This window comes from Dendrobates tinctorius, unplaced genomic scaffold (assembly GCF_039654945.1).
Source record: "Dendrobates tinctorius isolate UK_male_01 unplaced genomic scaffold, ASM3965494v1 ptg000375l, whole genome shotgun sequence".
Lineage (NCBI taxonomy): Eukaryota > Metazoa > Chordata > Amphibia > Anura > Dendrobatidae > Dendrobates > Dendrobates tinctorius.
In genome coordinates, this window is record NW_027362041.1 from 480,813 (window position 1) to 552,901 (window position 72,089).

At 45.7% G+C, this 72,089-nt stretch overlaps 1 protein-coding gene across 1 annotated transcript; it reads right to left on the reverse strand.

The window, feature by feature from the left end:
- Positions 1 to 31,763: 31,763 nt before the first annotated feature.
- LOC141075834 (galectin-1-like) lies at positions 31,764 to 52,433 on the reverse strand. The gene is made up of 4 exons (XM_073562979.1): positions 52,354 to 52,433; positions 51,820 to 51,899; positions 36,468 to 36,639; positions 31,764 to 33,048 (listed from the first exon to the last, which is right to left on the reverse strand). Exons 1-4 carry the CDS (start codon positions 52,363 to 52,365, stop codon positions 32,905 to 32,907), a joined length of 408 nt encoding a protein of 135 aa, XP_073419080.1. The 5' UTR covers positions 52,366 to 52,433; the 3' UTR covers positions 31,764 to 32,904.
- Between the last annotated feature and the right edge of the window lie 19,656 nt (positions 52,434 to 72,089).

Genomic DNA, 72,089 nt, shown 5'->3' on the forward strand with positions numbered 1-72,089 from the left:
ATACAAGCAGCTATAGTTAAACCACGTGTATCCTTAAGAGGAGCAATGTCACTATTAGGATCACTAAATTCTTGCACCCCGGCAGTCCGGTGGGCCCAGTACCATGTCCGTACACTACAACACCAAATCCTCCAGGAGGATAAACGACATAGTGGTCATTTACAGAGCAAAATAACCCTGTCACAAGAAGTCTTGACTTCCCTAGAGTGGTGGTTAGACGATGACCATTTATGTTCAGGAGTCCCATGGGTTATAGTTCCATCCTGTATTGTAACCACCGATGCCAGTCCCCAGGGCTGGGGAGCCCACATGGAGAATGGGTTTTATCAGGGAAGGTGGAGTAAAGAGGAATGTGATTACTCATCTAATTTAAAAGAACTGACTGCAGTGTTCTATGCTCTATACAACTTCCTTCCGCAGCTCCAACAGAAGCATGTAAGGATCCTGTCGGACAATACCACCACAGTGGCATATATAAACAGACAAGGAGGAACTCGATCAGAGACTCTGATGTCTTCAGCGGCAAAAATTTTAAACTTAGCAGAAAACTATTTTTTGTCCCTCTCGGCCCTTCATATAAGAGGCGAGAGCAATCAAAAGGCAGACTTCCTAAGCCGTCACACTCTACGACAAGGAGAGTGGTGCCTCAATCGGAAGGTCTTCAGGGACATAGTAGCCGCATGGGGACAACCCGAGGTGGATCTTTTCGCCACAAGGGAGAACAGGCAGATAAAAACCTTTGCCTCCCTATCTCCGTCAGATCACCCAAACATACTGGACGCCTTTCTAGCTCCATGGAATTTCAACCTAGCGTATGCGTTCCCTCCATTGATCCTCCTACCTCAAGTAATTCGGAAGATCAGAGACGACAAAGCCAGAATAATCTTAATAGCACCGTTCTGGCCAAAAAGACCGTGGTTTTCGTGGCTGCAGATTATGTCGATAACAGATCCTTGGATCCTTCCGACTGCCAATCTACTCTCCCAGGGCCCCTTTTTCCACCCTCAAGTGCTCAGCTTGCACTTGACGGCGTGGAATTTGAGAGGCAGTTATTGAGGACAAGAGGATTCTCGGAGTCCTTAATTGCTACACTACTACAAAGTAGAAAACAGTCCACGACCCAGATTTATACTAGAATATGGAAAAAATTTCTTCAATTCCATACAGTACCTCATACAACAGAAGTTCCGATAATCCCAATCTTGGAATTTCTGCAGAAGGGGAAACACTTAGGCTTAGCAGTAAATACACTGAGAGTACAAATATCGGCATTAGGAGCACTATATGGCCATAATATAGCGGGCAACAAGTGGATAACTCGTTTCATTACAGCATGTGAACGAATAGCCCCAATCCACATACCCTCCGTCCCTACATGGGATCTAAATCTGGTCTTAGACGCCCTAACGGTAGACCCCTTTGAGCCGATCGACACAATACCCTTTAAATACTTAGCACTTAAAATGGCCCTCTTAGTATCACTGACCTCAGCTAGAAGAGTGGGTGATATTCAGGCCTTGTCAATAGATCCACCTTTTTTCCAAGAATACCAAGACAGATTAGTATTAAAACCTGACCCTGCCTACCTGCCAAAAGTGGCAACAAAATATCATAGATCTCAGGAGATACTCCTCCCAACCTTCTATAAAAATCCCTCTACTCCGGAAGAGCAGAAGTTCCATACTCTGGACGTCAAAAGAGCTGTCCTAAAATATATTGAGAGGTCCAACAGTTGGAGGCAGAGCAGGGCCCTATTTGTTTCATTTCAGGGCTGTAAGAAGGGGTATGGAGTCACGAAGAGCACCATTTCCCGGTGGATCAGAGAGGCCATTCGTTTAGCCTACTCCGCAAAAAACGAAGATCCTCCAGGGAACATCAGGGCGCATTCCACCAGAGCAATGGCAACCTCTTGGGCGGAAAAGGGAGATGTTCCGATTGAAACTATATGTAAGGCGGCAGTTTGGTCATCCCCTTCTACCTTCTATAAGCACTACAGACTTGATCTGTCATCAACCTCTGACTTAAGCTTTGGCAGGACTATCCTTGGCACGGTGGTCCCACCCAGGTGATGGTCTCTGGAATCTCTCCAGTGGGTGCTGTCGTGGCGAAGAGTAAAAGGCCGGATTACTTACCGGTAATGCTCTTTTAATGAGTCCACGACAGCACCCGTTCACTTCCCCCCCTAAAGATATCAATAGTTAAAGTATTACCAAATAATGGATAAGAAAGATGTTAAAATAAGAGAACATTGCCTAATCCTTGGCGGTCCTTCTGGTACTCTGAAACGTAAAACTGAGGAGGAAAGGCGGACCGCCCCTTTTATCTTTCCTGTAGGGTTTCCTGTTCCAAATGGGCGGATCCGATACCTCCAGTGGGTGCTGTCGTGGACTCATTAAAAGAGCATTACCGGTAAGTAATCCGGCCTTTTGATGCCTTCAGAGTGAATCTACAATTTTCATAGTCATGAAAATAATGAAAACGCTCTGAGAAGGTGTCCAAACTTTTGGTCTGTACTGTGTGTGTGTGTGTGTGTGTGTGTATATATATAAAGATAAAGCCTAGATCCTCAGGCTACATTCACACTATGGACGTAGCCAGGATCAAAATTAGGGGGGGGGGCAGAACCTCATACTGTTCTGCAGAATTTCATACTGCACACCCCTACACTTGAAAATAAAGCCTGCACCTCAAGAAGATGTGATGAATGCAGTCTATTTATTCCAACTATCAATTGATGTGTTACTGAAGACGAGCAATGCCTGTCCTGGACATCCTTTTGGGCAGCTATGAGGTGCACTTGACTGGTGCTAAAAAAAAGATGTGTTAGTCTGTGTGCTATCCGGCTTTCATTCTTTTTGGTACAAATATGATATGGATAGACAGATATGGATATATAGAGCAGATTTCTAATCTGCTTTTGCTATTGAAAACATCTATGAGCTCAAAAACCTTTCGGGTGATGCCGTTTTTTAAAAAGCTGATGTGCTTTTGCAACTGAAAAACGTATACTCGAAAAACGCTGTGTGAAGGTAGTCTTAGATCAGGAATAGAACAGTCATTTATAGGACATTTCATAACTTTCCCAAATTCCTATGAAAAAATATTCAGCACTGAACTACTGTACCCAATTTATTATATATTTTGGGAGTCTGTCCATTTTATACCGACTCCACCAAAATAAGCACCGACTCCACAGCCCTGCCCTCACCCCCCCCCCCCCCCAAATCCTGGTATGCATGGCACCCTCTGCCCCCAATCCTGGTATGCATGGTCCTCTAACCCCCCATCCTGGTATGCATGGTGCCACAACCCGCCCTCTACTGACTTCACGGTGAATACCCGATCTGTAATCTTTTGTGATGTGAGGAGAAGGCGGGTTGTTGGGCCGGTATTGGCGCCTGCACATTCCTCTTTCTGGCGCAATTTTCTTGACACACTGCGGTGTCTTCTACAAAATGGCGCCAGAAAGCGCGGACTGTGCATGCGCCAATTCCGGCCCAACAACCCACCTTCTCCTGTCATCACCGCCAGACGCAAGACCCCGCGGCAACACCGAATTGGTAAGGTGTTGTGCCGGAGATCGCGGTATGCATTCAGTGCTTATGCATACCGCGATCTCCTGGGGGGAATGTGTCTACCGTGATCTCGTGGGGGGTGTGCCACTCTGTCTGGAGCCAGACTGCGCAGGTGCTTCGCACTTGCGTAGTCTATAAAGGCTTCGGACAGAATGATGCTTAGAGCGTTATATCATACACTAGCTATGAACCCGTTCTACGCCCAGGTGGCGAGTATTTTTATTGGCATATGGTCTCCTATCCTGGTATGTGCTGCCACCCTAATATCCTGGTATGCATGACACCCCTCATTCCTATTCTGGTATGCATGGTACCCTCACCCCCCCCCCCCAATCCTGGTATGCATGGCACCCCATTCTTCATCCTGGTATGCATGGTCCCCTTACCCCCCAATCCTGGTAAGCATGGTACTCCCTCATCCCTATCCTGGTATGCTCACCCCCTATCCTGGTATGCATGGTCCCCTCACCCCCAATCCTGGTATGCATGGTGCTCCCTCATACCTATCCTGGTATGCATGGACCCCTCACCCCCTATCCTGGTATGTATGGCCCCCTCACCCCCTATCCTGGTATGTATGGCCCCCTCACCCCCTATCCTGTTATGTATGGTCCCCTCACGCCCTATCCTGGTATGCATGGTCCTCTCACCCCCAATCCTGGTATGTATGGCCCCCTCACCCCCTATCCTGTTATGTATGGTCCCCTTACGCCCTATCCTGGTATGCATGGTCCTCTCATCCCCCAATCCTGGTATGCATGGTACCCCTCATCCCCCAATCCTGGTATGCATGGTACCCCTCATCCCCCAATCCTGGTATGCATGGTACTCCCTCATCCCTATCCCGGTATGCATGGTCCCCTCACCCCCTATCTTGGTATGCATGGTATCTCTCATCCCCCAATCGTGGTATGCATGGGACTCCCTCATCCCTATCCCGGTATGCATGGTCCCCTCACCCCCTATCTTGGTATGCATGGTATCTCTCATCCCCCAATCGTGGTATGCATGGGACTCCCTCATCCCTATCCTGGTATGCATGGTGCCCTCACCCCCCAATCTTGGTATGCATGGTCCTCTCACCCCCCCTATCCTGGTATGCATGGTACTCCCTCATCCCCCGATCCAGGTCTGAGGAGTGTGGGATTGTGTGGCCGTAATTGGCAGCCGACTTCGGCGCCACAACCCGACGTCTCCTGACTTCACGGCGAATACCCCGGTAATCTTTTGTGCCTGCTGTGATGACAGGAGAGGACGGGTTGTTGCTCCGGGATCGGCGCCTGCGCATTCCTCTTTCCGGCGCCATTGTCTTGGAAGACACACTGCAGTGTGTCTTCCCCAAAATGGCGCCGGAAAGCGCGGACTGTGCATGCTCCGCTTCCAGAGCAGCAACCCGCCCTCTCCTGTCATCACAGCAAGACCCCGCGGCCACACCGAATCGGTAAGGTGTCGTGCCGGCGGGGGGCTGCGTCTACCGCGATTTCCGTGGGGGGGTTTGTCTTCCGCGATCTCCTGGGGGGGTGCGTCACTTTGTCTGGAGCCAGACTGCGCAGGTGCGTCGCACTTGCGCAGTCCATAAAGGCTTCGGACAGAGTGATGCTTAGAGCGTTCTACTATACATATACCCCGGATCTGTCCACAGAGTTTCTCTGCCTCAGATTTATATTACTTTGCCACTGTAGAGCAGCAGGAACTACAGAAAATAATGAGGGATAAGATGGCTGTCAGTGCCTGACCTCAGTGCCTTTGCTCATCCTGCAGCTGCCGGACATCCACTGTTATGTCAGTGACAGTCTGTGTGACTGCACAATGTGATCTGTCACAGATCATGTGTGCACTCACTGCACTGAGCAGCCAATCACAGTACAGCTATGTGTTCATGTGGGAGGAGCCCAGTCGCAAGTCAAAGCCTTGCCAGTCACTCCCCACTTGTACTCATTGCTCTAAGTCTCCTCCTCAGCTCCTCCCAGCCAGGCAGAAAGAAGCTACGCAAACAGCAGGGGAAAAAAAAAACAATTGGCTCAGCTCCCAGTGGTGACATGAAAGAGCCGGCTCTTTGTCTCAGTTCGTTCATGAACGACACATCACTAGTGTGTGTATATATTACATAGATAAAATAAAAGCTGTCAGTTCATCTGGTGTGTACTGCAAAATCTCTGCAGGAGCCGATTGAATAGATGATTACATACACTAAATACAAATAGAATAGGTGCATATACAGATGTTACAGGAAAGATATATATCTTTGTACCGTGTTAGCCAGTAGTTAGAATATTTAGGGCTTGAGGACTCTCAATTCTAAATATTATTCTATACAGATGTTAGTAACAAATACAATTAGTACAGTGTATGCAGCTTACTGTACATAAATAAAATATTAATTTTCTGAATGAAAATAATGATCACTCCCGCATAATTTTCATAACCAGCAGAGGGAAAGCTGGGACCAATGTTTATAGCCTGGGAAGGGGGTATTACCCATGGTGCTTACCAGGCTATTAATATCATCTCACAACTGTATACTTAGCCTTTACTGGCTATTAAAATGGGGGACCCTAAAAAATGACGTAGGGTTCCCCTATAATAACCAGCAAAGGCTATGCAGTCAGTTGTGGACTGATATTAATAGCTTAGGAAGGGGCCATGGATACTGCCCCCAAGGTTAAAAACATCAGCGCTCAGCTGCCCCAGAAAAGGCGCATCTCTCGCTCTTCCCACTTGCCCTGTAGCGATGGCAAGTGGGGTGATAGGGAGTTGATGTCACCTTTGTATTGTCAAGTGACATCAAACCCCAAGGTTAGTAATGGATAGGCATCAATAAGATGCCCCCATTAATAACCCCATAATCATATTGTATAAAAATATAGCCACCCAGAAAACAGTCCTTTAATTCAAATAATGACACAGACTCCTTTAATAAATCTTAATTAAACCATACTTACAACCTCACCCATTCCACCGACTCCATTGTCTTATGCAAGTTAAAAAAACAATATTCCTCACCTTTCCACAGAGATGCTTTTAATCCATTTGTCCCACAACAAGTCTCGCTCTGCTACATCTAGATGAAGGCTGCATGATGCAACCATACAGCATGTCATGACAAGATATAGAATAAACGGGCACCAACCACAATATCAATTTGGGTGGGATCACCTAGTGCATATAAATGGATGGACATGAAAACACATGAAAAGAAGAAAGTATATGCACACAAATAGGGATCACCACAAAGATATGAAAAAAGTATCAATTTTATTAATGGACACAACAAACAAACACTTTGTGGTTAAAAACAATTAAAAAGTCTGAACAACCAGACATTAATAACAAAACAAAGACAATGGGTCATTTTGATAAATAGTTAAATGCTATGGGTCCCAAGCCCAACCATACAGTATAATGCCAGGTATCTGCTAGTTACCATAACCTAGGGTCTATCAAATCAATTGTTATGACAATCATGACCTTAGATCAAAAAATACCATATTATCAATAACTACTATGGTTACATAGAAATTCTACATATACCATGGACAGAAAATTGAATGCTTATCATGTTACCAACACAAATAAACAGACATTAATAAGTCCCTTTCCCTAGCATGATATCACCTGGTTTCTGAGGATGAACAAGCTACCGGGTAGGTTACATGGGACCCCCAAACCCACGCGTATCGACACAGTGATGTGTCTTTCTCAAGGTCAGTGTGATGTTCTGTTGAAGTCCTTTATATACCTATCCAATTAGTAATCACTCTTACCAGCTGAGTTTCAGAGTGGGGGAGAAAGGTAGATCGGATCTGAGTTTAATGAAACAGCGTCCTGCTCCCATCAGTGTGCAGGAGCTTATATTAAGATCATATATCACATCAATACATTCAAGCACAGGCACCAAAACAAGGTGACGCATAGTGTGAACAAGGCCACAATTTGATGTGTCAAAAAACAATCTGGACACTGGCACAACATAGCAGTAATAATAGACTTTATCTGTGCACTCAATATAATGTGCTAGAAGCGCTACCATAAGATGACGCATAGTGTGAATAAAGCCCCAAAAAAAAAAAAAAGGTCTAGACGCTGGCACAACATGACAGTAATAATAAGCTTTTATCTGTTCACTCAATATCACGGCGCCCAGATTAAATCCTTGCTGGAAGCATCATGGGGATATAACAAAAATCATGTATCACATCAGTACATTCAAGCACGGGCACCAAAGCTTAATGCGCTAAAAGCGCTACCATAAGATGATGCATAGTGTGAATACAGCCACAATTTAATGTGTTAAAAAGTGGTCTAAATATTGGCACAGAATGACAGTAAAAATATATCTGTTCATGACACCCAGATTTAATAGCCCTTGCTAGCACCACGGCTTAATGCGCTAAAAGCGCTACCATAAGATGACGCATAGTGTGAATACAGCCACAGTGTAATGTGTCAAAGAATGGTCTAGACACTGGCACAACATGACAGTAAAAATATATCTGTTCACTCAATGTTACGACACCCAGATTGAATAACCCTTGCTAGCACCACGGCTTAATGCGCTGAAAGCGCTACCATAAGATGACGCATAGTGTGAATACAACCACAATGTAATGTGTCAAAAAGTGGTCTAGACACTGGCACAACATGACAGTAAAAATATATCTGTTCACACAACATAACACCCAGACCCAGTAGCCCTTGCTAGAAGCTCCATAGGAATGTAGGGAAAATCATATATAGTCACCAGGTTATTCAAATCAGATATAATTTGTGAAGTTATCATGTCATCCCACCAGAGTCACTGAGCAGCTTGTGCTCAGTGTCTCCCTGTGAACGCCTATTCACCGTCTGAGGGCACCAAGAGTGTGAGAAGGTTCTGCTCACGGTGCCATCAGACAGGTCCTGCAAGTTCACAGCTAATGAACTCACTTCTGCTATGTGATGTCAGCACGAGCGCTATCTGTTTTTACTGAGCACAATCCTGCTGACGGTCACTTTAACGATACATATAGAGCACATGTGTTTTAGATTGAGCACACTACCAGTGCACAGTGTGTGCTCCACAATCTCCATGCTCAGTGATACATGCACATGTAGCTTTATGTAATGGTTAGTGATGAGCGAGTATACATGTTGACGTCCTTATAGACAGTGCAGTGCACACAGAAATCATGAACCTCAGTGCAGTAACTCTGATCTACTCATCTTTGTAGTGAGACAGAATGGAGTTGCTGTACAGAGGACGTCATAGACAGTACTGTGCGCACAGAATCATGGACCTCAGTGCAGTTACTCCAATCTCGTCATCTCTGTAGTAAGACAGCTAGAATGGAGTTGCTGTATGGAGGACGTCCTTATAGACAGTACTGTGCGCACAGAATCATGGACCTCAGTGCAGTTACTCCAATCTCGTCATCTCTGTAGTAAGACAGCTAGAATGGAGTTGCTGTATGGAGGACGTCCTTATAGACAGTACTGTGCGCACAGAATCATGGACCTCAGTGCAGTTACTCCAATCTCGTCATCTCTGTAGTAAGACAGCTAGAATGGAGTTGCTGTATGGAGGACGTCCTTATAGACAGTACTGTGTGCACAGAAATCATGAAACTCAGTGCAGGAATGCCGATCTAGTCATCTCTGTAATGAGACAGCTAGAATGTCATTGCTGTATGGAAGTTCATTATTTCTTGACAGTTAAACAAGATTACAGCCCCACTTCATGAAGAGCAGAATTTTGTATGGCAGCCTTGAGTAAATCCAGAAGTTTATTAAAAAACAAAAAATGTGCCTAAGAACTAAGAAGCAGGTAATTGCTACCTACCTGCCTGTTGTGCTCGGTGCCGTTCTTCCCCGGGACACGGCAGTCACAGGTCGCTCCTGCCAGGGATGCCTCTGTCTACGCAATAGGGTGTGACTTCCGACTAATTCTGATTGACAGCCGGCTCCCCCATTTTGATAGTTGGATTCCCGCTGCCTATTGTCATGATCCATGCTGGATCATGACAGATAAAAGCACTAGTAACCTTTTTTTTTTTTTTTTCCTTAAGCTGTGTGCTTGGGGTTGGTTTTGCCCCCGGTGGCCATTAGGGTCATTGCACTGTGGTGGTTTCAGTTCTAGTTTTGCCCCCGGTGGCCGTTAGGGTCATTGCTCTCTGGTTACTTTAGTGCACGTGATTATATAGCAGGTGTGATTGCTCTGGCTGTTACCTAGAAAAGAGTGTCAGGTGTTGCAATCACTGTTGGTGATATTGCTCATTTCCAACCAAGTCTGGTGGAGGAAGGAACTAGAGAGAGGAGTTCCTTGCAGCTCAGGAGAGCTCTGGTGTGGAAGGAGCTAGAGAGAGTTCCTTGCAGCTCTGACAAAGCTTGGTGAAGTAGCAGCGATTCTGGAGGAAAGCTGCATTCTGGTGGTGGACTCTGTTGCTGGGAGCAAGAGCATCAGAGCAAAGCTAAGTGGTGTTATCCCTGTTTGTGACTTCCCTTATGTGTGTTTCAGTGCAGTGGTGGGATTAGTTTTTGCACCGTTCATTAGAAAGGGCTAGGTGCAGGGCGAGCTAGGGTTCTTAGGTTCCAGCTGCGGAGCCTGTATAGGGACTGTTAGGAGTGTAGAGACTGGCTCAGGGGAGTGCAGGAGGTCTCCCCGTTCCCTATCGCAGGGCCCTCCATTGTATCGGTTTCCCCTTACTATTTAAATTCGCCTGCTGGAGGCGGTGTATCCGGCTACACATTATATTATTTAAATTCGCCCTACTGGAGGCGGTGTATCCAGGGTCACGTGTGTCAGAGAAATTCGCCCTGCTGGAGGCGGTGTGTCCAGCCACACGTTGACCATCACACCTATCAGAATGATGTCGTCCCTCCCTGCCAACAGAGCGGAGTGGAATAGAAGCCTCAGCTCTTTCTACGTGATATCAGGAGAGGCAGCTGAATCTCCGAAAGGAAGAACGGGGCCAGGCACAACAGGCAGGTAAATAGTAATTACATACATGTTTGCGCTTAGGCACATTTTTGTTTTCATAAAGTCCTGGATATCCCCTTTAACGAAGAGTTAAAGGGAGAAAGTAGTGGCCATTTTGTGCATTTTTTGTAATTAATAAGTTAGTTTTTTGATTAATGCCTTTTGAAATATTAAACATTACACACAGCTCTGATTGTTCTGTTTAGATAGAATTCAACTCTTCCTGTATGTACAGAAGTCTCAGCCAGTGCCGGAGAGCAGCCAACTGAATCATGAAAGAGCACAACTGACAAAATCATCAGAATCTACACCACAAAAGTGGCCAAAATTACACCAGAAATGTTCTTCAGTGACCCCGGACATCTTTGTACTAATTTATATCAATTGTGTGTTATAAATTATGATTGAAAAAATGTTTGGCGCTCAACTTTTGCGATATGTGAAGGATTTTATTTGCAGTCACAAGTATTAGAGGTTTCGGCTATGACAATAAGCCTTCATCAGTACACTGCAAATTTGACAAAATATAGATATGCAAACAAATCAGACACTACTTGTAGTACAGAACTACCAGAAAAAAATTTTTTTTTTAAATCAATAGTAATCCAAATAAAGAAACTAAAATCCGTGCACAAGTGATTAGGGAGGATGGATTGAAGGTATTGGAGGGAGGTATTTTAAAAAAAAAAAAAAAGAGGCAAAGAAAAAAATGCAGACCTACCAAGACTGCTCATGTTCAAAGAATCATTGAATATCTAGGATAAGATAAGAATGTGCGAGTATAAGTTGCCGTTGTAGTCATAAGTAGTGTTGAGCATTCCGATACCGCAAGTATCGGGTATCGGCAGATATTAGCTGTATCAGAATTCCGATACTTAGTTCCGATACTTTTTTCATATCGAATACCGGAATCGGAAGTTCCCATAATGCTAGGAGCCCGCTCAAATTGATTCAGCCAATGGGGATCCTCAGAAGTGTGGGCACATCCTGTTAGGCATGTAGGCATGTTAACTACTGGCATGGCTGCGATTGGCTGCTTAAATGATGTCATGATGCACTATAAAAGCCGCCGCCGCCATTTCTGGTCACTCTGCTGTGAATTCAGTTAGGGACAGGCTGCTGTTGAAGACTCTGAGGGACAGTTAGAAATAGCGATCATCAAAAATATCTATTGCTCTACCCAGGCTACATAATCCACCACTGTAGCATTTTTGTAGCCCAGCAGCGCTGTTTTAATAGCTGTCTGCAAGGGCTGTGTGAGTGCAGACCCACGCTGTGTAGTGTGTCCTGCAGGCACGTCTGCTTGTAGGCCGGCCAGCGTGTGTCTCTGCCTCATACACATTTTTCTTTTATTGCTGCTTTTTTTTTCTCCTGTATAGTGTGCTTCCATACTTATCCATATACGTTGGTTGCAAACACTAAAGGAGTGGGCAGCGGAGCCTTTCAGCAGCCTTTCAGTGCTATAGCCCATTTCTCTGCACTGTTTTTGGCTGTCTGATAGGTCTCTCTGTGTGTGAGTGCAGCTCACGTTGCAGTGTGTTCTACAGCCACCGCTAGTTGTAGTCCGCTCAGCGCGCGTCACTGCCTCATACACAGTCCTTTTTTTATTTATAGCAGCAAATTTGTCCAGATTTTTGCTCCTATATTAGTGTGCTTCCATCCGCATCCATTGTCATTGGTTGGTTGCAAACACTATATAGGATTAGATAGAGGAGCCAGCCAGACTAGTATCACCCTATTTTTTGGAGCCTCATCGATTGCATTGTAGGTTAGCTTCCTGCATTGTAATCGCTCCAAAAAGTTTGTGATACTATAGCTTTCAAACTTTGGTCACATCCTTTTATTTTTCCAAAAAAAAAAAAGGAAGTAAAGTTCACCCAACACTCCACTTTAGAGTTGTGTAGGCCACATTAGATCATATTAAAGTGTAGTACACACACTCTTGTCAAATTTAGTGTTTCTTATACTGGTTAGCAGGTGTTCAGGAATAAGAACACTAAGCCCCCCCTTTTTTACTTTTCTGCCTATCTTTATCAGTCTACCAAGATGAAGAAGGCAGGGAGTAAGGCACGTGGTTGTGGCCATGGAGATTCAGCAGGGAGAGGACGTGGGGATTCGGTGCCTGCTGCGGCCACCAGTGACCCGGCATCCCCCACTTTTACCAGGCAACAGTCCTTCATGCGCAGCTTTGTAGGACCTCGCCGTACCCCACTGCTGCGTGACGAACAAATTGAAGCCGTTGTCGGATGGATGGCAGCTAACGCATCCACTTCAATGACTTCCGCATCCTCTCAGGGCCAGAGCACTGAAGAGCAACCATCTGTCTCTTCACCACCTGCCAAATTGCCCAGGCAGTCTGAGAGCCCTGGACAGGAGCCATCTCAATCTTTACTTCTGTTCTCAGAATCTGTTGGCTTGGAAAGAGGTGGCCAGCCAAGCAGCATTCTAGAGCGTGAAGAAGAGGGAGTATGCAGTGATGCGCAACTGCTTTGTCCCTCTGAATCTGAAGAGGCGGGTGGGCCAGTGCCTATTGTCAGCACACCTCAGTACTCATCTGATGATGATGAGACTCAGTTGCCAATTTCTGGTGCGTACGGGAGACAAACCAGGACCAGCCGGTGCTTGAAGAGGGGAGAGTAGATGATGAGGTCCTTGACCCATCATGGTGTCAGCCACAGGAAGGTGGTGGGAGCAGCTCTGAGGAAGAGATTCCCTGAACGGCCAAAACAGGAGGGAAAGGGTGGGGGCTGACTTGGTTGCCTGTAGCCTCCACTTTGGCACCCGTGAGGAGCAATCCTCTTCCAAAACACAAAACAGGCGCTCCCAGGACTTGCAGTGCGTGGTCTTTTTTTGACACAGTTGCAGATGACATTTGCTTTGTCAAATGCAAGCTGTGTCATCACAAAAGTTAAACGAGGGAAAAATGTGAGCAACCTCAATACCACAAATATGTGGAAACGTGCGTACCAAGCACGAGGTGGAGTTACACAGACACACTGAAGATGTAGGCCAACCTTCAGCAGCACCTACCACCTCTTCAGCTCGTGTTGGGGCCTCTTCCTCCAGCTCACACACAGCTGGTTCGGCTTCCTCACTGGAACGCCATGGAAGAACCTCTGCCACTGTTGTCCAGAGACCCAGTGAAATTCCACCCACTGAACCACGTTCTAAGTCATCATCACACTCCCAGGCCACTCACCAGCAATCGGTAGCACAGGCATGGGAGAAAAAGCGGCCATACTCGGCAAACCATCCCCGAGCACTGGCTCTGAATGCCGGCATTGCCAAACTACTGGCCCTTGAGATGCTGTCATTCAGGCTGGTGGAGACTGACACCTTCCGGAACTTGATGTCATTGGCAGTTCCACAATACAATGTGCCCAGCCGCTTTTATTTCAGCAGGCAAGCCGTCCCTGCCCTGCAAAAGCATGTGGAGGGAAAAATTAAAAATGCGCTACTAAAAGCCGTCAGTAGCAAGGTCCACCTGACCACCGATGCGTGGACCAGCAGCCATGGACAGGGACGATACCTTTCCCTCACTGCCCATTGGGTCAATGTTATGGAGTCGGGTACAGATCTGGAGAGTGGCTCTGTACGTATTCTGCCAACTCCAAGGATTGCGGGAATGCAGTCTGTACATATTGAGTCCTCCTCCTACTCTAGTTCCTCGGAATCAGCACTGCATGAACCTGTTAGGACAGATATGAGCACAGGTGTGGCCAAACGTCAACAGGCCGTACTTAAATTAATTTCTTTGGGGAATCGGAGCCACACAGCACAGGAGCTCTGGAATGCCATCAAGCAGGAGAGCGATGTGTGGTTTGTGCCTGTGAATCTCCAGCCAGGTTTGGTAGTGAGTGACAATGGCCGAAATCTAGTGGCAGCTCTGGGCCTAGGCAACCTCACTCACATACCATGTCTGGCACACGTGCTTAATTTGGTCGTGCAGAGCTTTCTGAGGGACTATCCGGATCTTGATGCACTGCTGCACAAGGTTCACCTAGAGTGTGCTCACTTGCGGCGTTCCAGCATGGCAAGATCGCGCATTGCATCTCTGCAACACCGATTCCGCCTGCCAGAACATCGCATCATATGTGACCTCCCCACCAGGTGGAATTCAACGTTACATATGTTGGAGCATTTGTGTGAGCAGCAGTAATGGAGTACCAGCTGCATCAGGCGCAAACAAGTCGCACTGTGCGCCGGTCACACTTCACCACCACTGAGTGGGCCACTATGAGGGACATCTGCCAAGTTTTGCGTGCCTTCGATGACTCCACGCGGATGGCCAGTGCAGATGATGCACTAGTCAGCATGACTGTCCCCCTTATCTGTCTGCTTCAAAAAACCTTACAAGCACTAAGTGAGGAGGTTTTTGAAGAGGTCGAGGATGAGGAGTCAGAAATGCCATCTGCTTCTGGCAAGTCTGCGCAACGTGGTTCCACGCAAAGTCCTAGGCAGGGGACACTTAGCGAGGAGGATGACGAGGAGTCAATGGAGGAAGAGGAACACATCTCTCCAGAGGAGGGAGGTACGCAAGGCTCTAGTAGTCAGTGTGTACAGTGAGGGTGGGGTGATGCTGAGCAGGCTGAGATGCTGCCTCAAGCTGGGGACAGCGTTTCCAGTCCAGTTGGCAGTCTGCAGCACATGGTTGATTTCATGCTTCACTGTTTGTTAAATGACTGCCGCATCGCCAACATTCTCCACACGGCTGATTATTGGGTGTACACCCTCCTAGATCCTCGCTACCGGGACAACTTACAAAGCCTCATACCACAGTTGAACCGGGAGCATGAAATGCGGGAGTACCAAGAAACACTTGTGCAGGCCATCATGTTCTCCATTCCCCCCGCGAGTGTTGCTGGTAGTGCTTTTCAAAGCAGCCATGTGGGTAGAGGCAGTGGAGGAAGCTCTGCACAAAGAGGTAGCAGAGGCAGTGCCGCAGGACAAGGCAAGGCCAGTATGGCCCAAATGTGGAAAAGTTTTGTGGGACCGCCACAAACGGCTACACCATCACAGACGGCTCCAGTCAGCAGGAGGCAACGTTTCCGTCAGATGGTGACAGACTACTTGTCTTGCCCTGTTAGTGTACTCCCAGACGGCTCTTCCCCGTTCAAGTTTTGGGTCTCTAAGCTGGATACATGGCCAGAGCTTAGCCAGTATGCATTGGAGGTGCTGGCTTGCCCTGCTGCCAGTGTATTATCGGAACGTGTCTTTAGTGCTGCAGGTGGTGTGGTAACAGACCGTCGCACGCGACTATCCGCCGATAATGTTGACCGGCTTACTTTTGTGAAAATGAACAAGGCCTGGATCTCATCTGAATTTGCCAGTCCTCTTCCAGAATAAATAATTGGCTGGCAACAGGATCCAGGTCTCCTGTTGTGTTCATGTTTCTATGACCTGAACTGTAATTCCTGGGCTACAACAATGCCCGTTGTTGCTCAGAAGTGCTGTCCACACAGACAAAACACTCGCTCATGTGTAAGTGGGGTTTGGTAACGTCAGCTGATCCCCTGCTGTGTGTATGGCAAAGTGTCCTGCTCCCTCCAAACTCTAAGTACCTCAGATTTACACCTGGCTCCAAGTAGGCCTCAACCTACTACCTGATTTTTCCTGGGCTCCGGCAACGCCAGTTGGTGCTCAGAAGTGCTGTACGCACAGAAAAAACACTCGCTCATGTGTAAGTGGGGTTCGGTAACGTCAGCTGATCCCCTGCTGTGTGTACGTCAAACTGTCCTGCTTCCTACAACTTCTGACTACCTCTGATTTAATATGTTCTCTGATTTGCCCTCTGTCTCGAGTATTTCCCCTGACCTCCTACACCGCCAGTTCCTGCTCACAGTTGCCGTCCACACATTCCACACTTGTTCCTGTGTTCCTGGTGTTCTGTTACGTGAGCTGATCCCCCACTGTGTGTCCGGCACTGTCTCCTGCGCTGTCCACCTTCCCACTTCAAGTGGTGGTAATGTGGACAGAGCAGGAGACATTGCCAGACACACATCAGGGGATCTGCTGACATTACAGAACCCCACTGTGCGCATAAACTAGCAGTGTTGGTGGTCAGGTTAAATCCTGGAAACAGAGTGGAGACAGATGCCTAATTGGGGCACGTTGACAGTCAGTTGTAGTCCAGAACCGATATAAAACTGCCACCAAGTAGGCCAAGGCATACACCATGATGGTCCCTGGGCTCCAACAACGCCAGTTGGTGCTCGGAAGTGCTGTCCACACAGAAAAAACACTTGTTCATGTGTAAGTGGGGTTCGGTAACTTCATCTGATCCCCTGCTTTGTGTATGGCAAAGTGTCCTGCTCCCTCCAAAGTCAAACTACCTCCGATTTACACCTGGCTCCTAGTAGGCCTCAGCCTACTTCATGATTGTCCCTGGGCTCCAACAATGCCAGTTGGTGCTCGGAAGTGCTGTCCGCACAGAAAAAATACTTGTTCATTGTAAGTGGGGTTCGGTAACATCAGCTGATCCCCTGATGTGTGGACGGCAAACTGCTGCTGCCTCCAAATTCTAACTACTTCTGATTTAAACATTCTCTGATTTGGCCTCTGTCTCCACTCTGTCTCGAGTATTTCCCCTGACCTCCTACACCGCCAGTTCCTGCTCACAGTTGCCGTCCACACATTCCACACTTGTTCCTGTGTTCCTGGTGTTCTGTTACGTGAGCTGATCCCCCAATGTGTTTCCGGCACTGTCTCCTGCGCTGTCCACCTTCCCACTGCAAGTGGTGGGAATGTGGACAGAGCAGGAGACATTGCCAGACACACATCAGGGGATCTGCTGACATTACAGAACCCCAGGAACACGTGTGGATTGGGCTGACGGCTACTGTGCGCATAAACTGGCGGTGTTGGTGGTCAGGTTAAATCCTGGAAACAGTGGAGACAGATGCCTAATTGGAGCACATTGATAGTCAGCTGTAGTCCAGAACCGATATAAAACTACCACCAAGTAGGCCTCGGCCTACAGCATGATTGTCCCTGGGCTCCAACATCGCCAGTTGGTGCTCGGCAGTGTCTTGGTCCGTAGTGCCAATCGGACATGGACCCCCTGTAAGAATGTGGGTTTCGGTAACTGCGGCCGGCTTGTGGCCTGGCTACTTTGCTTTGGATGGGTACCTTCTGCTATCCACCCGGGTTCCAGCACTGTCAGCTGGTTCTCGCCAGAGCCTTTGGCCTAGGTGCCTCCTCTGTATCCGAGGTCCAGCAACGTCAGCTGGTCCTTGGTAGTGCTTTCTAGCACAGGTACCTCCTGCCTAGTAACCGTGGTCCAGCACCGTCAGCTGTTCCTCGGTAGTGCCATTGGCTCTTGTAGCTTTTGCTACCCATCTGGGTTCCAGCACCGTCAGTTGGTTCTCGTCAGTGTCTTTGGCACGGGTGCTCCCTGTTGCCCAGCCTGTTTTCAGCACGCCTTCTGTTTCCGGGTAGTGTCAAGGTCACTATGCCACCAATCCGTTGTCCTGTCGTCTTGCGGCCGGGTTAGCCGACTCTACGGTGCCTGCAGTTTAGGTGACTCCTATTTGGGCTGCGGGAACTGGCACTGAAGGCTGGATCCGTAGTGCCAATCGGACATGGACCCCCCTGTAGGGCTGTGGGTTTCGGTAACTGCGGCCGGCTTGCGGCCTGGCTACTTTGCTTTGGATGGGTACCTTCTGCTACCCACCCGGGTTCCAGCACTGTCAGCTGATTCTTGCCAGAGCCTTTGGCCTAGGTGCCTCCATCTCGGTATCCGAGGTCCAGCAACGTCAACTGGTCCTTGGTAGTGCTTTTTAGCACAGGTACCTTCTGCTTAGTAACCGTGGTCCAGCACCGTCAGCTGTTCCTCGGTAGTGCCATTGGCTCTTGTAGCTTTTGCTACTCATCCGGGTTCCAGCACTGTCAGCTGGTTCTCGCCAGAGCCTTTGGCCTAGGTGCCTCCATCTCGGTATCCGAGGTCCAGCAACGTCAGCTGGTCCTTGGTAGTGCTTTTTAGCACAGGTACCTTCTGCTTAGTAACCTTGGTCCAGCACCATCAGTTGGTCCTCGGTAGTGCCATTGGCTCTTGTTCCTTCTGCTACCCATCTGGGTTCCAATACTGTCAGCTGGTTCTCGCCAGTTTCTCAGCCTTCTTGTACCTTCTGCTACATTTCCAAGATCAAGCTTTTTGAAATTGTCTTTGGTAATCCTTATTGATCTCCATGACGACGACCCTGAAGACCACACCAAAGAAGACCAGAAATATGACCCAAAATAATATGACGAACAGGACAAAGAACATGAAGACAACCACCAAGATACAGAACAAAAGACAGAATAACAAGAAGCAGAAGAAGCAAAAGCAGAAGAACATTAAGCATAAGACTAAAAATCAGCATAGAAGATATCAAGAATTATAAGCAGAAGAAGACTAAGCAGTAAATGGGGGTGAGTCCGTTCCTCCTCGTGGTGCCCCTGGATAATGCCTGCTGCTGCAGGCCAAACTGAACGCGGACAAATCCTGTTGTAAATCTTTTGTGACAGGCAGAACGTAAGGTGTAATCTTATAAGTTTTATAGATAAGTACTACAGGAATGCGTGTCACCATAAGAAAATGAAGAAAAAGAATAGGAAGAAGATGAAGAAATAGCATATGAAAATTAATAATAGCTGAATAAGAAGAATATGAAGAATGGAAAAAAAAATTATGGGAAGAAGGTGAAGAAGAAGAAGATGAATAAGGTGAAGAAAAAGTTGATGAAAAAAATGCTACTGCTGCGGATCATGAAGGAGAAAGTGTGGGAGAAGTACAAAAGAAGGTGAAGAGCATAGAAGTTGTGAAACATACATATCTGACAAAATATAAAAAAGGTTAACATAGTCAATATCTTTTTAACTCCAAACGTCTTGAAAAAAAAAAATTGGAATTAATGCTATGCCATGTGATTTGAATAAACCTCTATGCCTTTAATGTCTCCTCCACCTCCCACAATACATTCTACATGATTCTTATTTGTTTTCAATTATGTAGAATTAGCCAACAAGGAAATAAAGGGCTTTTTTTTAATTCCGATACCGGAAGTCCCATTGACTTGAATGGGACTTCCGGTATCAGAATCAGCGATACCCGATATTTTTTTCGTATAGGGCGATACCATCCGATACGATATTTTTGGGTATCGAATGGTATCGCTCAACACTAGTCATAAGTGAAAGAACGCATTTAGGCTATGTGCCCACGCTAGCGTTTTTAAACGCTCAGGAAAAGGATCCCCTTCCCAGAAATCGCGCGTCTTTTTCCGCGCGTTTTTTGCGCGATTTTTTACGCGTTTTTGACGCGTTTTTTGACACGCGATTTCTGGGATCATTGGGGATGGCTAAAAACGCTCAGCAATGCGGAAATTAATGAGCATACTGCGTTTTTAGCCGCTAAGCGATTCCTGAGCGGTTAAAAACGCATGCATTGGCACAGAAAGCCAAAAACGCATGCTAATTAATTTTATGCATCTTTTAAGCGTTTCTGCAGCGTCTGAGCCGGCTCAAACGCTGCGGAAACGCTTAACAAAACGCATCGTGTGCACACAGCCTTAAGATCAATCTGGCTAGGTCTATATAACTCACTTGAATGAAGCATCACTCATAAGAAAAATATGGGCCAAAATGTCCACAAAAGATTTGGAGATCTAAATCCAAATAATGTGTCATTAGGCATAGGAACCGATTTAATGAATGTCTTCTGGGTTCAATAAATGCTAAACTGACCTGGGCAGAAAACTAGAAGAATGGACATCAGTATAATATCCTCAGTATATGTGTATTATAATGTGGAATCCCTTGAAAGGTATAATGGAGGAAAAAAAAAAAAAAACACCATAAGTATTGATTTATGATGTGCCAGAGCATGATGTTGAGACTTGCCAATCTCACACATGGGATTAATATATTTATATCAGCTATTGGAAGGTGACAGTTTTGGTAGTGTGTAGATAACGGTCTGTAAGGTATAAGTAATACGGGGGTTAATACCGCTGTAACATGTATAAGTGTGTGAATGAGCCAGCTTACCGTTGGTGGGTGGTGGCGCTGTGTGGCCTGGAGGAACGCGGTATCCACCGCTAGTGCCGCAGGTGTTAGTGGCCAGCGCTGCTGTGGTCTAAATAGACAGTGGGCGGGACTATCGCCCAGACTGATAGGACAGCGTCACAGGATGTGACCCTGGAGCACGCGTCATCTTCCTGTGAGTCTGTGTAACCTGGCAACCCATGAGAGGGGTTGTCTGTGACGTCAGGCAGGGGTGGCGCTTAGTAGCGTCATCACCCTATGAGCCTGTGTAATGGAGCTGTACATGGGAGGCATTGTTTATGTCTGGCGTCTAATGGGGGCGGTGTCAAAAAGTGTCTTTGTTTTGTCAGCGTTCTATATTCTTGTATATATCTTATAACACCTGAGACGCTGCCCTGCGTCAAAGTAGAAGTGCCCATGTTATTGCTAATCAGATGCCATCCTATAAATGAAGTATATACTCATAAAAAAAGGGGGGGTTCAGAAAAATTATAAAAATGAAAAAATAAGGAATTATTAATAGACAAAAATATTCAAAAATATATCAGAACAGAGGGAGGCGGGAAGGGAGAGTCCGAGGGGTAAAAAGGAGACCAGGAGTGACATTTGCGTGATGATCAATATAAACGGCTCTGTGAAGATAAGACAATATATTAGACTCGTATTGTATAGATCACATGTTTAATGACAAATACAGTATCCCATCGTAAACATAGCCCTAATCCAATTGTATACGTTCAAGTCCAGTAAACAAACACGCAGCGGATACCACAAACTATATAGAGAAACCGTCAACCTAAATACATTCCCCCTTAAATATGGAGAGCAAATTATAAAAGTGATAATAGGTCATATTCCCTATTGAGGCCCTTTGGTGTTAGTGTTTGTAACGCGTGTATCCAAAAGGCCTCTCTCTGTTTGAGTAGTTGGACACGATTACCACCTCTCCGGGGGGAAGGGACATGTTCAATGACTAAAAATTTAAATTGTGGGATAGTATGTCCAGCTGTAATAAAATGTTGCAGTAATGGCAATAATGTATTGCCGCATCTAATTGTGGACTTATGCTTACTGATGCGGTCCCTTATCGGTTGAGTAGTTTCACCGATATAAAGGAGCCCGCATGGGCATTTAATCTGGTATACCACATGCGAAGTATCACAGGTGGTAAAGTCTTTGATCTTATATCGCTTGCCTGAGCGTGGGTGATAGAAGTGATCACCCTTCAATACATTACCACACTGATTACAATGTAATGGATGGGTGCCCGTTTTGGGGGTTGAGAGAAATCTTTGTGTGGACGATCTTGCACCCGAGCCAGTGTCGGCCTTGATCAAAGTGTCCCTAATATTCTTGGGACGCTTGTAACAGGGTAAGAAATTTTGGCGGAATTCAGTTACCTCTGGATGTGCCTCCCTCAAAAGTCCCCAGTGTTTCATTATGGATCGATGTAAGATATGTGCATAAGCGTGGAACGTGTGGACAAAAGGAATTCGTCCTTCCACTGAATTGCGTGTGGAGGTAGGAGGATGTAATGCACTGTCCAATAAGTCAGTGGGATAGCCTCTATCCTTAAATTTATTGTACATCTCATTGACTCTAATTTTACTGATAGTCGAATCAGAGACTATCTATTCTACTCTCTTAAAATGTGAAGAGGGTATGGATCTTTTAGTAGAGAGAGGATGTAGACTCTTACAGTGTAAGAGGCTATTTCTGTCTGTTCTTTTGATAAAAAGGTCAGTACTTAAATGACCCTCCCCGTTCTTGATAACCTTTGTATCATGGAAACTCACTTCGCATAGATCACTGGTGATGGTGAAAGATAAACCCGACCAGGCTGTATTCAGTGTGTTATGAAATTCCTTCAAGGTATGTAGTGGACCCGTCCATATGCAAATAATATCATCTATAAATCTTTTCCAGACTAGACAATGGGTCTTAAATAGCGGGTTAGGGTACACTATGTCATCCTCAAAGGTCGCCATGAACATATTTGCATAAGGGGGCGCGACGTTGGACCCCATCGCGGTCCCCCTCGTCTGCAATTAAAATGTGTCTTCGAAGAGAAAATAATTCTTCGTAAGTACCAATGTCAGTAATTCCACACAAATTGACCATGTTAATATCCATGTTAGATCTTAATAGTCGTCGTCTAAAGGCCCCGTCACACGACGATTTACCAGCGATCCCGACAACGATATCAACGTGTCAGGATCGCTGGTAAGTAACTATGTGATCGCTGGTGAGCTGTCAAACAGACAGCTTCACCAGCGATTAGCACAAAGATGCCAAGCGTGCGGCATCGCTGTGTTCTGTTAGTTACCAGCGCGCTGATGCAGGCAGCTGGTAACTAACGTACACATCGGGTATCCAAGGGACGTGCGTCCCTTGGATACGATGTGTACGTTAGTTACCAGGTACCTGCATCAGCGCGCTTGGTAACTAATGTACACATCGGGTATCCAAGGGACGCACGTCCCTTGGATACCAGATGTGTACATTAGTTACCAGCTGATCACTGGGCTCCCGCCGGTCACACACGGCGATGCATGCTGGCCAGCAGGAGCCCAGCGACCAAAGAAATGTCCTGGGCTTTCCTGCAGCGATCAGCGATACCGGCAGGGGGGCCGGTCGCTTATCGCTGTCACACACAGCGATCTCGCTGGTGAGATCGCTGTTGTCATAAAACTTGTGACTCAGCAGCGATCTCGCTAGCGAGATCGCTATGTGTGACTGGACCTTAACACAATTGATGCCCATGTCATGTGGGATAGATGTGTAAAGGTCCTTAACGTCCAAGGACACCAAGTAAGAATCCCTAGGGATAGGGCCCAAAGACTGTATGACTAAGAAAATCTCCTGCATCCAATAGGTAAGATGATGCTTGTCGTGTCAAGGGAGTCAGTATTTTTTTCTAAAAGTATAGAAAGTGGTGATAAGATAGACTCCGTCGATGCCACTATTGGTCGGCCCGGGGGACACTCTAACCTCTTGTGTACCTTTGGTAAAATGTAAAAAAATGGGGTTATGAGGTCCGTCTTTGTCAGAAAGTCACGTGTTTTAACATCAATCACGCCTCTCGTAGTGTAATCAGTAATGATGGAGTTAATGTAATCTCTGACCCCTGTCGTTGGGTCATGTGGTAAAATAGAGTAAACTGAGCTCACTTAATTGGGGCATTGCTTCCCTCATATAGTCTTGTTTGTCCATTACTACGATCGCCCCGCCCTTTTCGGCGGGTTTGATGATAATAGTAGAGTCTTGTCGGAGGGCTTCCAAAGCTTGGAAGTCCACCGCATCTAAATTAGGAGAAACATGTAGAATCCCTCTCTCAATATCCTGACGTAATTTGTGAAATGCTTTGTCTACAAACTCAAAGGATTCAACCTAGCTAAGTGCTCTTATTACAGAGTCCTAAGCGATCAATAGAAATCGGATATGAGATGGTAGACAGAGGGGGAATTACCTCCTTATCCTTTTAGCAAAATGTACAAGAAGTCTTATGCGGCTATAAAACCGCTGTAGGTCCATATCCATTTGAAAAGTGCTCATTTTGAATGAAGGGCAAAAGGTTATTCTCTGTGACACAGAGTTCTGGAGGAAATATTAATGACTAGTGAGTCTGTACGTGGGATCTCGTTATCCAGAGAATCTGAAGCTCTTCCTCCGTTGGCTGTGGCGGATCCTCTTCTGCGTTGATCTAAAAAATATGACTGTCCAGATCTGTAGGTCCTTCTATGTGTCTGGGATCCAGACGTAAAAGGATCGTTGGAAGACTGGTGATCAAACCTGGAGGAGTTAGATTGAGAAGTAGTATTATAACGCCAATGATACACCCTATTGCTATTATCTGCCGTGTCTCTTTGGACCTTAATCCTCTTCCTCTGCTCAGTGTCACGTTTATGCTGATCTATTACCCCCTTGAGTTTATCTTTTAGGGAATTAAGTTCTTCAGTCGTGCTAGAGGAAGCCAATTGTGATTCAATACTTATAATAGTATCGCGACTGGTATTAATGGCTGCTTGTAAATGTTCCACAGTGTGGGTCATCAGGTCAAAAGAGCATTTATTCAATATTTGCTCAAATTTCTGGCAAAAGTCAGATGAGTCGCTAAACAAGGTCGGTCGTAATGGGACCCTGAGTCCTCTAGGAATACGCTGGACCCTGAGGTATTCTGATAATGTCGCACAATGAAGTTCAAGATTCGTCTGGTATCTCAATTCACGCTCCAGGTCTCTCCCTCTCGTCTCCTTAAGGTACTGTCACACTTAGCGATGCACCAGCGATATGACGCGGTCAGGATCGCTGGTGCATCGCTAAGTGGTCGCTAGTGAGCTGCCACACAGGCAGATCTCGCCAGCGACATCGCAGGGGTCGGTGGTCGCTACTTACCTGTCAGACGAGGCGATCCTGACGTCCTCCCGCCCGGCTCCACGCTCGTCGCTCGGCTCTCCACAGGAAGCTGACGACGAGAAATGGTCGAGGACGTTCTCGTGCGATCAGCGATAACCAGCGGGGGAGCGGGTCGGAGGTGAGTATCAGACACAGCGATATTGCTATAACGTCACAAGTTATAGCGCTATTGCTTAGTGTGACAGGCTCTTTAGGTGGGACTTTAAGAAATTCACTGGAAAAATTAAGCTTAGAGAGAATTGCATTAGTCTCTTCTTGGTTGTATGAAAAGGTTGACGATGACATAGTAGCCAGTGTGCACCCGTAAGGGTGATACAATTTCAAATATATCGTGGCACTACTGAGTAGGTGCACAAAAAGAAGTAATAAGAATAAGTAATAGAAAAAATTTTTTGCACTTTTGCAATATGTGAAGGATTTTATTTGCAGTCACAAGTATTAGAGGTTTCGGCTATGACAATAAGCCTTCATCAGTACACTGCAAATTTGACAAAATATAGACATGCAAACAAATCAAACACTACTTGTAGTACAGAAATACAAGAATTTTTTTTTTTTTTTTTTTTTTTTTTTTTTAAATCAATAGTAATCCAAAGAAAGAAACTAAAATCAGTGCACAAGTGATTAGGTGAAGGTATTGGAGGGAGAGATTTAAAAAAAAAAAGGCAAAGGAAAAAATGCAGACCTACCAAGACTGCTCATGTTCAAAGAATCATTGAATGTCTAGGATAAGATAAGAATGTGCGAGTATAAAGCCCCTGTTACACACTGCGATATCGCTGTAAAGTCAACGATTTTGTGACGTTGCAGCGATATTGCTAGCGATATCGCTGCATGTGATACCTCCGACCGGCCCCCCCGCTGATTATCGCTGATCGCGCGAGAAACTGCTGGACCATTCCTCGTCGGTCACTTCCTGCGGCGCTTCCTGCTGTGACGACGAGCGACGCGTGGAGCCGGGCGGGAGGACGCAGGATCGCCGCGTCTAACAGGTAAGTAGCTACCCCGTCCCCAGCGATGTCGCTGGTGAGATCTGCCTGTGTGGCAGCTCACTAGCGACCACCTAGCGATGCACCAGCGATCCTGACTGCGTCATATCGCTGGTCGGGATCGCTGGTGCATCGCTAGGTGTAACGGTACCCTAAGTCCTTTTGTAGTCATAAGTGAAAGAACGCATTTAAGATCAATCTGGCTAGGTCTATATAACTCACTTGAATGAAGCACAACTCAAAAGAAAAATATGGGCCAAAATGTCCACAAAAGATCTGGAGATCTAAATCCAAAAAATGTGTCATTAGGCATAGGAACCGATTTAATGAATGTCTTCTGGGATCAATAAATGCTAAACTGACCTGGGCAGAAAATTAGAAGAATGGACATCAGTATAATATCCTCAGTATATGTGTATTATAAAGTGGAATCCCTTGAAAGGTCTAATGGAGGAAATAAAAAAACACCATAAGTATTGATTTATGATGTGCCAGAGCATGATGTTGAGACTTACCAATCTCACACATGGGATTAATATATTTATATCAGCTATTGGAAGGTGACAGTTTTGGTAGTGTGTAGATAGCGGTCTGTAAGGTAAAAGTAATACGGGGGTTAATACCGCTGTAACATGTATAAGTGTGTGAATGAGCCAGCTTACCATTGGTGGGTGGTGGCGCTGTGTGACCTGGAGGCACGCGGTATCCACCGCTAGTGCCGCAGGTGTTAGTGGCCAGCGCTGCTGTGGTCTAAATAGACAGTGGGCGGGACTATCGCCCAGACTGATAGGACAGCGTCACAGGATGTGACCCTGGAGCACGCGTCATCTTCCTGTGAGTCTGTGTAACCTGGCAACCCATGGGAGGGGTTGTCTGACGTCAGGCAGGGGCAGCGCTTAGTAGCGTCATCACCCTATGAGCCTGTGTAATGGAGCTGCATATGGGAGGCATTGTTTGTGTCTGACGTCTAATGGGGGCGGTGTCAAAAATCCTTCACATATCGCAAAAGTGCCAAAAAAAATTTCAATTACTTATTCTGGTGTGGGAACCTTCTTTTTGTGCACCTACTCAGTAGTGCCACGATATATTTGAAATTATAAAGTATGATGACTCAGTCAGTTGCGCTCTTTTATGATGACTCTTGGTTGCGCTCTATTATAACTGACGGTTGCGCTCTTTTACACCTCTCCCTGTGAAGCTCCACCCACTCTTCAAAAATGTCGCTGCTGCGGAAAGGACTGGTGGATATACAGGAAAAGTTACATTCTTTCAAACCTAAACAATTTATTTATTTCTATTGCACCATTGATTCCATGGTGCTGTACATGAGAAGGGGTAACATACAAAGTACAGATTCTACATCGCTAAGCGTAGTTATTTATATTACAAAAAGTGACAATAAAAATGTAACTTTTATAAATAAGGAAAAAAATTAATTTTGACCAAATACATAAAAAAGCCTATGCAAGCTGCAGATATGGATGAACACTTTATGCATCAAATGGCCACGATCTCCAAACAATATGACATAGTTGTCATGGGAGATTTCAACTATCCAGACATTTGTTGGGAATCTCTCTCAGGCAAAACTAACAGGTCAAGGAAATTCTTATCCTCTCTTGCTGACAACTTTATCTTCCAAAAGGTAGGAGAGAAAATAAGGGGAACTGCTACCTTGGATCTAATCCTTAAAAACAGGGAGGAAATGGTTGAGGAGGTAAGAGTGGCTGGGACCCTAGGAGGTAGCGACCATGCTATTTTAGAATTTTTGATAACTAGAGGAAGATGACCTGTGAAGACTCAGATGTCAAGGTTAGATTTCAGTTCCTTTTGGATAAATTATTTAGGCTTACTGTGCGCTGCTGAGATCAGGATAAAGACACCACATGAGAAACTTTTTTAACTCTTTATTCCCAACGCGTTTCGAAATGAAAAACCATTTCTTCCTCAGGGGATGACAAGTAGTGAATAGATACAGCCTTCTCTGGTTAAATACATAAAATGTTTGAATTTAGGCGCCAAAAACCACATGGGATGAGAGGACAGATGTCAGAGTTCAGGGGTTAATGGAGCGTAAAAACCTTTTACACTTGTTCATATTATTTACAATTATACTTTCTTGATTTTTAGTAACAGATAATTAAAAAATATATGGAAAGAAAAAGAAGCTTTATTACATATACTGAAAAAAGGAAAGAAAAAAAAAAAAAAAAAAGAGAAAAACCTGGAACGAACCCATTGAAAAATTATATGTATATATCTCATGGTCCAGAGCCTATACCACTCGGATAGAGCGGAATTCGTTTGGAAAAGAAGGCTGCAAACGTCAGATGAGGGAAAAAGTGAAAGAATATTAAAACTGTGTATATAATAAAATATCATTAAAATTCCTTTTATTAAAAATGTAAATGTGTTTAAAATATGTTTAAAAAAATGTAAAAATTATGTATAATAAAATTGCGTTGGATCGATAATTGTTTAAGAGAATTTCTTTCTATATTGGTTTAGGAATAAATTTCTAGTGAAAATGTCAAAATAATTGATTGGTACATGACAACAGAAGCGGACCTACAAAAAAGAACTCAAGAGTTACCACACGAGAACGAGTTCGTATCCTGAAGGGGAAACACACTTGAAACAACAAAAATTCTTTAAAAAAAAAAAAAGGGGAATAATTAAAATTAGATTAATAATTTAGTAAAAGCGCTCTACTAGAAGGAAAAACAATTATGCATAAAATTTTCTCTCAATGTATTCCAAAAATTTTAAAAAAATAAATAAATATTTTTAAAAAAGAGGGTTAAAGGAAAACTCCTGTGATTTCGTTAAGACCATTTGGCTTCAATGTATTTAGTGTATAAATCCAAAAAATCTCCTTACGATTCAGTTGTCCCATTCTGTCAGGGTGATCGCTGGGTATATGTTCGATGGGACTGATTTTTAACCCATTGTAGTTTTTCTCATGCTTCAGAGCAAAATGCCTGGACAAACCGTGTTGCATAAAGCCAATTTTAATATTATGTCTATGGGAATTAACCCTTCGGTGTAAGGGCTGGGTTGTTCTTCCCACATATTATTTTTTGCAGTCGCATTCTATTACATAAATCACGAATTCTGTAGTACAATTTAAAAAACTTCTTAACCCAGCCCTTACACCGAAGGGTTAATTCCCATAGACATAATATTAAAATTACATGCTTTTATTCATTCTGGGAAAGGTGAGTAGATTCCATCTGAATTTATTTCATCTTTTACTCAGATAAGACCCTATTGCGCTTTTTCTTTCCTTAGTTTTATCCAAGGTTAGATTTCAGAAAGGCAGATTTTAAAAGGGACTCAAAGATAATTGGAGGGATCCAATGGCTGGATATTCTTAAGGACAAAGATGTCCAGGAAGGATGGGAAATTTTGAAAAATGAAATTCTCAAAGCACAAATCGTTAACAGTTCTGAAAAGAGGAAAGAATAGGAAGCATTTAAGGAAACCAGGATGGATGAACACAGAACTTAAGCACATGCTAAAAAGGAAGAAAAATGTTTATCAAATGGAAGAAGGAGGCATATCTAAAGAAGAATATAATGCTGTCTGCAGAACCTGCAGGGGACGCATCAGATTATCTAAAGCTGACAATTAATTAAGGCTTGCAAGATACGTCAAAAGTAATAAAGGATTTTGGGGCCATGTCAAAAGTAAAAGTCAAAAGATGCTATAAGATTTTTACAAGATGAAAATGATAATTGTAAGAAAGGATGTTGAGAAGGCCGAACTTGTAAATTCCTATTTTGCATGTTTTCCCTCAGAGAGGAAATCTAACATCAACTGATCTTCACTGTCCTATTAAGGGAATTGAAGAATCCAGGATATCTATAAACAGAAAGATAGTGAGGAAACACTTAGCTAACCGAAATGAATCCAAGTCCAGATGAATTACACCCCAGAGTACTGAAGGAGATAGCAGAAGAAATTTTTGAACCACTCTCCATAATCTGAAAATTCTTGGAGATCAGGAGAAGTCCCAGAAGACTGGAGAAGAGCAAATGTTGTTCCTATCTTCAAAAAAGGGGAAGAAGGTGGACCCAGGCAATTATAGGCCGGTGAGTCTGACTTCTATACCAGGAAAGATCTTTGAACAAATTATTAAACACATTTTTAAGTACCTGGATAAGAATTAAGTTATTGAACAGAGTCAGCATGGGTTTGTAACTAATAAGTCATGTCAGACTAACTAAATTTCCTTCTGTGACAGAATACCATACTGGGTGGATCAAGGAAATGCTGTAGATATAGTATATCTTGACTTCAGCAAAGGATTTGACAAAGTCTCTCATACAATCCTTATTGAAAAAATTACTTGTCCATTCCATACTAAGGCAACTGTTAGGTGGATTCATAACTGGCTTAGTGATCGGACCCAAAGAGTGGTCGTAAACGGCTGCACATCTAGTTGGAAGAATGTCTCAAGTGGGGAACCACAGGGCTCTGTCCTGGGCCCTGTATTGTCTAACATCTAAGTCAGTGATTTAGATGAAGGAATTGAGGGTAAACTGATTAAATTTGCTTATGACACAAAGCTAGGAGGGATAGCTAATGCTAGAGAAGAGAGAGTGGTGTTCTGGGCACCACATTTAAAAAAAAAAACAAAAAAACAACTAACTGGAGCAAGTTCAGAGAAGAGCGACCAGAATGGTGACCGGTCTGCAAACCCTGTCCCATGAGGAAAGGTTGCAGGATTTGGGAATGTTTAGCTTGCAGACGAGAAGACAGAGGAGACTTAATAGCGGTCTACAAATATCTCAAGGGCTGTCACATTGTAGAAGGATCAACTTTATTCTCATTTGCACAAGGAAAGAGTAAAAGCAATGGGATGAAACACAGATTAGATATTAGAAACATTTTTTGACATGAGGGTGATCAATGAGTGGAACAGGCTGCCATGAGAGGTTGCGAGTTCCCCAATGGAACAGAGGCTGGACAGACATCTGTCTGATACGGTTTAGTGAATCCTGCTTTGAGTGGGGGGGGGGGGGGGGGGTAAATCAGATGACCCAGGAGGTCCCTTCCAACTCTACCATTCTATAAAATATAGAACAGTGTAAAAAATATGTCTTACCTGTGATGTGTGCGTAATTAACACCTCAGCAATTTCATAAAGAAGCATTAAAAACACAGAAGTATGGAGGCGTTGCAGTGAGGTCCTCAGATAATTTCCCCCCACCCCATATACATAGGTCAGTGCTGAAAGGACAGAATGGATTCGGCTCCAGGATTCTCCTAGACTCCTGTCTAGTGACATCATCTGGAATTTTACTGTTTATTTATGGAATTTCTTATGGATTTATTGGAGCAAACGTCAGACAGGAAGGTTCTTTACACTTTGCTCAAAATACATGAAGTACTTTTTTTCTGATGACTAAACCTGATATATAATTATGTGCTCTCAGCGCAAATCATTCATTGTTAGCAAAATGTAACGTCTCCTGTCTGTCACCAGTCCTGTCCACAGCCGCGACATAGTGAGGAGTGGGCAGAGCTCTGGAGAGGGTAAGAGAGCACACCTGACATTTGGGTAATGGGTTACATCTGACACTCCAGTGATTTGTGACTTCTCTACTCAGATTTGGCAATTTTAGTCAGTGCTCAACTCCTCAGAGTGCCTCGAGTCGGTACAGGAAAGGTCTTTCCGACCAGATTAGGCTTCACAGTGGCTCAGGCAGCACCCTGTACCCGCAATAGGACAATAGGACAGGAATGGCCCCGGCCCGCGTGAGATGTTCGCACACTCATGAAATCAGACACAGAAGATACGTCTGCATTGCAGAAGTTTATTATCCTGTCTACAGGCAGCATACACAGGCTCCCGTCAGCCCAAGTGAGTTCACAATATCATCTCCCTCTTTTCAATGGTTCTCAGATTCTTAAAGCTGACAGCCAATCCTCAGCTCATTAAAGGGGCTGGCAATCAGCGCAACATCCCTTTCACATTGTACCATGTGCACGGTGTGAAGACTGCAGTGTAAAGTGGCAAAAGCCAAGGGACAAGTAAAGTTACACTGAATTTCATGCTCTGCTATGTACCTTCTTCACAACCTCCACTCATACCCCTGCAGATTTAGGTAATAGTGAGAAAATTGCTTGAAGTCCCCCATACACATTAGGCTAATATCGTCCAAATGCACGGATCTTGGCAAGCCAAGGGTATGTGCAGATGATCCGAAAGTGGCAGCACGTTGGGTCCTTGTCCGCTGCGTTCAAAGCACTGCCGTCTATTGAATGCAGTGAATCCTCTCATCACTGACTGTGCGGATTCACCACATCCTATACATTGTATAGGGGAAATTTATCTTGCTTAGACTAGCATCTCCACAAGATAAATAGACATCCTGCGGTTTGGAACAACATGTTGCATGTCTGTCTCCGCGGGGGAGATGCGGGTGTCTCTGGATGCATAGTGGACATAGGTTTCTTGAAATCATCCACTATGCTGTTACATCTGGACACACAAGTATGCAGCTTCCCACCCGCAGCGGACACTGATGGTTTGCACATACCCTTATGGGTATGAGGGACACTGACAGGATTGTTGCAGAAGTTAAAGAATTTCCAATGACAAATTTTTGTTTTCTAGAGATTGTCAGCAGATCTCAAAGAACACAGGAGGGATTGGCCGAACCAGGGGAAATAGCTGCCAGCTGTATCAAAGTTCTATTTTACAGATGTGGACAGTCTTTAGAGCCAATTGCTTATGTGTTGAAGTTGGGAAGGAAGAAGAACATGCAGACTGAAACGTGTAACTCAGCACAAAGTAATAATGGCCGGTACTGAGCCATCGGGACCCAACCCCAGAGGTTGCTACCATTATGCTACCTCCTGAGTACAAGCACAGCAATGGATTCTAGACTGATGGATGGACAGGGAGCCCAGGAAAGCCACCTGGAGCATGTCACTACTCAGTTGTAATGGACTTGAACTCAATGCCTTCCAGGGATAGGAAGGAGACGGAGGGCAGCACCGTGCGGACAGGGAATGAGAAGTCGCCTCCTGAAGGCAGCTTTACAGTAATCTTGTCTGTCTGGTACTCAAAGCAAATCTGCGAAGACAAAACAGACAGAGGCACCAGTGTTACTGTTCCATCCACGTAACCCATCCCGCTGGTAACGTTCCACTCAATGCGTGTCTCATCCGTGTCCATGTAGGCAATTTTAGAGAAGTCAGAGGTACAAGTTTCTGCCATAGTTTTGGCTGAGAGGATTCTGACATGCTGCTGCTGTGGGAATACCGACCCAGTTATAAAGGCTTCTAGCAGTCCTGCACCTTTTTATGGTGACTTTACATAACATAAGAAGGTCTGCTGAAGTTCTCTAGTAGACTTGAGCGAATATCTTCGGTTCCTCGCTTATTCAGCAAGCTATAGCACTTGCCGAATGAACGGGGAACCGAAGATATTCGCTCAGCTCTAGTTTCCAGGCACAAATAGGACATTCTCTTGACCACAGGTAATTGGAGCCAGCTTCATGGACAATTCTGGTCAAAGCCAACAGCGTATATGACAACATAAGGCTCTAACACAATATGGAATAAACAAAAACCTGGAGATGAACTGGTATATAGTGCTTTGCATGTAGATGCATATTCACACTGGCCACTAAGATAAAACCCAATATAAAAACAAAGTAAGCAAATGCCCTGCAGTAGCGGCAATAGTGCATGAAAACACCAAGGTTACTTACCGCTAGCAGTTTTTTCCGGAGCCCATGACGGCACACGAGAGGGGATCTGCCCAGTGAGGACAGAAACCTTACTGAAATAAAAGGGAGGTACTTCTCCCCCGCTTCAGTTGGTTAAAGAGCACGAGAGGCCCCCCTGGTTAGTACACATGGTAAAACTATCACCACATATTTAAATAAAAAAAAAAGCACCCAAACTATAGTGCACACCAAAGGAGTGATGGGGGGGGGGGGGGGGGGGGTGGAATATACAGATGCCGTCATGGGCTCCGGAAAAAAACTGCTAGCGGTAAGTAACCTTGGTGTTTTCCCGTCTCCCATGACGGCACACAAGAGAGACTTTTGTAGAATAGGACACCTTAGGGAGGGTCCACCTCTTGTAGCCCCCTTCTACCAAAGGTTAGGTCAGTAGAGGAAGATAGATCAAGTCGGTAGTGCTTGAAAAAGGTTGAAGGTGAGGATCGAGTAGCGGCTTTACAAATCTGCTCAATCGATACCTCAGCCTTCTCTGCCCAGGAGGTAGCCACGGCTCTGGTGGAGTGAGCCTTGATGCCTTCTGGAACCGGAGTGCCACTTGCAGAGTAGGATAACATAATGGCCTCCCTGATCCATCTGGCAATGGTACTCTTAGCTACCCCGTATTCTTTTCTAGTACCCCGAAAGGCTACAAACAGGGACCGATCTTTCCTCCACTGACTAGTCACTGACCTATTGTAGTATGGCCCTCCTTACATCCAACATATTGATGTTGTGCTCCTCAGGGTTTCTATGATTATCACAAAATGATGGCAAGGACATCTCCTGAGTTCTATGGACCAGATCTGGCCGTAGAACTACTCGGTCATCAAAAATCTGAGTATATGGGAGGGCATACAGACAGAGCTTGTAGGTCGCTCACTCTACAGGCTGATGTTAAGGCTACCAGTAATACTGTTTTTAGTGAGAGTAGTTTTGGTGACAACTCCTGTAATGGCTCAAAGGGGTCTGTGGTTAAAGCCTCCAAGACTAGATTCAGGTCCCAGGATGGTATCTTTGGGATGATGACCGGCCTAGACCTACCACAAAATTTTAAGAAGCGGGACACCCACCTATTAGATGCTAGGTTGCAGTTGTATAGGGCCCCCAGAGCTGAGACTTGGACTTTGAGGGTATTGGTTGCTAACCTGAGTTGCAGACCCACCTGTAGAAACTTTAGGATAGGTCCCACTGGAGCTACATCTCCTAAATGTTCCCCCAGGAAGTCAAGGAACTTTTTCCATGTTATACCGTAGATTCTGGATGTGATAGGTTTCCCACTTTGCAACACTGTGGAGACTAACCCTGGTGAGAATCCCTGGTGACTCAGTAGACCTCGCAAAATTCCAGGCTGCCAGATGGAAGCCCTTCACCTGAGAGTGGACCACTGGTCCCTGGGTAAGCAGGTCTGGAATTTCTGGTAAGATCCATGGATCTGTTACTGACATGAGTCTCAGAAGGGAGAACCAAGGCCTCGGCAAGAACGGAGCTATGAGAATTAGTCTCGCTCTTCCCTGATTTTCCGGACTACTATCGGAATCATAGTTATCGGGGGGGATGTGTAGGCCAGGGAGAACTTCCAGGGCATCTATTGGGTGTTCTTTTGGATTTAGTGAGCAGAACTTCCTGACTTTTCTGTTGTGTGAGGTGGCAAACAGGTCTCTCTCTGGTTTGCCCCAATCTTGCACTACTTGTTGGAAAATCTGGGGGTTATAATGATGTCATAATGGTTGACTATAGGATGGAGGATGTGTGATGGGTATATGGCCACTGGACTATGGGATGGAGGATGTGTATGACGGGTATATGGGCATGGGACTATGGGATGGAGGATGTGTATGACGGGTATATGGGCATGGGACTATGGGATGGAGGATATGTATGGTGGGTATATGGGCACTGGACTATGGGATGGAGGATGTGTATGATGGGTATATGGGCACTGGACTATGGGATGGAGGATGTGTGATGGGTATATGGGCACGGGACTATGGGATGGAGGATATGTATGACGGGTATATGGGCACGGGACTATGGGATGGAGGATAATAATTTGTTATAACTAACCACGCCGGGCTCTTCAGCTTGTAAAACATAAAAGCCATCCCACCACATCACGATGACTTTAGTTTTTTTTGTTAATTTTTTTTTTTTTTTTTAAATCAAAATTATGATAACCAAGCGCCCTGTTGTATTGCCATTTACTGCAGGGTATATGCCGATTTTATTTGTATCTTGGGTTTTGACATATATATATATATATATATATATATATATATATATATATATATATATATATATATATATATATATACACACACACATACACACCAAGCCAACATGAGCGCAAAGTGACCTGAAACCAGCAACCATCTGATAAACAACTAACCCTAAGGGCCCTGTCACACATAGCGACTCACCAGCGATATGAACAGGTAGCTGCACCGGCGACGACGAGCGCTCGCGTCGCTGTGTACCTTAGATACCAGCACGCTGGTCCAAGGAGCTGGTAACCAAGGTAAACATCGGGTTTCTAAGCGCCATGCCTAGAAACCCGATGTTTACCTTGGTTACCAGCTCACTGATCTCCCACACGCAGCGATGCGTGCTGGCCAGCAGGAGATCAACGATCAAAAAAAATGTCCTGGCCATTCCAGAACATTCAGTGATACCCGGCAGGGGGCCGGTCGCTGATAGGTGTCACACACAGCGATCTCGCTAGCGAGATCGCCGTGAGTGACAGGGTCTTAAGTGTTGCTGCTCTCACCGTAGTTTCCGCCCCTTGCTGGAAGGGAAACGAATCTTCTCGTTGTTCAGATCCCCAGGCATCCGCCTCCTTGGAATTGCAGATTATCTTTTGGATGTCTCCATGTAGATCAAAACGAGGGTTGAAGTGGAGGAGAAGGTTTGAAGCATTTTCACCCAAGTTTATTGCAAAGCTACAAAATAAGAAGAAATCTTGTTACATTGTTGCAATGTTGACCACTTATGTGCAAGAGGAACATAAGTGACTGGACGTTTTCACACTGTCCTGCTGGGAGCCCGACCAGGGCAGCCGTCCATCTACAAGGGCTTCAGACCAGCATTATCCTGCACACCTGGCAAATACAGATAGTGCAGAGTCTGGACAGCATGTAGACCAATATCCTTGTTGCCTCCAGCTAGATTGCCATTTTACCCTGTGTTTTGATGCAGTTATTGCTGTGGCTTGTGATTTGCCTTTTCCCACCCTGCATTTACAGGTGTCAGATGTGAAAATGTTTTCATTTGTATAAATACTTCAGCTAATAACTGCCACAAATCAGCGCTGCATACTTTATCTAGACAAGCCACATATCTAAGCCCTTGCCTCCTCCTGCCAACTCAAAAATATTTCCCGGATCTGTACATTCCTTGACCAAGAAACTGCAAAAACGCTTGCGCACGTCCTCATCATCTCCCGCCTTGACTATTGCAAGCTCCTACTCTCTGGCCTTCCCTCTAGCACCACTCCAATCTATCCTAAACTCTGTTGCCCAACTAATCCACCTGTCTCCCCATTATTCCCCAGCCTCTCTTCTCTGCCAAGCCCTTCACTGGCTCCCCATTGTCCAGAGGCTCCAGTTCAAAACCCTAACTATGACATACAAAGCCATCCACAACTTGTCTCCTCCATACATCTGTGACATGGTCTCCCAGTACTTACCTACAGGCAACCTTCAATTTTCTCGAGATCTCCTTCTCTACTCCCCTCTGATCTCTTCCCACAACCGCATACAAGACTTCTCCCGTGCTTCCCCAATACTCTGGAACTCTCTACCCCAACACATCAGACTCTCGCCTACCAAAGAAACCATCAAAAGGAACCTGAAAACCCACCTCTTCCAACAAGCCTACAGCGATCCTCAGTCTACTGAACTGCTGCACAACCAGCTCTACCTTCTCCTAGTGTATCCTCACCCATCCCCTGTAGACTGTGAGCCCTCTCGGGCAGGGACCTGTCCTTCTGTACTTGTGTGTGCCATGTATTGCTCATGGTCATTGTACTTGTCCATGTATGCCCTTTTTCAGATGTAAGGCTGGGTTCACACGTTGCAGAATTCCCGCAAGAATTCCGGAATTCCATTCCGTGGGAAAATCGCATTTTAAATTACCGCGATTTTCAAGGGTAATTAGCTTGCAGAATGCTAGCATTTTCCAAGCGATCGGTAGCGTAGCTTTGAGAACTGATTGACAGGTTGGTCACACTAGTCAAACATAGTGTTTGACTAGTGTGACCAACTTTTTACTATTGAGGCCGCCTATGCAGCATCAGTAGTAAAAAGATCTAATGTTAAAAACAACAATCAAAATTAACCCCTTAACGACCAGGGGTATTTTTGGTTTTGCATTTTCATTTTTCCCTCCCCTTCTTTCCAGAGCCATAACTTTTTTTATTTTTCCATGTATATGGCCATGTGAGGGCTTATTGTTTGCGGGACGAGTTGTACTGTTAAATGACACCATTGGTTTTACCATGTCGTGTACTCGAAAACGGGAAACCCAACATTGCCATTTCCGTGTGTGGTTCCACTATTACTCCCCAGCAACATGCCCGCTGTCTTGGGGTCATATTTGACTCCGAGCTTTCCTTTGTCCCCCACATTCGATCACTGACTCGCTCTTGTTATCTGCACCTCAAAAACATTTCTATAATTCAACCTTTTCTTGTCTTTGACTCCGCAAAAACTCTTACCGTTTCTCTCATTCATTCTCGTCTGGACTATTGTAAGTCTCTTCTAATTGGTCTCCCTCTTACCAAACCCTCCCCCCTCCAATCTGTCTTGAATGCTGCAGTCAGGATCATATTCCTTGCCAGTCGTTACACAGATGCCTCTACCTTGTGTCAGTTATTACACTGGTTACCCATCCACTCCAGAATCCAGTACAAACTTATTACCCTCACCCATAAAGCCCTCCACGGCTCAGCACCACCCTACATCTCCTCCCTTGTGTCAGTATACCACCCTATCCGTGCCCTCCGTTCTGCTGATGACCTGAGGTTAGCATCCACAGTAATCAGAACCTCCCACTCCCATCTCCAAGACTATACACGTGCTGCGCCAATTCTTTGGAATGCACTCCCCAGGTCAATATGATTAGTCCCCAATCCCTATAATTTTAAGCGTGCCCTAAAAACGCATTTATTCAGACTGGCCTACTGCCTCAACACATTAACCTAATCTATCCCTGGGTGGCACAGCCAAAAGTTTTACCATAACCAGGTTCCCCGCATCATGTTCCCATATGCTTTATGCATCCATTAGCCCTCTGCATCTGTACTGTTACACACTTAACATTATGGCTGGTCCATAAAGTCAGGGCAACTGTTACCACCCACCTTTCGTGTCTCCCCTTTTTCCTCATATACTGTAAGCTTGCGAGCAGGGCCCTCATTCCTCTTGGTATCTGTTATGATGTATGTGATTATTGTTATGCTGTAATGTCTGTTGTCTGGACAAGTCCCCTTTTAAATGTAAAGTGCTGAGGAATATGTCGGCGCTATAGAAATAACATTTATTATTATGTAATGTGTGCCATATCGGATGATGTTTGAACAGAGTCCTCTGTGGCTGACTATCTCCTTCTCCATCTGGCCAACCCCCCTCAGTATTTGTGCAAATGGGGCAAGCCAAAAGACTCAGAAATGAGAAGGATTGGGAGTTTGTGCAGTTTGGGGATAGTGCTTGAAATTGAGATGTAAAATGTGTGTTTTAGGCTCTACAGATACATGTCATAGGTGGAAGTAGTCATCATGGCAGCATGAGCCGGACAAACAAGAAGGACATCGCTGGTGAATCTATTCACCCAGTCATGCATAATTAGAGGAGGAATGTACTTTAGGGAGGTGGGCTAGCCACGCAGAGAATGAGGGCAACAAGGCAGCCATTCAGAAGGAGGCTGAGGGCCAGCCACAAAGAAAAGAGGAAGAGAGAGAAGGCGGCTGAGTGCCAGCCACAAAAGAAGAGGGAGAAGGTGGCTGAGTGCCCGCCCTAAAAGATGATGAAGAGGGAGAAGGCGGCTGAGTGCCAGCCATAAAAGAAGAGGGAGAAGGTGGCTGACGGCCAGCCATAAAAGATGATGAAGAGGGACAAGGTGGCTGAGTGCCCGCCATAAAAAGATGAAGAGGGAGAAGGCGGCTGAGTGCCCGCCATAAAAGAAGATGAAGAGGGAGAAGGCGGCTGAGTGCCAGCCATAAAAGAAGATGAAGAGGGACAAGGTGGCTGAGTGCCAGCCATAAAAGAAGATGAAGAGGGAGAAGGCGGCTGAGTGCCAGCCATAAAAGAAGAGGGAGAAGGTGGCTGACGGCCAGCCATAAAAGATGATGAAGAGGGACAAGGCGGCTGAGTGCCCGCCATAAAAGAAGATGAAGAGGGAGAAGGCGGCTGAGTGCCCGCCATAAAAGAAGATGAAGAGGGAGAAGGCGGCTGAGTGCCAGCCATAAAAGAAGATGAAGAGGGACAAGGTGGCTGAGTGCCCGCCCTAAAAGAAGATGAAGAGGGAGAAGGCGGCTGAGTGCCAGCCATAAAAGAAGAGGGAGAAGGTGGCTGACGGCCAGCCATAAAAGATGATGAAGAGGGACAAGGCGGCTGAGTGCCCGCCATAAAAGAAGATGAAGAGGGAGAAGGCGGCTGAGTGCCCGCCATAAAAGAAGATGAAGAGGGAGAAGGCGGCTGAGTGCCAGCCATAAAAGAAGATGAAGAGGGACAAGGTGGCTGAGTGCCAGCCATAAAAGAAGAGGGAGAAGGTGGCTGACGGCCAGCCATAAAAGATGATGAAGAGGGACAAGGTGGCTGAGTGCCCGCCATAAAAAGATGAAGAGGGAGAAGGCGGCTGAGTGCCCGCCATAAAAGAAGATGAAGAGGGAGAAGGCGGCTGAGTGCCAGCCATAAAAGAAGATGAAGAGGGACAAGGTGGCTGAGTGCCAGCCATAAAAGAAGATGAAGAGGGACAAGGTGGCTGAGTGCCAGCCATAAAAGAAGATGAAGAGGGACAAGGTGGCTGAGTGCCAGCCATAAAAGAAGATGAAGAGGGACAAGGTGGCTGAGTGCCAGCCATAAAAGAAGATGAAGAGGGACAAGGTGGCTGAGTGCCAGCCATAAAAGAAGATGAAGAGGGAGAAGGTGGCTGAGTGCCAGCCATAAAAGAAGAGGGAGAAGGTGGCTGACGGCCAGCCATAAAAGAAGAGGGAGAAGGTGGCTGACGGCCAGCCATAAAAGAAGAGGAAGAGGGAGAAGGTGGCTGAGGGACAGCCAAAGAGGGAGAAGGTGGCTGAGGGCCAGCCATAAATGAAGAGGAAGAGAGAGAAGGTGGCTGAGGGTCACCCAGAAGAGGAGTGAGGAGAGAATGATGGAAAGGAAGGCAAGTAGGCAGCCACACAGAAGAGAAGGAGGGAGGAGAGAATGAGGGCAATGAAGGCAGCCAAGCAGAAGAGGGAGGAGGAGGATGGGGGGGGGGGGGTTGGCCACACTGAAGAGGGAGATGGAGGGACAGCCACATGGAGAAGGAGATAGTCAGCCATAGAGGACTGTTCAAACATCATCTGACATAGCACACACAACTTGTTGTCTCCCTTAGTCTGTTTTCTTCAGTATAGAGAGTACTGCACAAAAGCATCATTTACAGGAATATGTATCAGATGTACTTCACATGTAGTGTGAACAGAGCCGATCAATAAGGCTTAATTTATTGAAGACTGCTATGAAGTTATGATGGCCCAAAACAAATCCTTCCTAGCGATGCAATTCTCTATAAAGTGTATGTGTACAACCTTACAATTCCATTGTTATTTCTTGTGGAGATAAAGTTAGATGGGCTGGATATTACATGCAAGTGTCCACATGGACCAATGATTTAGATGGGGGATAAATCTGCTCCATTTTATGGATCAAAATAATGTATGCAGAGTAAAGGTAGCACCCAAGAACCATTATGGCTGCAATTTGCAGATGGCCAATTTTTCAATTCAGCTATCTGAACTCTGCGTAATTGGAACAAATAGTGTTAATCAGTCATTAATCCCCATCACAAAACACTGCAGAATGACCCTGTAAGTGTTCATGGGGCAGATGGCACAGGGCACCTCCCTGCACAGCGCTGCCTGTGGATTCTTTACTAGGCATGGTCAGATACCCCCAATAAATCACTCAGCATTTTCCATCTTGCCTTCCCCCTATAGTAAAGTTATGTGCACAACCAGGGGGTTAGGGTCGGAGAGGTTGTGACCGGGCGCACCGATGCAAACTTCAGCTGTATCTGCACCCTCAGGCGCACACATTTTGCTGAAGTGAATTGCAGCACAGAGACCCTCCAGGTCCGTGTGCGGCGAAACACGCTGCCTGCCGGGGACACACACACACACAATGAGGGAGTGCCTTGTTATGTTCTTATAAGATTTAGAACACTATAAGGGCCCATACATCTGACTATACCCAGGAGTGGACAAGGTCTAAGTTTTATATCGGGGCCTATCGGACTCTACTTATGTCACTGTGCACACTATTTGGTGCAGAAATTTCTGCAGCTCCTGGCAGAAAAATGCCTAAAATAGGAGTTTATGCAGATTTTTCCCCACTCATTAGATTATGTTCACATGTTGCTTTTTTGCTACAGCCAGAGTCTGATCTCTTGGAAGTTATAAAAGCTGCAGACAGTGTTCAGATTTGCTTCTAGCAAGCATAGACCATACGAGGTGTTAGGCCACCAATGTAAAACCATAAAGCAGTTTTGGAAAAAAGGGAAATTTGATCAGTTTTAGTGGAAGAAGTTTTGTAAAAATAATAAGGTGACCATTCTGAAAAATAAAGCCGGGATTCATGTATGAAGCGCATCCGTGAGCTAAGGGTCACATGAGCGCGTGAAAAATACACAAATGCAAGTGTCAAATAGCAGATGATGTGGAGTTGGTCAGCATTGTTTACTTTCACCAATTTAACCTCCCCATCCTCCTCCGTTATGCCTTTTAATGGCGGCCATTCTGGGGCCTTATACCTTAGCGCCGCTTTTTAACAGCACTGAGGAATACAGCGCCGCCCCGCGGCTGAAATCCCCATTGGTGTCTGCTGTACATATAACGATAAATAGAAGAATATAGGGTGCACCGAGATGTCAATGTAAACATATAAAGGGATGTAAAAACCTTGCAAGGGATAATACATGACAATAATAAGAGAACAGACCGAGCAAAAAGTGGTATGCACACCCAATAAATCCATGACGAAGCTGCTATAAGCAAGAGATACGCGCGGGGTCGCTCCTCACACCCCTGCTCCATGTCCTCCCTGCCGCTTTAGCCCACTTTTGCTCTTCACAGGCACATTCTTTTCCTGTTTTTGCGCTTCCTTCACAGGAGTTTGGTTGGAGGCCATTATTCCACTCCCTTGGGTCAGGCAGATCTTCAGGGCTCAGCTCATTCTTTGGACATGTAGTGAGTATGTGATATTCAGCATCACATTACATTGGCCCTGTTGGCCATTATGCCTTCATGAGCTCGTTCCTGGCCCGCCACATGGATGGGTAGTGGACAGGGCCGGACTGGGACTAAAATTCAGCCCTGGCATTTGAAGTTACACAGGCCCACTAGTCACATGGTGACTATATAATATCTTTGTACAGTTGTAGTTTACAAGAAGTGAGAGGAGATTAACACGACTATATAACATGTAGTCACAGCTGTGCCTAGTATTTCAGCTCAGTCCTATTTATTGCTTTTAGGTACAGTACTCCTCCCAAAGCTCTGTCCCTTTTGTATGCATGATTACAGAATTCCTGGCAGAACTGCTCTCTATTGGGCAACCAGACCCCCTGGTCATAGCCGCCCCTATCATACCTCCCAACTTTTGAAAAAGGGAAAGAAGGACAAAGACTGCGGCGCACGCAGCGCGCCGCTGTAAATTTTGGCCACGCCCAACCACACCCATTTCACAACTAGTCACACTCATGTCCACACCTAATCGCACCCATTTAGCACTGCTGATCACACTGACTGGTACTGAGGGCACAGTGGCTGACATTATGGGCACACTGACTGGCACTAAGGAAGAGAGAAAACAGAGAGAAAAAAGAAAACAGAGCGAGAAAGAAAGGGGAAAGAAAGAAAGAACAGAGAGAGAGACAGAGAGAGAGACAGAGAGAAAGAGACAGAACAGAGAGAGAGAGAGAGAGAGAGAGACAGACAGACAGAGACAGAACAGAGAGAGAGAGAGAGAGAGACAGACAGACAGAGACAGAACAGAGAGAGAGAGAGAGAGAGAGACAGACAGAGACAGAACAGAGACAGAACAGAGAGAGAGAGAGAGACAGAACAGAGACAGAACAGAGAGAGAGAGAGAGAGAGAGAGAGAGAGACAGACAGAGACAGAACAGAGAGAGAGAGAGAGAGAGAGAGAGAGACAGACAGAGACAGAACAGAGAGAGAGAGAGAGAGAGAGAAAGAACAGAGAGAGAGAGAACAGAGAGAGAGAGAGAGAGAGAAAGAACACAGAGAGAGAGAGAGAGAGAGAGAGATAGAGAGAGAGAGAGAGAGAGAGAGAGAGAGAGAAAGAACACAGAGAGAGAGAGAGAGAGAGAGAGAGAGAGAGAGAGAGAGAGAGAGAGAGAGAAAGAACAGAGAGAGAGAGAGAGAGAGACAGACAGAGACAGAACAGAGAGAGAGAGAGAGACAGACAGAGACAGAACAGAGAGAGAGAGAGAGAGAGAGAAAGAACAGAGAGAGAGAGAGAAAGAACAGAGAGAGAGAGAGAGAGAGAGAGACAGACAGAGACAGAACAGAGAGAGAGAGAGAGAGAGACAGACAGAGACAGAACAGAGAGAGAGAGAGAGAGAGAGACAGAGAGAGAGAGAGAACAGAGAGAGAGAGAGAGAGAGAGAGAGAGAGAGAACAGAGAGAGAGAGAGAGAGAGAGACAGAGAGAGAGAGAGAACAGAGAGAGAGAGAGAGAGAGAGAGAGAGAGAACAGAGAGAGAGAGAGAGAGAGAGAGAGAGAGAGAGAGAGAGAGAGAGAGAGAGAGAGAGAGAGAACAGAGAGAAAGGAGAGAGAGAGAGAGAGAGAGAGAGAGAGAGAAAGAACAGAGAGAGAGAGAGAGAACAGAGAGAAGAGAGAGAGAGAGAGAGAGAGAGAGAGAGAGAGAGAACAGAGAGAGAGAGAGAACAGAGAGAGAGAGAGAACAGAGAGAGAGAGAGAAAGAACACAGAGAGAGAGAGAGAGAGAGAGAGAGAGAGAGAGAAAGAACACAGAGAGAGAGAGAGAGAGAGAGAGAGAGAGAGAGAGAGAGAGAGAGAGAGAGAACAGAGAGAGAGAGAGAGAGAGAGAGAGAGAGAGAGAGAGAGAGAGAGAAAGAACAGAGAGAGAGAGAGAGAAAGAGAAAGAACAGAGAGAGAGAGAGAGAGACACAGAGAAAGAACAGAGAGAGAGAGAGAGAGACACAGAGAAAGAACAGAGAGAGAGAGAGAGACACAGAGAAAGAACAGAGAGAGAGAGAGACAGAGAAAGAACAGAGAGAGAGAGAGACAGAGAAAGAACAGAGAGAGAGAGAGAGAGAGACAGAGAAAGAACAGAGAGAGAGAGAGAGAGAGACAGAGAAAGAACAGAGAGAGAGAGAGAGAGACAGAGAAAGAACAGAGAGAGAGAGAGAGAGAGACAGAGAAAGAACAGAGAGAGAGAGAGAGAGACAGAGAAAGAACAGAGAGAGAGAGAGAGAGAGAGAGAGAGAGACAGAGAGAGAACAGAGAGAGAGAGAGAGAGAGAACAGAGAGAGAGAGAGAGAGAGAACAGAGAGAGAGAGAGAGAGAGAACAGAGAGAGAGAGAGAAAGAACAGAGAGAGAGAGAGAAAGAACAGAGAGAGAGAGAGAGAGAAAGAACAGAGAGAGAGAGAGAGAGAGAGAGAGAGAGAGAGAGAGAAAGAACAGAGAGAGAAAGAAGAGAGAGAGAGAGAGAGAGAAAGAACACAGAGAGAGAGAGAGAGAGAGAGAGAGAGAGAGAGAGAGAGAGAGAGAGAGAGAGAGAGAGAGAGAGAGAGAGAGAGAGAGAGAGAGAGAGAGAGAGAGAGAGAGAGAGAGAGAGAAAGAACAGAGAGAGAGAGAGAAAGAACAGAGAGAGAGAGACAGACAGAGAAAGAACAGAGAGAGAGAGACAGAGAGAAAGAACAGAGAGAGAGAGAGACAGACAAAGAACAGAGAGAGAGAGAGAGAGAGACAGAGAAAGAACGAGAAAGAACAGAGAGAGACAGAGAAAGAACGAGAAAGAACAGAGAGAGACAGAGAAAGAACGAGAAAGAACAGAGAGAGACAGAGAAAGAACGAGAAAGAACAGAGAGAGACAGACAAAGAACAGAGAGAGAGAGAGAGACAGACAAAGAACAGAGAGAGACAGACAAAGAACAGAGAGAGACAGAGAAAGAACAGAGAGAGACAGAGAAAGAACAGAGAGAGACAGAGAAAGAACAGAGAGAGACAGAGAAAGAACAGAGAGAGACAGAGAAAGAACAGAGAGAGACAGAGAAAGAACAGAGAGAGACAGAGAAAGAACAGAGAGAGACAGAGAAAGAACAGAGAGAGACAGAGAAAGAACAGAGAGAGACAGAGAAAGAACAGAGAGAGACAGAGAAAGAACAGAGAGAGACAGAGAAAGAACAGAGAGAGACAGAGAAAGAACAGAGAGAGACAGAGAAAGAACAGAGAGAGACAGAGAAAGAACAGAGAGAGACAGAGAAAGAACAGAGAGAGACAGAGAAAGAACAGAGAGAGACAGAGAAAGAACAGAGAGAGACAGAGAAAGAACAGAGAGAGACAGAGAAAGAACAGAGAGAGACAGAGAAAGAACAGAGAGAGACAGAGAAAGAACAGAGAGAGACAGAGAAAGAACAGAGAGAGACAGAGAAAGAACAGAGAGAGACAGAGAAAGAACAGAGAGAGACAGAGAAAGAACAGAGAGAGACAGAGGGGATAGAAAAAGAACAGAGAGAGACAGAAAGAACAGAGAAAGAAAGAAGTAAAGAAAAGAAAGAAAGAACAGAGAGAAAGAGAGGAAAGAAAAAGAAAGAAAGAGGGGAAGAAAGAACAGAGAGAGAAAAAAGAAAGATTAGAGAGAGAAAGAAAGAACAGAGAGAGAATGAAAGAACAGAGAAAGAAAGAAAAAGAGAGAAAGAAATAAAGAAAGATTCTACAAAGATACTATAGCAGCCCAGCTCCCATTGTAGTGCCCACCTGAGCCTCCCGATGCAGGACCTATCATGATCCGCTCACATGGCCGGCATCCCCGATTCCAAGGCGATCCTGCTGTCTGCGCTGTCGGAGGAGGACATGTTGATGGATCTGAAGCATTCCTGGTTCCGTCACAATCTCCTCAAGAAATTCTCATTTCCGGTCAGCTTCCAGCACATCACTTCAGGTGGAACGTCATGTGTGTGTTTTAAAATGCTCCGCCGTGTACTCTTGTGTCCGTGGGAAAAGCCCGCTTTGTACACACTTGGCTCCGCTCCGCACACCTCGTACACGCGCGGCTCCGCTCCGCACACCTCGTACACGCGCGGCTCCGCTCCGCACACCTCGTACACGCGCGGCTCCGCTCCGCACACCTCGTACACGCGCGGCTCCGCTCCGCACACCTCGTACACGCGCGGCTCCGCTCCGCACACCTCGTACACGCGCGGCTCCGCTCCGCACACCTCGTACACGCGCGGCTCCGCTCCGCACACCTCGTACACGCGCGGCTCCGCTCCGCACACCTCGTACACGCGCGGCTCCGCTCCGCACACCTCGTACACGCGCGGCTCCGCTCCGCACACCTCGTACACGCGCGGCTCTGCTACATCCACACTGTAAATCCTGACCCCACACATACTTACCTCAACCAGCACCATGACAACAGCAAAGCAGAGTCTTGCAGACGGTAGAGGCAAGGCTGAGCGCACAGGACCTGTGATGAGGTCACAGGAGGGGCAGAGTCAGGGGTGATATGATCGGGGGTCTGGACAAAGGCTCCTGATCATGTGACCCCCTGACTCCTCCCCTCCTGTGATCTCATCACAGGTCCTGCGAACAGAGCGAGCAGGCAAGCGAGTGCGACGCTGTGAGTGGCGGCTTATCTCCCTGCAGTGCGGGAGGAACTTGAATCTATCACCGCCCTGCCCACAGAGGGCCGGCGGCAGGAGCCACAGTGGCCGCAGCAGCTGGCAAGCGGCCAGATGTTCGGGCGCTGCCGCCCGCGGCCCACGTGACAGCGGCCCAGCGGGAAAATTCCCGGTTGGTTATATTGCCAATCCGGGCCTGGTAGTGGACAAGATTTCAGTCCATTTGGGGATTTTGCATTTTTACCATTTATTTGTCTACAGCTCATCCTGATAGGCTCTCATTTGGTTGTAGTAGCCGGACATTGGCATAGGGGGACCTCTACACCTATTAAGGTCATATGTGGTATTTGGAAGTAGGGGTGTGTTACTGGGACATTCACTGTCTTGTTTTAATCGTATGTTCAATTTTTCCAAATAAAGCATTTTTCATATATTTATTTTTCAGGGATTTATTGGGTGTGCATACCATTTTTTGCTTGATCTGTTCTCTTATTATTCTGCTGTACATATAACATGACACCATGCAGTATTGGCTCTGGCAGGTTTTGAAGCCAATCAGTGTTGATTAACCCCTTAAATACCACTGTCAATTGCGACAGCAGTATTTAGTTTTATAGTGGAAAATGTAATTTTTTGTTCTAACATCTAAAAGTTAAAACGTTTTGTGAATCACCTGTAGGTTACAAAATGCTCTGAACATGCCTAGATGAACTACTTGAGGAGTCAATTTTCCTAAATGGGGTCACTTGTGCGAGTTTCTGCTATTTTGACATATTAGGGGCATTCACAATCTAGCCCAGGCAAAGAGCACCTTTTCCTTTTCTAGCCCGGCCATGTGCCCAAGCAGAAGTGTTTGACAACATACGTGGTATCATAACATTCAGGAGAAATAACGTGACAAGTTATGGAGTCCATTTTCTCATATTAATCATTGTGGAAATTACAAATTTGGGGATCAAACATTTTAGTGTAAAAAAAAAAAAGTCAAAATGACAACCTAATGTTACCAAATTCTGTGTTGTACCTGTGGGTTCAAAATACTCACTATACCCATGGATAAAGTCCTTGAGGGGGTGTAGTTTCCAAAATGGGGTAACTTGTGAGAGGCAGAAGGGGTGCTTCTTCCATTTGGGCACATCAGGGGCTCTCCAAACACGACATGACACCCACAGACCATCAATGTCCGTGTTCCAAAAAGTCTATGTTTCTGAGCCCTGCCATGCACCTAAACAGTAGTTTCCCTCCACATATAGGGTATCAGTATACTCAGGAGAAACTGAACAGTAATTGTTAATTTGGGGCTAAAAGTAAATTTTCATGGGGGGGGGGAGAGCAGCAGGGATTGTCTTATTCATGGGTCTAGATTACAAACTTCTGGGAAGCACCCAGGGGATCAAGGGGCTCTCCATACATCTAGGTAGAATTCCTTAAGGGGTCTAGTCTCCAAAATTGGAGTGATGTGGGGGAGGGTTACAAGGGGGGAGGGTAGGGGAAGTTTCCACTGTTTAGGCATATCAGGGGCTCATTTCAAAAGTGTTGCTGATCTAAAGTAGACATGTGGGAACTGTTATTCATTAACTATTGTGAGACATGACTGACTTAATGGCATAAAAATTCAAAGTGTGAAAATTGTAAAACAATTTCAGATATTTCACAAATAAACGCAAGTTAAATCGACCATATTTTACCTTTATCATGAAGCACAATATGTCAGGAGAAAATAATCTCAGCATCAGTGGGATTCGTGGAAGCTCAGTCAGGAAGGTGAAGATTGGGGTTTCTTAACTAATACCAGCACACGCAGAACACCAAGACATTATGGGTTAATCTTGGGGGAATAAAGAAGCCGATTCCAGTCCTGCTCTACCTGCACTTTTTGTTACCAGAAATACTGCAAAAAACTGATGGCAGTTATTTTTTTGGAACTTACTCATCTCTCTATGGGTAAAGAACCCTGAGGGTGTGTGCACACGCTGCAGATTTTACCACGCGGATTTTGCAAAATCCGCAGGTCAAAAGACCTGCCAGAGTTTATCTGCAGATTAGCCTGCGGTTTGACACCTCTACAAAGGAGTAGGTGTGAAACCGCCGCAGATTCCGCACAAAGTAGTGACATGCTGCGGTTTTGAAACCGCAGCAAATCCGCGCAGAAGAATCTGAACTGTGTGTACTGCGGTTTTTGTTTTCCGTTGAAAATAATGGTACTGTACACCACAGCAGAAACTGCTGTGGATCCGCAGCGTGTGCACACACCCTGAGAGAATGGACATTAGGGTGACCGGATCTCATATGGGGGGGGGGGGGGAAAAGTCAGAATCTTGTTCGTCTGGACCCCACAAAACGATTCCCCTTTCCAGATATTGAGAGAGCCAAAATTTGAGCTCGATCAAACGACATTAACCCGTGCCGCTCGTCGCTCAAAGTTTGAAAAAATCCAAAATTGAGGTATTTTAAGATTTAGGTATTTTGCATAGTCTGTTAGACTATAAAGAATGTGACAACAACATTGCAGAAATAGCCCTGACCACATTTTCGAACCATTTGTGGTATTTGAATGCAGAGTTGGTGGGATTATCGTTTTTTGATCCCACCATTACAGACAATGAAAAGTTGTTAATGGCTAATAAATTGCTCAGTAGCACAGATGAACCATCAGAGCACGCTAGGGTTGTAAATCCAAAAGTTAGGAAAGAAAAATTAATATAATAAAACTAGGAAACAGAAAAGCGCAATAGGGTCTTATCTGGCGGACAATTGATTAGATATAGCAAGAGTATACTCACCCTTTCCAGGAAAAGTATAAGCATATAGACTCGCCGTCAGCCTAAATCTTAAAATACCTCAATTTGGATTTTTTCAAACTTTGAGCGACGAGCGGCACGGGTTAATGTCGTTTGATCGAGCTCAAATTTTGGCTCTCTCAATATCTGGAAAGGGGAATCGTTTTGTGGGGTCCAGACGGACAAAATTCCGACATCGATTTTTTGCAGTCACCCTAATGGCCATGCTGCAGTTTTCAGAGATGCAGCAGATTTACACTTTAGTAGCGTGGGGGGGCAGTTGTGTGCAGATTTCCAATATCTCATCTTCTTCTGGTCCTGTAAATGGCAGCCTGCAATTTGCACAGAAAGAGCAGCAGAAATGAAAGTGTGAACATAGCTTTCTTATGAGAGAAATCTGCAGCAAAGATGTTGAGGGTATGTGCACACAGTTTTTTGGATCTGTGGATTTTTTAGTAAAATCCACAGATAAATCCGCAGGACTAAAGTCCTGCAGTTTATCTGCGGATTTGCCTGCGGTTTTGCCCCTCATAATGGATGAGGTGTGAAACCGCAGCGGTTCTGCACAACAGAATTGACATGCTGTGGATTGTAAACCGCGCCGAAAATTCCGCAGCATGTGCACAGCGTTTTCCAGTTTACCGTTGAAAGCAATAGTACTGTACAACACACCTAAATCTGCTGCGGACCCGCAGCTGCAGAAACGCTGCGGATCCGCACCGCACATACCCTGAAAGAATAGATGCTGCAGAATTAAATCTGCAAGTCAAAGAAGCAAGGTGTGAATAAGACGTCAGTATTCGTGCTCCCTCTGCTGCATCAGGAAGCTCTTTAGGTTACGTTCACAGCAGTATTTGATCAGTATTTGTAAGCCAAGGCCAAGAGTGGGTGATAAATGCATAAGTGGGGTTTTCCTTTGACTGTGCCTCTCCTGGATTTGGCTACAAATACTGATGTGAAATACTGACCAAATACTGCAGTATGAACATCGCCTGAGGTTTTGTGACATCTGTGCAGAAAAGAAAAAAAAAAGAAAACGTGACAAACGTGCATCGTGTGGTTTGAGGGTCATGTTACTCTAGCGCTGCACTTATTTTTTCAAATGTTCTAAGAAAATTATATTTTTGGAAGTTTGAAAGGAAAGTATTTTAGTCGACTCCATAGCTGCAAAATCCCAGCAGCACAAGAGGGGGAAGGGGGGAGATCTCCCATCTGGAGAAGTTTGGCAGCAGTTACAGAAATAACTATTACCCTTTGCAGTCCGGGGGGATGAAGCCCTTGATTTCCACGCAATGCCCCGCTGTCAGGTTGAGATTGGTCAGGACCACACCCTGCGCACAAAGGATGAACACAATGAAGAGTTAACAGTCATGCGAGAAGTCTAATTATAGGGCAGAATTGGCTCCAGCACAACTGACACCATCGTCATCGCCCTCAACTGCTGAAAACCGCTACACAGTCGCAGTCGGACCTGCAGGAAGTGTAGACACATCATTTATACAGGGAGGGGGCAAAGGGCTGCATTTAGAGGGTTAAATACCACTAGTTGCTGAACCTCTGGCTGTGTAAAATGGGGAAAGAGAGCTAACTATTCTGCCTGGAGAGCAGCGTCTGAAGTAGCGGTGGACGCTCAGCTCTCAGAGAAACGCTAGAACAGCCGCCCACCAGTCTGTACAGTAACTAGATAGGAAAGATGATCTAGAGGGGGGGGGGGGGTGTAGCGGGACATTACACCCTAAACATAGCCCACGTCTCAGCCCCACACAAAACCCACATCCCACTCACAGCAGCTGCCATCACCCTTCTGCTCCAGAGTCACGTTTGTAGAGCAGCTGCTCAGCCCTTTGTATATATAGTGGCTTCAGCCAATCAGAGAAGGGGGCGTGGTCTGTCTCAATCAAAACTTAACCCCTTAAGGACCAAGCCACTTTGTAGCTTATTGACCTGCCTCATTTTTTTAAATCCGACTAGTGTTACTGTATGAGGGAATAACTCTGGAGCATCAGTGATCCTGAGATTGTTTTTTTGTGACATATTGTATTTTATGTTAGTGGTAAATTTTGGTAGCTATTATTTGCATTTATGAAAATATAACAAAAATTTCCAAAAAATTAGAAAATTTCAAATATTCAAACTTTACATTTTTATGGCCTTAAACCAGAGAGTTATGCCACACAAAATATACGGTAAATAACATTTCCCACAAGTCTAGTTTACGTCTGCATCATTTTTTAAACCTTTTTTTTTTTTTGGTAGGATTTTTTTATTTAATCGTATGAACATATATTTCAACATCATATAAGAATAAACAACGAACAATAAACAGTGATTGAAAAGAACAAAGGAGCAAAAATCAGAGTCGAATATCAAGGTTTTCTATATTTGCAGTAACATTGTCATTTCCAGTGTAGAAATCATTCTTGTCACCAGTATAAGGCTGGTTTCACATTTGCGTTTTTTTGCGCTGTAAAAAAACGCATACGTGCGCATGCGTTTTTTCCCCTATATTTAACATGGGTGCGCATACCTGCGCGCTGGTAAGCGCATGTATGCGATTTTCATGCGCTGCGTTTTTTTGGGGTGTGCATTTGTATTTTCCAGACGCAGCATGTTGCATTTTTTGGCCCTGCAAAAAAGCGCATGCGCACGTATGCGCGCGTTTTGCGCTAAAAATGGCCATTATAGCCTATGGATGCGCATACGTGCGCACTGGCATGCGCATGTAAGCGTTTTTTTAGCGCTGCGTTTTTTTGGTGGTGTCCACTTGTTGTCCTAGTTATAATCTTCTAAAGTCAAAAAAAAAAAGGCTATATAAAGGAGGTGCCTGCCAAAACTCTGCCACTACTACACTGACAGATTGGAGAGCAGACAGTCAACAAGGAACCCATCTTATATCAGCGAAGAATGTGAGTATATTACATTATATGCCTGTCCTTTTAAATTATGTATGTACTAATGATTTTTATTATTTTTACATGCAGTATGTCTTCAGAATCCGAGTATTCCCCATCGCGGCAGGAATTGGCGCAAGCAGACCGTGAGGTGATTATTTTCGTGCATCTGGTAAGTATATCTGCTGCTTCTCCAAATCTCTTACGTTTTTTTCTACTTTTTTAAGACATCGTCATCATCATCTTCTGTGACTAGTGAGGGCGAAGAGCAGGAGCAGCGAAGCCAAGTCCCGGTGGTGATACGGAATGTATGTATCAAATGATTTGTAATGTTCTTTATTTTTTATCTTCTATTTTTACTCTTTTTTATGTTTCTTTTTTTGTAACTTTTTATTCAATTTAAATTTGATTATTCTAATGAATGTGTTTTGTCTAGGTTCCACAACGGGATGAAGACGTCTACCTGGATAATGAGCAGCTCATCAGCCTGGTCCAGGAGCGTTCGCCGTTGTGGGACAGCCGTGACCGGCTGCACAAGGACATTGTGGTGACCCGGCAGCTATGGAATGAGGTGGCCGCAGCATTGATGGATGGCTGGGACAGCGCCACAGCATCCTCCTAAAAGGCGTTTAGTGAGTATTTCCCTGCTCTGTATTGTGCCGCAGTGACTGTTGTCCTTGACGGCACTGTTGGGTTTCGTGCTAGGCATATTCTAGCAGGAAACCCAACAGTGTCATTGGGGTCTACAGTGACTGCTTTGAGTATTGTATTGCTACATTGTGCTGCAGTGACTGTTGTCCTTGACGGCACTGTTGGGTTTCGTGCTAGGTGTATTCTAGCAGGAAACCCAACCGTGTCATCAGGGTCTACAGTGACTGCTTTGAGTATTGTATTGCTACATTGTGCCGCAGTGACTGTTGTCCTTGACGGCACTGTTGGGTTTCGTGCTAGGTGTATTCTAGCAGGAAACCCAACCGTGTCATCGGGGTCTACAGTGACTGCTTTGAGTATTGTATTGCTACATTGTGCCGCAGTGACTGTTGTCCTTGACGGCACTGTTGGGTTTCGTGCTAGGTGTATTCTAGCAGGAAACCCAACAGTGTCATCGGGGTCTACAGTGACTGCTTTGAGTATTGTATTGCTATATTGTGCCGCAGTGACTGTTGTCCTTGACGGCACTGTTTTTTTTTTAACAACAGTGGACAAAGTCCGAACACGTTGGCGTTCGATCAAGGACCGCTTCAACAGTGATGTTCGTGCTGAGGGCCAGGTTCGCAGTGGATCTGCGTCAAGGACCAGAACTAGATACCGGCACTATCACGCGTTGCAGTTCCTAAGACCGGTCCTTGCCACGAGATCGTAAGTATTATAAATTTTGGGTTTTTATTTTTATTAATCTGTGTTTTTCTAATCCACAGCTGATGCTTCTTGTAAAGGCATGGTAGTAATGATTTTCCTTTATTCCACAGCACCTGGAGCAGCACCCTGCAACCTGGCCCTGGAGCGGTCCTTCCTCGGACGTCCTCTGACCCGTCCCAGCCATCCGACAGCCAGGAAGCACCTTGCAGGTCAACCACACACACAGCTGGTGACCAGGAAGCTGGGCCATCAGGTGTTCCCCTGTCCCAGGTCTCTGTCACTGGTTATGCAGGCACTACCCGCCAGCGGCAGAGGGCCTTGGACAGGAATGTCTTGCCCGAGTTTATGCATTTGAGCGAGGCCTTTAATTCCAGCCTCAAGTCACTGTCCGACAGAGTTGAAAGCGGTTTTGCACTCATGGAACGTGGTTTTAACCACTTTGAACACCGCTTCAATTCTGTAGAACAGCGCCTTGACGTCTGGAGGCCGACCTCAACAGACCAGCACACCATTTTTTTAGTAAGATTGAAAAGGGCATGGCGGAACACCTTAGTCCTGAGCAACAGCTGAATGTGCTGCAGGCCTGCAACAATGCTTTCTTGCAGGCTATGCAGCATAATCGGTACGGTCAGCAGTCAGTGGTGTCATTTCCACCTGTGCCACCATTGACTCGCTTCACCACACTACCGACTTGTGCTGCATACCACTGCACGGACACCTCTATTCAAAGCCAGGACACCCACCGTTACACCACCACAAGTCTGAGTGCAGCTGGTCACTTCACTGACACCACCATGGCAAGCGATGCTCCTGTCTGGAGCACCACCGCCACTCCCATGCATGCGTGGAGCTCAGCCACCACTAGGCAAACATGGAACAGCCCTGCCGCTACAACAACATGTAGTAGCCCTGCCACCACCACTCTGCAAACCTGGACCATCACTGCCGCCACCAGTCCTCCTGCAAGGACGAGCACTGCCAACGAAGAGCAGCAGCAGCAGCCACCTCAGCAGCAGCAGCCACCTCAGCAGCAGCCACCTCAGCAGCAGCAGCCACCTCAGCAGCAGCAACCACCTCAGCAGCAGCAGCAGCCACCTCAGCAGCAGCAGCCACCTCAGCAGCAGCCGCCACCTCAGCAGCAGCAACCACCTCAGCAGCAGCAGCAGCCACCTCAGCAGCAGCAGCAGCAGCCACCTCAGCAGCAGCCGCCACCTCAGCAGCAGCAGCCACCTCAGCAGCAGCAGCCACACCAGCAGACGGGGGACCTACACTCAATATTTGCCCCTAGTTCAAGGCGAAATCTATCAAGGCGGGCATTGGGCCAAAGTCGGTCCAGGCACACAAGCCTACGGCGACATGCCATTACAACTAATGTACCTGAACAGATTTCCTCTCCTCCAAGTGTTCCTAGTTTAATTCCCTTAACTGGACTACCTTCCCCCACAAGTTTTGTTGCCCCTTCCCCTCAAACACCGTCTTCAACTGCAAGTGTTGCATATTCCCTGCACACCCCCAAATTGAAACCATCTGCCCCCAAACGCCGTAAAAAAATAATTTTTTGGTTTACTTTTTTTGATTAAAAATAAATTTACATTTGTGGTTCACCATTAAAAAGTTTCATTAATGTTGTTTGCGCCGCTCACACACACTGATGGGTAAATACCTGTTAAAAACCAACCCGAGGCCTAGTATAGTCATATGTGAAATACCACGGCCTAGTATAGTCATACCAAGGCCTAGTGTAATAACTCTAGTTTTACCAACTAGAATCTGGTTTCATGAAAAACAAACTGTTGAAACTTGTCTAAAAAATAAGTTTCTTTCTAGTTTCACCAGTTTGTTTTTTGTGAAACAAGATGCTAGTTGTTAAAAATCGAGTTATTACAGTAGGCCTTGGTATGACTATACTAGGCCGTGGTATTTCACATATTACTATACTACTAGCCCCAAGTCCTACTATACTCATATTTGAAATACCACGGCCTAGTGTAGTCATTCCAAGGCCTAGTGTAATAACTCTAGTTTTACCAACTAGACTCTGGTTTCATGAAAAACAAACTGTTGAAACTTGTCTAAAAAATAAGTTTCTTTCTAGTTTCACCAGTTTGTTTTTTGTGAAACAAGATGCTAGTTGTTAAAAATCGAGTTATTACAGTAGGCCTTGGTATTACTATACTAGGCCGTGGTATTTCACATATTACTATACTACTAGCCCCAAGTCCTACTATACTCATATTTGAAATACCACGGCCTAGTGTAGTCATTCCAAGGCCTAGTGTAATAACTCTAGTTTTAACAACTAGAATCTGGTTTCATGAAAAACAAACTGTTGAAACTTGTCAAGTTTCAACAGTTTGTTTTTCGTGAAACAAGATCCTAGTTGGTAAAAATCGAGTAGGCCTTGGTATGACTATACTAGGCCGTGGTATTTCACATATGACTATACTAGTAGGCCCAAGGCCTACTATACTCATATTTGAAATACCACGGCCTAGTATAGTTATTCCAAGGCCTAGTGTAATAACTTGTAAGTTGGAATGGAGCAGATTACATTCATCCACTCAATGCTGACTTGTATTCACCATTGACTTTCATTGGGGTTGGGTTTTGAGGGTTGTGTTTTGAGAAAATCACATACTTTTTTTTCAACTAGTTGCACAATTTTCTCTTGAAAAAATTTGGTTTCCTGATTCATGGCCTGCAGCTTTGCTCGTTCCAATATATTTCACGCAGACTAGCAATGCTGCATTTTAACTCGTATGTGTATTTACCTGCCCAGGTGTGTGAACATCAAAAAATTCAGTTATACATGGGAAGTTTTTTATTTAATTGGAGTTTAAAAAATATAGTGCACTCAGTAATGGTATCAAATAAGGTTTTTTATTACCATAAACAAACAAAAACATTACACCATTTCATCTTGCCAGTGCACCCGTCCTACATCAGAAATAAAGTAGGCCGCAAATAATTGGTCCCTCATTTGGCCAACTTCAACGGATGACCTGAGAGTGTGCTGAGTGAATTCAGGCAATGGGTTAGGAGCATCATCGTCCAGTTCAAAGGTCGGGTGCTCTTTAGCCATCACAAAGTTATGTAGAACCACACAGGCCTTCACCACCTCATCGACTGTTTCAAGTTTAAGATTAATGGCCGTGCCCAGAATTCGCCATCTGGAGACAAGAATCCCAAAAGCACACTCGACAGTTCTTCTGGCCCTGGTCAGCCTGTAATTAAATATTTTTTTGGTGTGGTCCAAGTCCCGGCTGGAGTAGGGTTTCAGTAAGTTTCCGCACATTTGAAAAGCCTCATCGCCAACCATTACAAAGGGCAGTGGCGGAGCTTCGGTGTGAGGAAGAGGCCGTGGCATAGGGAAATTAAATTGGTTGCCATACAACCTCCGGCCCATGTCTGAGTTTTTAAAAGCCTGTGAGTCATTACCACGGCCAAATGCTCCAATGTCCACTGCTACAAACATACATCCGGCATCCGCAATCGCCATGAGTACTATTGAAAAGTACTTTTTGTAATTATAGTACTCAGATCCCGTTCTTTGGGGTTTGATGATCCGTATGTGTTTACCATCAACAGCTCCCAAACAGTTGGGAAAATTGCATACTGTCCAGAATTTGTCAGCAATTTCCATCCACTTTTCAGCGGTGGGCAGGGGCATAAATTCTGGACAAAGAACATTCCAGAGAGCCCGGCAGGTGTCAGCAACAATTCCAGACAAGGTAGAGATTCCAATACGGTACTGGAAGTGTAGTGAAGATAGGGTTTCTCCAGTCGCCATGAATCTGTGAACAGACAAAGAAGTAAAATTAATATTTATGTATATTATTTTAAAAAACTATAAAATAAAATATTAGTACATTCACGAAAACTAATTACCCAAGGTTTTGAATACTAAATTTAAAAAAAAAACATCAGACCGCACCCCTTGGTTTTTAAAACATACCGTAATGTCACCAGTAGCCGTTCCTCAGGAGGAATCGCACGACGGAGCTGTGTGTCCTGTCTCCGGATGGATTGTTGGACACGAGCAAGCAAATCCATGAAACTTTCGTGGGACATCCGGATATAATCTGTAAATTTCTCTGGGTTTGACTGGAGCTCGCTGTAGAGGGTGTGGTATGCCCCACGGCTATCCCGGAGTTCAACAATCGGATGTATCCACATACGCCGCCGTCTTCGCTGCCTCTCTCTCTTCCTTTGTTCATGGCAAGCAACTGCATACGCCTGAGCCATCGCGATATCCAAATCCAAGTTGAAGTGAAAACTCTTCCAGCGCAGATCCATGGTCACGAATCAAGCAAATGTGAAGAATACGGTAGACAGGGTCTATATATTAACATACCACACCCACAATGCAGTCCCATTGGTCTTGTGTGTTGTTGAATGGTTGTTTTTTCTTTTTTGTGGGGTTTTTCCAAAATCTGTAAAAAAACGCAAACGCACAAAAAACGCATACAAACGCACAAAAACGCTGCGTTTTTTTCCTGCATGCGCATAAAAATGCTTGAAAAAAACGCAGCGTTTGTATGCATTTGTATGCGTTTTTTTAATGCGTTTTTTTGCGGGAAAAACGCGCTGCAAAAAGAAGCAAGTGTGAAACTAGCCTAAGACCTGAGGGGACACTCCCCAAGATGTGCTGTACTGCGGGGACGCTCCTCAACAATGTGCTGGACTGCGGGGACGCTCCTCAACAATGTGCTGGACTACGGGGACGCTCCTCAACAATGTGCTGGACTGCGGGGACGCTCCTCAACAATGTGCTGTACTGCAGGGACGCTCCTCAACAATGTGCTGTACTGCTGGGATGCTCCTCAACAATGTGCTGTACTGCGGGGATGCTCCTCAACAATGTGCTGTACTGCGGGGATGCTCTTCAACAATGTGCTGGACTGCGGGGACGCTCCTTAACAATGTGCTGTACTGCAGGGACGCTCCTCAACAATGTGCTGGACTGCGGGGACACTCCCCAAGATGTGCTGGACTGCGGGGAGGCTCCTCAACAATGTGCTGTACTGCAGGGACGCTCCTCAACAATGTGCTGGACTGCGGGGAAGATCCCCAAGATGTGCTGGACTGCGGGGATGCTCCTCAACAATGTGCTGTACTGCGGGGACGCTCCTCAACAATGTGCTGGACTGCGGGGACGCTCCCCAAGATGTGCTGCACTGCGGGGACGCTCCTCAACAATGTGCTGGACTGCGGGGATGCTCCTCAACAATGTGCTGTACTGCGGGGACGCTCCTCAACAATGTGCTGGACTGCGGGGACGCTCCTCAACAATGTGCTGTACTGTGGGGATTCTCCTCAACAATGTGCTGTACTGCAGGGACGGTCCTCAACAATGTGCTGTACTGCGGGGACGCTCCTCAACAATGTGCTGGACTGCGGGGACGCTCCCCAAGATGTGCTGTACTGCGGGGATGCTCCTCAACAATGTGCTGTACTGCAGGGATGCTCCTCGACAATGTGGTGGACTGCGGGGACGCTCCCCAAGATGTGCTGGACTGCGGGGATGCTCCTCAACAATGTGCTGTACTGCGGGGATGCTCCTCAACAATGTGCTGGACTGCGGGGACGCTCCTCAACAATGTGCTGGACTGCGGGGACGCTCCCCAAGATGTGCTGTACTGCGGGGATGCTCCTCAAAAATGTGCTGGACTGCGGGGACGCTCTTCAACAATGTGCTGGACTGCAGGGACGCTCCCCAAGATGTGCTGTATGCGGGGATGCTCCTCAACAATGTGCTGTACTGCAGGGACGCTCCTCAACAATGTGCTGGACTGCGGGGACGCTGCTCAACAATGTGCTGTACTGCAGGGACGCTCCTCAACAATGTGCTGTACTGCTGGGATGCTCCTCAACAATGTGCTGTACTGCGGGGATGCTCCTCAACAATGTGCTGGACTGCGGGGACGCTCCTCAGCAATGTGCTGTACTGCAGGGACGCTCCTCAACAATGTGCTGGACTGCGGGGACGCTCCCCAAGATGTGCTGGACTGCGGGGATGCTCCTCAACAATGTGCTGTACTGCAGGGATGCTCCTCAACAATGTGCTGTACTGCGGGGACGCTCCCCAAGATGTGCTGGACTGCGGGGATGCTCCTCAACAATGTGCAGTACTGCGGGGACGCTCCTCAACAATGTGCTGGACTGTGGGGATGCTCCTCAACAATGTGCTGTACTGAGGGGACGATCCCCAAGATGTGCTGTACTGCGGGGATGCTCCTCAACAATGTGCTGGACTGCGGGGATGCTCCTCAACAATGTGCTGGACTGCGGGGACGCTCCTCAACAATGTGCTGGACTGCGGGGACGCTCCCCAAGATGTGCTGTACTGCGGGGATGCTCCTCAACAATGTGCTGGACTGCGGGGATGCTCCTCAACAATGTGCTGGACTGCGGGGACGCTCCTCAACAATGTGCTGGACTGCGGGGACGCTCCTCAACAATGTGCTGGACTGCGGGGACGCTCCTCAACAATGTGCTGGACTGGTGGCCTGACTGGCAATGGTGTTGGCTGCATAACTTCTGAGCTCCCATGTGAGCTGCTCTAAGTCGGCTCAAATAGATTCATTCCTCCTCTTCTGGCTGGGGTTGTGGGTTTTACCTGCGTGCCTCCCAGGAACAAGATGACCAGAGGGAAAGCTGCTAAGCGTCCTTCTCCAGCCAAACTTACAGACTTCTTCCCCAGAGAAGGCAGCATGGTGAAGGGGAAGATGGCAGCTTCCCCTGCCTCCACTTCTTCCTGCTCCTCCAGAAGAGCCTCAGTGGTGAACTCTGACTCGGCGCCGGACCAGTCAGATATCCCGCTGACAAAGAAAACAATGCAGAGCCTGCTGGTCTCACTGAGAGCTTCTTTACAGGAGGATCTGAGAGGTATGCTGGCGGGGATCCGGGAGGGCATAACGGCTATAGGGGACAGAACGGATCATTTAGAATCTAAAATGGCGGAGCTCACCAGGTCTCATAACGACCTTATAGACGCCCATTCTACTTTAGAAGATCACGTTAGTGGCCTTCAAGCTAAAGTTACAGATTTGGAGGATCGGTCACGCCGTAATAATGTAAGGATTCGTGGAATCCCCGAGTCGGTACCAGATGGGGAGTTGTCAGAGTTTTTACATGGTCTGTTATCTGAGGTGCTCCCTGAGGCTGTACCGGCCAGTCTCATGGTGGATCGGGTCCACAGAGTGCCTAAGCCTAGATCGCTCGGAGCTGACATCCCACGTGATACCCTGGCCCGGTTACATTTCTTTAAGACTAAAGAAGCCTTCTTGCGAGCTCTGAGGAGACAGACGGTTTTATCCCCAAGATATGCAGCCTTATTGGTATTCCCGGATCTATCTGCAGGGACACTTGCAAAAAGAAAGGAATATGGTCCTCTCACTAAAGCTCTCAGAGATGCTGGAATAAAATACCGCTGGGGCTTCCCAGCCAGTCTCTCAGTTTCACACAACGGTGCCCTCCATGTTTGCCGGTCTCCTGCCCATCTAACAAAACTGTTGAAATCCTGGAACATTCTCCCACATTGTGAGGCTGCAGGTCGCCCTCAAGATAATTCCCAGTTGGAAAAGATCTCAGAAGAATGGATCCAAACCTGAAGTTGAGAGCCAGCTCACTGTTGCTCAAGATCCTGGTCTATTTTTTTTTCTTTCTTCGCCAGGTGCCCCCAAGTGGCTCAGTTTCATTTTTAGCCACCAGCTACCCCCTTTTGTGGTGGTGGTGATACAGCTTCTTGTTAAAGCTGTTTATTTGACTGCATGTTTTATTCATGTTATTTTTGCTAGCTTCTGCTTCTTTCCTTCTAGTTATCATGCTTTTTTCCTCACCCACTCCTTCTCCATCTTCCTCTTCCATTTCCCTCCCCCCCTCCCCTCCCTTCCTTCCTACAGGTAACATAAATATTCTGCATGATCTGAAATGGGGGTAAAGTTCTTATCGTTGAACACTAAAGGGTTAAATTCCCCGGCTAAGCGTAACATATTATGGAATGAGGTTCACAAGTCAAAGTGTGATATTCTATGTGTACAGGAAACTCATCTGGTTGCAGCTGACAATTTCAGGCTCAACAATCGGTTGTTCCCTCATAATTTTCATGCTAACTTTAGTAAAAAGCGGGCTGGGGTTAGTATTTTTATTAAACATACAGTGGCGTTTAAGCTGGATTCTGTACATTCTGACTCAGAGGGCAGGTTTCTGATTATAGTGTGCTCCCTGAACAATGTGAAATACACTCTGGCTGGGGTCTATGCTCCTAATATAAGGCAAATCGGATTTCTACGGAAATTCCTAAAAATCCTGGACCAAACAGCTGTGGGTCATAAAGTGATCTGTGGAGATTTCAAAACAACTAGACTGTTCCGCTAATACTGGTCATAGGAAAGAAATTGGCCAGCTTTTAGTACAACATTGCCTTCACGATGTTTGGAGATACACCCATGCTGAAGAAAGGGACTACACGTATTATTCTGCTAGATACTCCTCTTATAGCCGCATAGATTATTTTTTAGTGGATAGTAGCCTCCTGGCTGAGTGCTCGGAGTCTCAAATAGGAGTCATATCATGGTATGACCATGCGCCCGTCTCCCTAACAATTAATGAGGGTCATAATTCCTCAATTTTTCATAGATGGAAAATAAATGATTCCTTGCTCTCTAAAACAACATGTTTTACAAGAATTATCTGTGGGGTTATCAGAGTTTTTTCTTCTGAATGATAATAATTCAGTCTCAGATGAGATTCTGGTCTTCACATAAGGCGGTAATTAGGGGAATTTTTATTAAAATTGCTGCTTGGGAAAAAGAGAAAAGAGAACAGTTGACAGCGAATATTCTTGGTCAGATTCAAACCTTAGAATCACTAAATAAAACTGGCCCCTTACCCTCGCGCTCGGCCCAATTAAAAGAGCAAAGGTTACAGCTAAGGCAAATTCTTATCTTCAAATATGAAAAAAATCTTAGAGCTTTTAAAATCAAACATTACTCTTTGGGAGATAGAGCTGGTTCCATTTTAGCTAGGAGGGTCAAAAGTCGGGAAATGAAGTCCAGGATTGAATTTTTGCATACCCCGGAGGGCTCTATAATTAAAAATCCTATTCACATTGCAAATGCCTTTGCAGACTATTACTAGGGTCTATACAATTTAAAAGACGACCCGTCCACCCCTCAGCCAACGAAACCTGCTATTGAAGCCTTCCTAGGTAAACTACACCTGCCTAGTCTGTCTCAAATGGACCTGGATGTTCTAAATGCCCCCTTTTCTATAGAAGAAATCCATAAAACGGTCAAAGCTACAAAGACACATTCTGCTCCAGGCCCAGATGGATTTTCTAATTTATACTATAAACAATTTGTGGATCTCCTGGGTGCTTATTTGTGCAGGACTTTCACATATTGGCAAAATCCTCGGTCGCCCCTTCCAATTTAGAAGCGATAATTACTACCCTCCCTAAGCCCCCCACCTCCCTATCTCACTGCTCAACTGTGACCTTAAAATATATGCAAAAATTTTGGCCTCTCGTTTACATAAGATCCTTCCCTCCTTGATAGCTCCAGATCAGGTGGGGTTTGTTGCCGGAAGGCAGGCTAAAGACGGGACTAGACGTTTAATTGACCTTATAGCTGTGATAGAGAGTAGGAGGGTCCCCAGTGTTCCCCTGTCCCTTGACGCCGAAAAAGCCTTTGACAGGGTGCACTGGGGATTCCTAAAGAATGTTTTGGAGAAATTTGGATTTCGGGGACCAATTTTATCTGCAATTCTCTCCCTGTACTCCAATCCTAACGCTAAGGTTCTCGCTTCAGGGTTGCCTCCCGTAGTTTTTCTATATCTAATGGTACCCGTCAGGGGTGCCCCCTTTCCTCAATAATTTTTGCTTTGGTGGTGGAGCCTCTGGCGGAGTACATTCGGTTGCATAAGGGTATCGTGGGGGTGGCAGTTGGTAAAGTTGATCATGTTGTGGGTCTGTATGCTGATGACATTATTATTTCCTGTTCTGAAGTACAGAGTTCTTTAATTAATGTACTATTGGTTCTTGAGGAATTTTCTGCTGTTTCATTTTATAAACTTAATGCAAATAAATCCCTAATTCTTCCCTTCTTTGTTCCCCGGGCTGAAAGGGAGAGGCTCGCCACATCCTTGCCATTTCGTTGGGTGGACCATAGTATTCCCTATTTGGGAATCCATCTTACAACAACTAAACAATTGGTAAGGAAAAATATCTCAGAACTGACCAAAGAATTGGGAAAAGAGCTCCCGCGCTTTTCTGCATTGCCGCTATCGTGGTTGGCCAGAATTCACGCTTTTAAAATGTTATTTCTCCCAAAGCTGATATACCTTTTCAGATGCCTCCCTTTGAAGATTCCGAGATACTCCCTGTCTGGTATACAAGGCCTTATCCGCAAATATATTTGGGCTGGGAAGAAATCTAGAATACCCCTTCAATCACTTCACCCCCCATTTGGGGAAGGCGGAATGGGTGTGCCTGATGTGGTAGCATATCACAGGGCGGCGGTTTTAGAGTCTGTCAGGGTCTGGTGGAGAGAGACGGAGGATCATAGATGGCTGCAGATTGAGGGATTCCTAAGTCCACTAGGTTCAACAAAAAAACTGTTGGAGGCTTTGATTCAAAATCGGTTGGTCCCGCATTCCATTCTGGGCATGGTCGAAGCGGTGAGGTGGCACTGGAGGGATTGGTCATCGGAGCTTGTGGCCGGTCTGATTTGGAGGTTGCCCTTTAAGGACGTTAGGGCTTGTGTTCCTGATGTTGACCTCAGGGCTTGGGATCAGTTGGGGTCCCTGCGTATGTCAGATCTTTATGACAAGGGTTCCCTGTTACCTTTTCCTGAGCTGATGTCCAAATTCAACCTTCCAAGGCAGGTTTTCTACCAATATCTTCAAATTAGGCATTTCCTAAGCACTTTCCACCTGAGTTCCTCAGCATCAGGACATAGGTTTTTGGCAGACTTTCTATTGAAAGACACGCCACCGGTCAAGGGCTTGTCCTTATTATATCGCCACTTTGCTTCTGATGTGGAGGGGAAGACACCAACATATATGACAAAATGGGAAAAAGAGCTGTCTCTCCCCTTGCCGCCTCGGCAGTGGCATGTGGCCTCCTGGATGGTACTGGGGTCCTCCGCCTGCCTTAACCATTTGGAACAGATTAAGAAAGTACACATGGGTTGGTATAGGTGCCCAGCCCAGATAGCTAGGTTTGCGGAGGATTACTCTCACCTCTGTTGGAAGGGTTGTGGCATGGTGGAGACAATAGGACATCTCTGGTGGTCTTGCCCTTTAATTTATAGTTTCTGGGGTCAGATCTTTGATCTAGTGGCAGAGGTTTGTGAGACTAGACTCCCTCCCTCACCTCAAATGGGGATTTTACACATGGGCTTGGACGCCTTTCCTGCTCCCATTGCTCAATGCATCTCTCACATCCTAATCTCGGCCAGACAGTGTATCGCAGCTAGGTGGAGGTCCCCTGAAATTCCTGCTCTGGAGGAGGTGATTGCTAAAATCAACGTGCACTTCCACTATAAAACTCAATTAGCCAGCAGTGTCTCTTTGGCCTTAAAAATTCAAAAACGTTGGGCGATGTGGTCGGCCTCTCCCAGGGCCTCTCCCCCTCTAAAGTGGTGATAGCCTGCTCTTGTAATAGGTTGGACAGGTAGTTCCGTAACCGGTGCTTTAGAACAACTCTCTTTTTCTGTGCAATAAATGTACTTACTGTATTTATGTAAGTTACCTCCCCGCCCCCCCCCCCCTTCCCCCTTTTCTTGCAATGTATGATGTTATGCCTTGTCTTGTTTTGTGCATTGCCTTTCTTGTTGTTTGAAAATTCAATAAAAATCTTTGGATTAAAAAAAAACAATGTGCTGGACTGCGGGGACGCTCCTCAACAATGTGCTGGACTGCGGTGACGCTCCTCAAAAATGTGCTGTACTGCAGGGACGCTCCTCAACAATGTGCTGTACTGCTGGGATGCTCCTCAACAATGTGCTGTACTGCAGGGACGCTCCTCAACAATGTGCTGGACTGCGGGGACGCTCCTCAACAATGTGCTGTACTGCGGGGACGATCCTCAACAATGTGCTGGACTGCGGGGACGCTCCCCAAGATGTGCTGTACTGCGGGGATTCTCCTCAACAATGTGCTGTACTGCAGGGACGCTCCTCAACAATGTGCTGGACTGCGGGGACGCTCCCCAAGATGTGCTGGACTGCGGGGATGCTCCTCAACAATGTGCTGTACTGCGGGGACACTCCTCAACAATGTGCTGGACTGCAGGGACGCTCCTCAACAATGTGCTGGACTGCGGGGACGCTCCCCAAGATGTGCTGTACTGCGGGGATGCTCCTCAACAATGTGCTGTACTGCAGGGATCCTCCTCAACAATGTGCTGGACTGCGGGGACTGTTATGAATGAGTCACCGTAGGAGGCAAAAACAGAAATACTAGCTAAGTCCAAAAAACCAGAGAAGTTGGCAGCTATCGGATTACAGACCCCTGAACCTATCAACAACAACTAGCAGTAGCCGTGGGGGGTTCCTACGGTGTACTAGACCCCTCGATCACTGCCGGAGAACTACATAGCCTAAAGACAGAAAGGGAAATCTGAACTGCCCCAGAGCAGACCCCAAAGCAATAGGCAGCCCCCAACATATAATGACGGTGAAGCAAGATGAAAAAACACTCACACAGAAAGCTAGGCTGAGCAAACGATTGGGCCCAAGCTAACTACAAAGGACAGGATAGAAAAGCTGCTATCAAAACAAGAGCCAACAGCTGATAGGGAAAAAAGCCCTGAAGACGCTAGGCTTCAAAAAGACTATATCAGTACTCAGGTATTTTCTGAAGACAGAGCAAAAAGGAATTCAGCACACCCCAGCAGGGAATGGCAGAAATCCAGAAAAACAAGGAAAAACAAAAACAAAACACAAATGCAAAAAACAGAGCAGAAAACTTAGCTTTTGAGGAGCAGGAATCAGACTGGTCTCCTAGAATCCCTCAGAGAGATCACCAGCAAGGCAGAAGGGGGCATCGGCTGCCTTATATCCAGTCAGCAATTCCCGTCACCCAGTCATCATCATCCTGCCCAGATGCTTGGTAATCAGCCTCACCACCTTCCTTCACCAGAAGAGGGAGTTCATCAGACCTCAATGGTGAAGGGGAAAATGAACTCACAACAGTACCTCCCCCTTGAGGAGGGGTCACCGAACCCTCATCCACGCCACCAGGGCGATCAGGGTGAGCCCGATGAAAGGCACGCACCAATCTCTTGGCATGAATATCAGAAGCAGAGACCCAGGAATTATCCTCCTGACCATAACCCTTCCACTTAACCAAATACTGGAGTCTCCGTCTAGTTAGACGGGAATCCAGTATCTTCTCTACCTCATATTCCATGCTACCTTCAACCAATACAGGGTCCGGAGGTGCCACCCCAGGAACTACTGGTTCAACAAACCTCTTCAACAAGGACTTATGAAACACATTATGGATTTTAAATGTGACAGGAAGAGCCAAACGAAAAGAGACCGGATTAATAATCTCCAAAATCTTGTAAGGTCCAATAAATCTAGGCTTAAACTTAGGAGAAGCCACCTTCATAACAATATTTTTTGATGATAACCAAACCATATCACCAACCTTAAACTGGGGACCAATGGTCCTATGTCGGTTGGAAAACCGCTGGGCCTTTTCCTGGGAGAGAGATAACTTATCCACCACTTGGTCCCAGATCTGGTGCATTCGCTCCACCACAGTGTCAACACCTGGGCAGGCAGAAGGCTCCACCTGCCCTGAAGAAAATCGAGGATGAAACCCAAAGTTACAAAAAAAAGGTGACATCAAAGTGGCAGAACTTGCTCTATTATTTAAAGAATATTTGGCCAAGGGCAAAAATGAAACCCAATCATCCTGATCAGCGGAAATAAAACATCTCAAATACGACTCCAAGGTCTGGTTTGTTTCTCCGTCTGCCCATTGGTCTGAGGGTGAAAAGCAGAGGAGAAGGACAACTGAATTCCCAGCTTGGAACAGAAAGTCCTCCAAAATCTAGACACAAACTGAACTCCTCTGTCAGATACAATGTTCTCAGGAATCCCGTGCAAGTGAACCACCTGTTGCAAAAACAGGGGCACCAACTCAGAGGAAGATGGCAACTTAGGGAGTGGTACAAGATGAACCATCTTAGAGACCCTATCACAAATCACCCAAATAACAGTCATTCTCTGAGAGACAGGCATATCAGAGATGAAATCCATTGAAATATGGGTCCATGGCCTCCTGGGGACTGGCAAAGGCATCAACAACCCACTAGAGCGAGAACAAGGTTTAGACCGGGAGCAAGTCCCACAGGACTGCACAAAATTCCTGACATCACGAGACAAGGCGGGCCACCAAAAAGACCGACTCACCAGATCTCTAGTACCAAAAATACCTGGATGACCAGCCAATGCAGAGCAATGAACTTCAGACATCACTCTCTTCTTCCACTGGTCAGGAACATACAACTTCCCACTGGGACAATGCTCAGGTTTGTCCTCCTGGAACTCTTCCAGAGCACATCTCAAATCGGGCGAGATGGCAGAAAGAACTACCCCTTCGCCTAAGATGGTAGCAGGCTTGGTCACCACAGGAGAATCAGCAAAGAAGCTCCTAGAGAGAGCGTCAGCCTTGACATTCTTAGTGCCAGGAAGAAAAGAGACCACAAAATCAAAACGTGTAAAAAACAAGGCTCACCTAGCCTGTCTAGGGTTCAAGGGTTTGGCCGACTCCAGGTAAATCAAATTCTTGTGGTCAGTGAGGACCACGACTTGATGTTTAGCTCCCTCCAACCAATGTCTCCACTCCTCAAATGCCCATTTCATGGCTAACAGTTCCCGATTCCCCACATCATAGTTACGTTCAGATGGAGAGAACTTTCGGGAAAAGAAAGCACAGGGATTCATTTTAGATGTTACAGGATCCTTTTGGGACAAAACAGCTCCTGCACCAATCTCAGAAGCGTCCACCTCTACCTGGAACGGGAGTGAGACATCAGGTTGCCGCAAAACCGGGGCAGAAGTGAATCTTCGCTTCAGCTCCTGAAAGGAAGAAACAGCCTCCGGAGACCAATTCAACACATCAGCACCCTTCTTAGTCAGATCAGTCAATGGCTTGGCAATACTAGAAAATTTTGCTATAAATTTCCGATAAAAATTAGCAAAACCCAAAAACTTCTGGAGGGCCTTCAAAGAAGTGGGCTGAACCCAATCATAAATGGCCTGTACCTTGGCCGGGTCCATTTCAATAGTTGACAGAGACAAAATAAATCCCAAAAAAGAAATCCTCTGTACCCCAAAAAGGCATTTCGATCCTTTGACATACAGGGAATTCTCCCTCAAGATCCGGAACACAGTCCGAACATGTTCCACATGAGAATCCCAATCCTTGGAGAAGATCAAAATATCATCCAGATAGATAATCAAAAATTTATCCACAAAGTCTCGGAAAATATCATTCATGAAGCACTGGAAGACAGAAGGGGCATTAGTGAGCCCAAAAGGCATCACCAGGTACTCAAAATGTCCCTCCGGAGTATTAAACGCCGTCTTCCATTCATCCCCATGCTTAATGCGGATAAGATTATACGCCCCCCTGAGGTCAAGCTTGGTAAACCAGCAAGCACCTTTAACTCTGGAGAATAGATCCGAAATCAGGGGTAACGGATACTGATATTTAATAGTAATTTTGTTGAGGGCACGATAACACTGGTCAACAGCATTTTTGGTGCCAAAGATATTTCATCGAATTTAGGGTATTTTTGGGGTGCTGATTCTGAATATGTCATCAGTTTTGCCAGATTGGCTCAAGTTTTTGAGATTTTTGGTATCTTATTTATAGCACTTGTTGGTAAATGCGACGCATCATCTCATTAATTTCTTTGGATTAGTACTTGAACTGAGCAGTTCTCAATATAGTTTTGTGTTAATTAGTGTTCTAAAAGTTTGTTCATAGCTTGATTTTTGCACTAACTTTATGTTGTTGTCTGTTTTCCAGTGAAAAGCATGAACTCATCATGAAGAAGTTGTCTTAACGATCCAGACTCATTCTGTTACATTTGTGGTGAATATACACTGCCAAAACATAGAAGAAACATAACACACTTCGTAAAAAAAGTGTATTTTGCCTATTTTGGGGTTATGCTTGGGGACCAAGACAAGTTTTGGGCACCACACATAGTGTGCAAAGCATGTATCGAATTATTACGAAAATGGAGCAAAGGACAAAGAAAAAGCTTCAAATTTGGTGTTCCAATGGTGTGGAGAGAGCCAAAAAATCATCATGATGACTGTTATTTCTGTGCAGTGCAAGTGCAAGGATTCAATAAGCATAAGAAACGAAAATGGGAGTAACATGGAATCTGCAAGAAGGCCTGTCCCTCATTGTGAAGATGTGCCTGTACCTGTGTTTACCATAAATAACAGTCATCATGATGATTTTTTGGCTCTCTCCACACCATTGGAACACCAAATTTGAAGCTTTTTCTTTGTCCTTTGCTCCATTTTCGTAATAATTCGATACATGCTTTGCACACTATGTGTGGTGCCCAAAACTTGTCTTGGTCCCCAAGCATAACCCCAAAATAGGCAAAATACACTTTTTTTACGAAGTGTGTTATGTTTCTTCTATGTTTTGGCAGTGTATATTCACCACAAATGTAACAGAATGAGTCTGGATCGTTAAGACAACTTCTTCATGATGAGTTCATGCTTTTCACTGGAAAACAGACAACAACATAAAGTTAGTGCAAAAATCAAGCTATGAACAAACTTTTAGAACACTAATTAACACAAAACTATATTGAGAACTGCTCAGTTCAAGTACTAATCCAAAGAAATTAATGAGATGATGCGTCGCATTTACCAACAAGTGCTATAAATAAGATACCAAAAATCTCAAAAACTTGAGCCAATCTGGCAAAACTGATGACATATTCAGAATCAGCACCCCAAAAATACCCCAAATTCATTAAAATATTTTGGACACCAGAAAAAAAATTTTTTTTCGTTGACCTGTGTAATCAATACAAGGCCTTAATGAACCATCCTTTTTGGCCACGAAAAAAAACCCAGCACCTAAGGGTGAAGAGGATGGTCTAATATGACCCTTCTCCAACGCCTCCTTAATATAGGATCGCATAGCCTCGTGATCGGGTACAGATAAATTGAAGAGCCGACCCTTGGGAAATTTACACCCCGGGCTCAGTTCAATTGC

Coding starts and splice junctions, on each gene's coding strand:
- LOC141075834 (XM_073562979.1), bottom strand. Junction 36,640..51,819: donor ATCCCCCCGGACTGCAAAGG/GTAATAGTTATT, acceptor CTTATTTTGTAG/CTTTGCAATAAACTTGGGTG. Junction 33,049..36,467: donor AGCAAGGGGCGGAAACTACG/GTGAGAGCAGCA, acceptor TTGTCTTCGCAG/ATTTGCTTTGAGTACCAGAC.